Source organism: Sapajus apella, unplaced genomic scaffold (assembly GCF_009761245.1).
Source record: "Sapajus apella isolate SASKATOON/1434 unplaced genomic scaffold, GSC_monkey_1.0 scaffold181, whole genome shotgun sequence".
NCBI lineage: Eukaryota > Metazoa > Chordata > Mammalia > Primates > Cebidae > Sapajus > Sapajus apella.
Genome location: NW_022437121.1, coordinates 199,153 through 270,023, shown reverse-complemented (window position 1 = coordinate 270,023; position 70,871 = coordinate 199,153). Strand labels below are relative to the sequence as shown.

The 70,871-nt window shown below is 49.2% G+C and overlaps 2 protein-coding genes, 1 long non-coding RNA gene and 1 other non-coding gene across 7 annotated transcripts in view; 1 reads left to right on the top strand and 3 right to left on the bottom strand.

Moving 5' to 3' along the window:
• PHLDA2 (pleckstrin homology like domain family A member 2) overlaps window positions 1-987 on the bottom strand; it is a 1,013-nt gene extending 26 nt beyond the window's left edge. Inside the window, exons 1-2 of the mRNA XM_032268411.1 lie at window positions 446-987; window positions 1-225 (exon numbers count right to left, since the gene is read on the bottom strand). The exon at window positions 1-225 is cut by the window's left edge and continues 26 nt beyond it. Coding sequence (XP_032124302.1) covers window positions 456-887 — 432 coding nt within the window. The 5' untranslated portion in view covers window positions 888-987 and the 3' untranslated portion in view covers window positions 1-225; window positions 446-455. The remainder of the gene's footprint in view (window positions 226-445) is intronic.
• Window positions 988-11,058: 10,071 nt separating this feature from the next.
• On the top strand, window positions 11,059-24,787 carry LOC116543095. The gene is made up of 3 exons (XR_004265469.1): window positions 11,059-11,069; window positions 12,924-12,931; window positions 24,702-24,787. It is a non-coding gene; the product is annotated as an uncharacterized LOC116543095 (long non-coding RNA).
• On the bottom strand, window positions 13,940-61,664 carry NAP1L4 (nucleosome assembly protein 1 like 4). 4 transcript variants are annotated; one of them, XM_032268409.1, is made up of 16 exons: window positions 61,531-61,664; window positions 49,734-49,763; window positions 48,807-48,865; window positions 45,128-45,227; window positions 41,183-41,324; window positions 40,548-40,634; window positions 38,888-39,019; window positions 34,263-34,334; window positions 29,544-29,683; window positions 28,170-28,315; window positions 25,551-25,573; window positions 24,058-24,177; window positions 21,398-21,427; window positions 20,886-20,942; window positions 18,919-18,956; window positions 13,940-15,048 (listed from the first exon to the last, which is right to left on the bottom strand). In XM_032268409.1, exons 2-15 carry the CDS (start codon window positions 49,745-49,747, stop codon window positions 18,951-18,953), a joined length of 1,128 nt encoding a protein of 375 aa, XP_032124300.1. In that variant the 5' UTR covers window positions 49,748-49,763; window positions 61,531-61,664; the 3' UTR covers window positions 13,940-15,048; window positions 18,919-18,950. The 4 variants fall into 4 exon arrangements, with proteins under 4 accessions (XP_032124300.1, XP_032124298.1, XP_032124299.1 ...); XM_032268407.1 differs by lacking the exon at window positions 18,919-18,956; XM_032268408.1 differs by lacking the exon at window positions 18,919-18,956 and having other exon boundaries at window positions 61,506-61,589.
• LOC116543125 lies at window positions 33,478-33,600 on the bottom strand. The gene has a single exon (XR_004265478.1). It is a non-coding gene; the product is annotated as a small nucleolar RNA SNORA54 (small nucleolar RNA).
• Window positions 61,665-70,871: the final 9,207 nt, after the last annotated feature.

The window sequence follows — 70,871 nt, the reverse complement described above, 5'->3', positions numbered from 1 at the left end:
TATTTGCGGTGGGCGTATCAATGCAAAAACAAGATATCAAGACTATAAAATATGTGGTTACAAAGAATCAGCGAAATAAATACATAGATATTAGATAGTCCAATAACTTAAGGCGCCCGTGCTGCGGGGCGAGGATCCGCGCGACCGGCGAGGCGTTCTGCTGCTGCGGGGTTGGTGGGCGCGGGCTGCGTCGGGACCCCGGTCCGGCTCGTCCACTGTGCGGCCCTGTGGGAAAAGGACTGGGTCAGGGAGCTGCGCCAGGGCCGGTCGGGGTCCAGCCTGAGAGGCCCCGAGACCCCGGCGCGAGGGGAGCAGCGCGATCGCCGGGCGCCGGGTCCCGAAAGAGCTACAGCGCCCCGCCCCGCCCCCCGCCCCGCCGTCGGGCGTGGAAGTGGCTTTTCCCGAAGGCCCCGGACCCGGCTATCGGGCGCGGGCCGGCACTCACCGCGGCGGGCTCATGGCGTGCGGGGCTGGGGCTGCGGGGAGGGGTCCGAGGGCTCCGCGGCCTCGGCGGGTGCGGCGGGTGCGGCGGGCGCGGGGCGCTCCTGGCGGCTGCGAAAGCCCTGCAGGGCGCGGCGGTTCTGGAAATCGATGAGCGCCAGCGCGATGGCCGCGTTCCAGCAGCTCTCGCCCGCGCAGCGGAAGTCGATCTCCTTGCGGTCCGTGGTGACGATCGTGAAGTACACGTACTTGCCCGTGCGCTCCACGCAGTCCACCTTCAGCAGCGAGTGGAAGCGCAGCTCCTTGGGGCGCGCGCGGGGGCTGGCGGGGAACAGGCTCAGGCGGTCGGAGGTGAGCACGCCGCGCTTCTTCTTCCAGAGCTGGAAGAGGCTGTCGCTGCGCTTCTCCAGCTCGCCCTCGCGCAGCACCTCGTCCGGGGACTTCATGGCTGGCCGGGTTCGAGACTGGGGGCGGCAACACGGCGGCGACGAGGGCGGTGGCGGCGCCGGCTCAGCGCCTCGTGGCCCCGGCGCGGCCTTTATAGCGCCCCTCCCCGCCCCGCCCCGTCGGGCCCGCCCCGGCCCGCCCCGGCCCTCGAGCCACCGCGCCCGCCTGCGCCCGCGCGCCCCGGGGCCATCTCCTCCCCAGCCAGTCCGTGCCCGCACGTCGCGTCCGCGCCATGGTCAGTTCCTGGCCGCCCCCTCCGGTCTCAGAAGCCCGCGCTCCTCTTGCCCCCGATGCCCCAGCGTTCCGACCCCGTGGCGTGACGTGAGGTCCCGCCCCGCCCGGGCGCTCGCCCGCACCGTCTCGCAGGCCGGCCCCGCGGAGGAATGCGCTGCAGCCAGCCCTGCCCGCGGTGACTCACGCTGGGGAGCCCCAGGAAGCACCCGCGGACCCGGGGTCGGCCCACGGTGGGGAGACAGCAGGGACCAGAACCCCACCCTCCATGCACCCGAGGGCCAGCCCTGCCGTTCTAGGGCTCCTGGGGCAGAAGGAGGGTCGAGACCCCCTTCCTTCCTCTCAAGCCCTGTCCGTTCCGTCCCCTTGGGGCGGGGGCGGGGGGGAGCGGAGGGGTCTTCCCATAGACCCTCTGCGGAACCAAGCGCCCAGCTTGCCACCCGCGGGCTGCGCCCTGAACGACCTCCTCTCTCGGCCTCGGTTTTCCCTTCTGTGAAATGGGAACAGTAGCCTCTGCTGGGTTAGGTAACACGTAGAAAGGGCTGGAACAGCAACCCATGAAGCTCGGTCGATGGGAGGGGAAGAGGAAGGTCGTTCTCCTCCCTGCGCCCTCGTGGTGTCCCGAACTGGGGGACCGACTGCTCTGACCGCGCCCACGACCTGGACCGGAGAGTAGTCCCGGGAGCCGAGGGGTCCGGACCAGGTCGCGACGCCGGCTCTCTGGGATCAGCCTGGGGGCGAGGGTCGGCGGGGGCGGCTGAGTCATCGCTTTGCAGCTGGGTAGACGGGCGTTTTATTTACCCTCTTCCTTTAAAGGGTTTAATAGACAGGAAGCGAAAGCCGGCTCTTCCCGGGTTCCCAGGGGTGGGGGTGGAGCCGGCCGAGAGGACCCCGGGACCCCGGCTGCTCCAGGGCCGCCACCTCCCCGCGCCCCCTGCCCCAGCTCTGCCCTGGGAAGGTTACAGCAGGAAGTCCCGCCTCTGGGGTCGGAATTGGTCTCAATGGCGGAGCCCACGCAAAACGAAAACGAGTAAAATTTACTTAAAATGTCAAGACAGTGGCCCAGACCTGGGACCAGCCCTGCCTCTGCTGGTCCTTCAGGGTCGCTGTGAGGGATAAAGAGGCAGCTGGCTCAGAGGAGCCCCCGGACCAGGTGCTGGGAATGGCATGCAGGTGGCAGCTGCCCGGTGGTCCCACCTGTGTGGCCAGGGGACCTGGCTGTGGGCAGGGGCGTTGTGTGGAAGGGCAGCGCCGGCAGAGGGCAGGGTTGGGCTGTGCCAGGCACTTCCCTTCCTCCCAGCCCCACCTTGGAGAGACACCTGCCTGAGACCTGCAGGTCAACACTGCCCCCTACCTGACACCTGTCCTTCAGCGGGGCTGGGATCCTGTGGAGTGAGGGAGCAGCAGGAAGGGCGGGCAGGTGAGGGGAGACTGGTTTTCGGCGGGGAGAGGGGGTTCCAGCATTGGTCGGGAGAGGCTGCAGGAGGGATTCGGACTCTGGTGTTTCTTCTTTCGCTGCTGCAGGGCACTGGGCTGCTGGGCAGTGTGGCCTGGGCAAGAGCCCTTTGGGCTGTGGAAGAGCAGAAGCAGCCAGCAGCAGAGTGATCTGTCACTGCCCGAAGGAGCCACCATGACTTGCGGGTACCCATAGGTGCCTGGAATACCCCCAGGCCCAAAAGCCTGCCCATCCCACCCAGGCACCAGCCTGTGGAACCTCGGCTCCAGGAAAACCCCCAACACTCAGCCTTGCTTAAGCACCTATTGTGTGCCTGCAGGCCTGGCTGGTGCTTGGTCCCCAAAGGAGGGAAAGGAGTCCCTCTAACCCTCAGAGGCACAGCATGTACATGAGGATGGGAATGGGGGGTCAGGGTTACTGGGGGCCGGGAGGACAGCTGGGAGGACTCTGTGGGGAGGGTGTGCCCTGGAAGGTCTCCAAGGAGACCTTGAAGGGCCAGTCGTGCCTGCATGCCACCACTGTGCCCAGCCTCCACCTAACCCAGAGAACCCCTCAAAGTGGGCATTCCAGCCCCTGCTCCACAGAGGAAGAAACTGGTTCAAGATGGAGAGGGCCTTGGGGGAGGGACAGAGGACAGGCAGGAGCAGACCAGAGGCTAGGAGAAATGAGGGGGAGGACACGGGTTTGGAAACCAGGGGAGGGCGGGTGAGGTGAGCTCCCCAGCCCCGCCCAGCTCCTCTCTTGCCTGTACCCCAGTGGCCCTCTCAGGGGAGGTTGGGAAACTCACTCCCCCGAGGGCAGGACTTGCAACCCGGGGTGGTGCTCCAGCAGGTGGGGCAGGAGCTGGGAGGCCAGGAGGTAGGGGTGGGCAGCTTCAATTCAGAGGCCCCACCCTCCTGGCCTCCCTAGGGGGCTTCCTGCCCATTCAGCCCCTCTCTGCTAGTCCCTTCACGGATGATTTCAATACCTGGGGGCTGTGGGGGTGGATGGCCCTTTGGAGGCTGCTGGAAATCAGGTCCAAGCCCTGGAGGGGAGCAGATGGCCAAGGCCAGGCCTCCCCAGGCAGCTTCTCTGCCCATGGTCCCTGCCCCAGGGGCTCAATCGTAGTGGCCCTGGCCTCCCCAGCAGCCGCTAGACACCCTGGGACTCTGCTTGGCCGAACTAGCTGGACCTGGTTGCGAATGTGGGCGTTGGAGAGAGCCAGCTCCGAGCCCAACCAGCCCTGGACCAGCAGATGACTTCAGGAGCCCCCAGGGTGTCTGTATGTTCATGGGCAAAAATAACCTACAGCCTCAGGAGGTGAGAGGGGCTTGGAGGAGACCATGGCCACTTGGCAGGTATTTGCAGGCAGGGGCCAGAGCCAGCTCCCGGCTGCCCCCGTTCTCTCTGCGCCCACCGTCCACCCGAGGGCTTGATCACCACCACTCACACTGCCCTCTGTCCCTCCGAGCCACCCACCCTCTGCCAGCGCCCCCCAGCCTTCCTCGCCTGAGGCCTGAGCCTCACCTGGTCCCACCTTCGGCTGAGTGGTGCCCCCAGGAGGAGCACTGGCCCCAGCTGCAGATGAGGAAAGTTGGCTCAGGGGTACAGCGACTTGTCGGGGTCACATTGCCAAGGAGTGGCCCTATCCCTGGCCCCAGAGCAGGCCTGCCTGATGGTGGCCTCTGGAGGATGAGGACTGTGGTGCCCACTTCCTGGGATGGGGTGGGGGGAGGCAGCAGAGTGCCAGCATGGGCACACCACACGAGGGTCTTCTGAGGAATGTCCCTCCTAGGGCCATTTGGTAGCCAAGAGCCCTTTGATAGCTGGAGCCTTCTCCAGCACGGCAGAGATCGGAACGCGATGTGGGTCCAGCTGCACCCGCATGGGAACTGCATCGTGAGTGGGCTCTGGGCCCCTCACATGCTGCAGACGGAGGAACCATGGGCCAGACAGACACCAGGGCCAGGCGCCCGCAGGGCGGTCAGCGTGGCACTGCCCCATGCAAGCTCTGTGCGGTCGTCTCTGCCTGTTGGGGCTGCTTTCTTGGGTTTGTAGGGAACACGGGGTGGGGGTTTCAGAGAGGTGGTGACTCACTCAGGTCACAAAATGGCCAGTGGGGCCACATCCACCAATGCCCCGATGCTGCAGTGCCCTCTGGCCAGGGGCAGGAAACAGCCCTGATGTTCTGTGACTGCCTCTCAGGATGGGGAGGGGGCTCTGCCTGGAGTTGGTGGCGTCAGGCAGCCCCAGTCCAAGCCAGGTTTACTAATATTTATCCGACGGGCCACATCCGAGATTCACGAGGAGCCTGAGCCAAGGGACCCACCCCCAGGCAGGCATTGGTGTGCAGTACGGGTGCCCAAACATCTGGCCTGGGACACTGGCTGCCCTGTCCAGCTGCCTGGCCCCTTGGCGCCAGAGCCCAGCTGTGTGAGGCTGTCAGCAGCTGGGGCAAGATGCGGGCACCTCTCCGAAACTCCCTGAGTGAGGTCACTTCCTTGTGGTGACGAGGCCGGGCCCTCCAGGCACTTGCCCAACGAGCCTGGCCATCCTGCCAGCCTGTGAGGAAACTGTGTGTCACAGGGCCCAACCCAGGTGCCTGGGGCTCGGCACCGCCCTCTTGTGGGCAGGGTTGCTCAAGGACAGCCTGTGGAAGTGCCCACTGCTCTCCAGTTAGGAAGGCCCACCCCTTGCTCCTCTCACCTCCTCCAGGAAGCCCTCCCAGGGCAAACTCTGAGGCCTGCCTGCTGCCAACCACATACTGCCAGGCCGTGGGTCTCCAAGCCTCCACCCACATGAGCTTGGGGAGGCTGGGGAAGACCCAGGCTGCCTGGAGCCGCGGCGCCTGAGCAGGGCACTGGTGCCACCTCACCTGAGCCCAATGTGGCCCATGCACCAGGGCCTGTGACTCAGGCCTGCCCTCGATGTGTCTCCTCCCCTCTGCAGCCTGAAGAGTGACAGTGCCCATGGCAGGACCCACCTGGTTTTCAGGCACCCGCCATCAGCCTACCCTTGACCTGGCGGTGTTTCCTGTTGCTGCGTCTTTCCTGAGCTCTTCTGATGGAGTCTGACAGGCAGGTCCTGCTTTGCAAGGTGTTGGGGACTGAATGAGAAACCCAGAACACCCTTCTCCTTGGCCCCTGATGAGCTCCTATTTATCCCTCAGTACCCTGCTTAGAAGCTGTTATCAGCTACTGTTAGCTTCTGAAATGCAGTGACAATGTTTTATTCTTTGGGACCCCCAGGGACCAGCCCAGGCACTCAGGAAATGATCTAAAAACTGGGAGCTAAAAAAGCATCCTAATGCTGGGCCCAGTGGCTCATGCCTATGATTCCAGCACATTGGGAGGCCGAGGTAAGCAGGTTGCTTGAGCCCAGAAGTTTGAGACCAGCCTGGGCAACAGAGCAAGACCTCCCATCTCCACACACACACACACACACACACACACACACACACACACACACACACACACACACACACACACACACACACAAGAGCCAGGCGTGGTGGCATGCACATTATAGCCCCAACTATTTGGGACGCTGAGATGGGAGGATCACTTCAGCCCAGGAGGTCGAGGCTGCAGTGACCCGTGATCACTCCACTGCACTACAGCCTGGGTGACAGAGCAAGACCCTGGTTCAAAAAATAAAGGTATCCACGTCATTGCCCAAAACACCCCCTCTGCGCGGACCACGGAACGTGGTGCAGGCTTGAGCATAAGACCTGACAGCCCCCGGCCACCTCGGGTGACTGCAAGTAAGGACCGCCAAGCTGAGGGGCCTGTGAGGCAGAGTGGGGCCTCCGTCAGGCTGGTGTCATCTCCACAGGGCTGCTTGTGGGTGGTCCTGGAGCCTCCAGAGGTTGGGAGATGGGGCCAGGACGCAGGAAGCTCAGGGGAGGGCCCTCTCAGCAGTCACTCCCAGATGGAAAAGAGCAGCCGCCATGACTGCGCTGCGCCTGGCTTGTGAGGATGCCTCCAGAAGCTTGAAGGAGTGAACCAGTGAACAAAGGAACAGACACAGTACAGGAAGGGAGAGAGCGAGGACTGAGGTGGCTCATGCTTTGCACAGGACTCAGATTGCAGAGTCGAGGGGGCAGCCTTCTCACAGCACAGAGACTGCGTCTGCTGCCCACCCTCCCGGCCGGAGCTTCTCATTCAGTGGGTCTGGGGGAGCCCTGGGAGGTGTTATGTCATTAATTCTTTCCAACGTTCAAAAATTGTTAAATACAGGCCAGGCGCTGTGACTTGTGCCAGTAATCCAGTGCTTTGGGAGGCCCAGGCGAGAGGCTGCAGTGACCTGTGTGATCACTTGAAGACAGGAGTTCAAGACCAGCCTGGGGAAGACAGCAAGAACCCATCTCTAAAACAAAAACCTACCAAAAATAGTAACCAATTGTTGATATAAAAAGTAAAAAAGGCACACATCATTTCAAAGTTGACGCTGGGTGTGGTGGCTCATGCCTGTAATCCCAGCACTTTGGGAGGCCACGGCAGGCAGATCATTTGCAGTGAGGAGTTCGAGACCAGCCTGGCCAACGTGGTGAAACCTCATCTCTACTAAAAATACAAAAACTAATAATAATAATTAGCCAGGCATGGTGGCATGTGCCTGCAATCCCAGTTACTTGGGAGGCTGAGGCAGGAGAATTGCTTGAACCCGGGAGGCAGAGATTGCAGTGACCCAAGATTGCACCACTGCACTCCAGCCTGGGCCACACAGCAAGACTCGATCTCAAAAAAAAAAGAAAGAAAACAAAATTGAGTGCATCTCTCTCATGTCCCCACCTAGGGCCGTTCTCATCCTTTTTTGTCTGTCAGTCTGAGATGGGGTCTTGCTTATTGCCCAGGATGGAGAGCAGTGACACAATCTTGGCTCGCTGAACCTCCACCTCCCAGGCTCAAGCGATCCGGTCACTTCAGCCTGACGAGTGGCTGGGAAGACAGGCGCGCACCAGCATGCCCAGCTCATTTTTTAATATTTTTGTAGAAACAGGGTTTCGCCATGTTGCCCAGGCTGGTCCTGAACTCCTGAGCTCAAGCAATCCACCCATCTCAGCTTCCCAAAGTGCTGGGATTATAGGCATGAGCCACTGAGCCTCACCTCTTTGTTATTATTAATTTTTGAGACAGGGTCTTCCTCTGTCGTCCAGGCTGGAGTGCAGTGGCGCAATAATGGCTCACTGCAGCCTCGACCTCTTAGGCGTGTGAGCCTCCCACCTCAGCCTCCTGAGTAGCTGGGACTGCAAGGCACACGCCACCACGCCTGGCTAACTGGTATATTTTTTGTAGAGATGGGGTCTCACTATGTTGCCCAAGCTGGTCTTGAATTTCTGGGCTCAAGCAATCCCCCTGCCACATCCTCCCAAAGTATTGGGGTTACAGGTGTGAGCCACTGTGCCTGGCCTCATCCTTTTTAAAAAAGCATTTACATTTCCTTTAATACATTTTTTTTTTTAAGACGGAGTTCCATTCTGTCATCCAGGCTATAGTGCAGGGGCATAATCTCGGCTCACTGCAACCTCTGCCTCCCGGGTTCAAGCAATTCTCCTGCCTCAGCCTCCCAAGTAGCTGAGATTACAGGCGCTCACCACCACACCCAGCTAATTTTTGTATTTTTAGTAAAGATGAGGTTTCCCCATGTTGGCCAGGCTGGTCTCAAACTCCTGTTTCAAGCGATCCGCCCACCTAGGCCCCCCAAAGTTCTGGGATTATGGGTGTGAGCCACCGTGCCCAGCCTCTAACAATTCAATATGGGATTGCCCTGTGATCTGGCAATTCTGCTTCACATTCACATGCTCACAAGAACTGAAGTAGAGTCTCTCTGAGAGATCCACACACACCCACATGCTCAGCAGCACAAGTCACAGCAGCCAAAAGGTAGAAGCCACCAAGCGTCAGGTGTCCACGGACAGATGGGCACCCACGATGGGATCCACCCACACAGTGGAATAGTCACAGCCTTAAAGTGGATGGGAATCCTCACACAGGCTACAACTCAGACTCTGAGGGCACTGTGCTGAGTGAAGTAAGCCCGACACGAAGGCACAAGGACTGAATGATTCCACCTGCACGAGGTACCAAGACTCGCCAGATTCAGACAGGTAGGAAGGCAGAGGCCAGGGCTGGAGAGGAGAACGGGAAGTGAGTGTTTAATGGGGACGGAGATTCAATTTGGGGAGAAGAGAAATTGTGGAGGCAGATGCTGGTGACAGATGCACAGTGTGAACATGCTTAGTGGCACTGAACTGTGCACTTTAAATGGTGAAGATGGCAGCTTTTGTGATGTACCTGCACCAGTTTTAAAATGCGCTTACATGTGAGAGTCCATGCATGCAGGGGCATGTTGCATCTCTTCCTGTGTCTGGGCCATTTCTCAGGAAGCCCCCCACCCCGCCCTCATTCTGTGGAATCCTCCATGTCTCAGCCACCCCTCGCGATGAATGGGCTTGGGCCGGGTCCCCTGATGCCATCATCATACACAGCACTGCCTTCCTGCACACCAGACGTGGCGCTGCTAGGCTAGTGGGGCCCCCGGATGTGTGGTGACTGCCAAGAGGACCCCCAGTGGGGCTGTGCCTATTCACCCTCTCCCCGAGGGCTGCAGTGCCAACCTCCCCACGGCCAGGCCAATGGTGGGCACTCTGTACTTTAAACAAAAGTCAAACTGGGCTGGGCACCACGACTCACACCTGTAATCCAGCACTTTCGGAGGCCAAGGTGAGTGGATCACTTGGGTTCAGGAGTTTGAGACCAGCCTGGCCAACATGGTAAAGCTCTCTCTACTAAAAATAGAAGAAATTAGTCAAGTGCAGTGGCATGTACCTGTAATCCCAGCTACTCGGGAGGCTGACGCAGGAGAACTGCTTTGCCCTGGGAGGTGGAGGTTGCAGTGAACTGAGATCATGCCACTGCACTCCAGCCTGGGCTGGAGTGAGATCCTGTCAAACAAAACCAAAAGCAATCTGGCGTCAAAACCTGGTGTCTTGTCTCCATGTACATGTCTCTGTCCTGGGATGGGGCGGCCGTCTCTCTAGGTGTCTGTGGCCTTTGGCATGGCTCTTTCCCCTCTTCATGTGCTTGGGTCTGTTTGAAAGGCCCCATTCATAGGCTGAATGGTGGCCCCCCAAAAAGACGTATTCACGTCCTACTCCCCAAAACCCATGGATGTGACCTTTGATGGCAAAAGAGTGAACATGACCTCAGTGGCTAGGGAGTGAGGGAGACGAGGCCCCCGAGAGCTGGAGCTCATCCTGGACTCCCCAGGTGGGCCACCGCGTGTGCCTCACAAGGGAGAACCACAGAGAAGCAGACACAGGGTGAGGGGCCTTGTGAGACAGAGGCAGAGATTGGAGGGAAGTGGCCGCAAGCCAAGCAATGCCTGGAACCCCCAGATGATGAGAAAGGGTCCCCGTGTAAGGTCTGGTGTTCTGGTTCTTGGGGGGGGGGGGCACAGCGTGATGTAAGGGGGCAGGTTGAGACCCAGGGACGGCCTCAGGCCCTCGATGGTGGCCCCCATGCTGGGGCAGCAGACGCTAGCAACTCTGGCCAGCACCTGCGCCCGAGGCCCCATCTCCAGACGTCCCCTCTTGTCCTCCCGGCCCTGCACCCTCCTTGCTCAGTGAGGCACTGTCCTCCTTCCTCGACTGGCTCCAGCCAGGTGGGCCCTGGTGAGGGCCAGTGTGGGCAGCCATGCCCAGGTTCTGCGTGCCGAGGATGTGAGGCTTCTCCCCACGTCTCAGATGCAGAAACAGACCTAGGGAGATCTGGAAAGTTGGTGGACACCACAGACTTCTTGAGGAGCCTGACAAGGGTGCCCTGAGTGGGTCTGCCCTGAGTGGGGTCCTGGACAGTCGTAGCTGCCCTGTTTGTCCTGGCTGGGCTGGGCCAGGCTGTTGGGTTGTCATGGAAAGTAATATCTGGCTGCCTCCCTGAGAACTGAGTCAGCATCGCCAGGACGGGCCAGTGGTTGGCACCTTGGGGACAGCCTGGCAGGTGGGGCCTCCCTCAGGCACAAGGTGACCTGCCCTCGGCCGGAGGCATCCAGGCCTCACCCTGCAAGACCTGGGCCCTGGCTTCCGTCCTGAGCCTCGGGTCTGTGTCCCTTACATGGGGAAGGTCCCAGGTGCATGAGGTGCCTGGAAATCCACACCAAATCCAGCAAGTCAGCTCAGCCAGGGCCAGCCTCAGGAGGTGCCCTTCCCGGAGGCCCTGCCATTGGGGGGCACTGCTCGCCAGTGTCTCCCAGTGGGCAAGACCTACACAGTTGGGGCTGGGGTCCCTCAGACCCTCCACTCCACATGGGGATACTCCCGGGGGCGGGCTGGGGAGGAGGTGCCTGTCTCCAGCAGAAGGAAGCTGGGAAGTCGCCTGTTCTGAAGGCTTCGAGGCAGAGCCCAAAGTCCACGCCAGGCTGAAAGGGAGCCAAAGGCCTCTGCCCACAGCAGCCCCTTCCGCCGGCCCAGGGCTCCCTCAGGGCTCCGCAGCTGTGGGTGGCTGAGTCTGAAGCGGTCTTCTCCCACCGCTGCCCCAGACTGTTCCCCTGTTGCTCACTGGTTGCCCAGCCCTGAGCCCAGACTCAGAGCTAGGCAAACCAAGAGCCCACCAGGGTCAGAAATACCAAGGCCTCCACCTACCCACCCTGGCTGCCCCCTGCCCAGCCTACCCCTGCCTCCCACCTCAGGGGCAAGCTTGGATCCTGGCAGCCCAGGCCGACTCAGCCCACCCAGTGATGGGGTTGGGGGCGGCCGGGGCATTTTGCGGGAGGGACAAGATGGGTGGGTGGCAGGAAGCCCTGGACCTGGGCCATAGGGAAGGAGGCCCTGGTCCCAGGAGTGGCCTTTGGGCCTAAAGAGCTTTGCTAGGCAGCAGGATGGGGGCAGGACGGGAGGTCTGCTTGGTCCCAGCTCCACATGAATGGGAGCCACGAGCCTAGACAGTAGACTGGCCAAGTAGGGGGACCTGGGGGACACACCACCTGCAGACCTGCATGCAGGCAGCTATGGACGAGGGACTCAGGTGGCCGGCCGTCAGCAGCAGCCGTCAGGTCTGGGGAGACACAGCTCCCAACTCAAGGGAAAAGCCAGAAGTTTAAGTGGAATCACCCTGTTCTGGGGAGTTTTGAAAAATGAGCTTCAGGCTGGGTGTGGTGGCTCATGCCTGTAATCTCAGCACTTTAGGAGGCCAAGGCAGGCAGATCATGAGGTCAGGAGTTCAAGACCACCCTGGCCAACATGGCAAAACCCCATCTCTACTAAAAATACAAGCATTAGCCCGGCGTGGTGGCGTACATCTGTAATGCCACCTACTTGGGAGGCTGAGGCAGGAGAATTGCTTGAACCCAGGAGGTAGAGGTTGCAGTGAGCCAAAATTGTGTCACTGCACTCCAGCCTGGGCAACAGAGCGAGACTATCTCAAAAAAGAAAAAAAGAGCTTCATTGACAGCTAATTTACATACATCCAAATATGCCCACTTTTGAGGTAACTCAGTGAGTTCTGACAAAAGCGTACACCTTTGTAACCACTTGCATCACTCTAAAGGGTTCTTTGGTCAGTCCCCTCCACCCCCACCCCCCCCCCCGGCAGTCACCAGCACCATAGCTTTTTGGGCTCTAGAACCACACAGAAACGGCCACTCCAGCTGCCATCCTCAGTGCCTGGCTATTTGCCATGCAGATTCATTCCCTCCTTGCCCAGAAGCACCCATGTGATGGCAGCCAACAGAAGTGTCTGAGCCACCAAGGCAGGGGAGTGCCCCAGGCCCTGCCTCTTGCTATCTCCTGGGCTGCTCCCCAAACTCCTGCCCTGATCTCAGCGCCACTGGTTTGGAGTCTCAGTTCCCCCACGAGGTGAAAAGCCACAGGGAGCCCCGTGGCCCCCAGGACCAGGAAGGGAGCAGCCACCCTTTACCTAGACTAGGCCGGGGTGCTGCCAGAAGCCCCTTCCCAGCTGCCTTCCAGATGGTGGCTCTGGGTGAACCTCTCAACTGCTCAGCGACTTTCTGTGATGACTGGTCTCTCACTGAGGTCACTGAGGTGACAATGGTCTGGGCCTGGGATGGTTCCTGGTCTCCGTGGTCACTGGAGAACCACTTTCCCTTCCTGAGACCCCCGGGAGCAGGCAGGACACAGTGGCCATGCAGGGGTGACACAAACCAGGCTCCTGGAGGCACCACCTGCGCCCTGGGACCTCCACACTCCCCAGGCTGCACCTGGAGGTCCCGTACCCAGATGCCCTTGGAACTGGGCAGCATCCACAAACTGTGCACCCCCAAGGTCAGATTCAGTGGGGGACACAGGAGCCCAGTTCTGTGAAGGATGCATGCAGGGTCCTCACACACTTCTCACTCAAAAGGGAAAACCCAGAGGCCCCAGTATTATTCCTTCCCCGACCTGTGCACATCTTACCTAAAACCGCCCAGCTGGTTGTGAGGGGCATTCCCCGCACCTGTGGAGCCCTTCCTGAAAGACACTCCAGACGCCCAGCACAGGGCAGGGTGCAGGGCTCGGTCTCTGAAGCTGAAGGCAGATCACTGTAAAATGGCACCTGCCCCTTGGATTATGGGGTCCGACCCGGAGCAGACCAACTAAGGACACGGTGCTGCTCCCCCAGGTACTTCATAGGATGGGGATGGAGGAATGGGTGCAGGAAGCATGGACATCAGGCCTGGCAGCCCTTAGGTGTGTGCTGGAAGTGTGTCCAAGCCTGCACCTCCTTTCCTGCTGCTCCCAGGGAGAAGGCAGCCTATGGGTGAGCTGGAGGCAGCAGGGCCGGGCGAGCCACATGGGGAGCAGGGAGCCCGCTCCACAGCTGCCTTGTTATGACGCCCTGCTGTCCGCCAGGGGGCGCTGCCAGGGCTGGGATTCCCACAGCCAGGTCAGGAAGAGCCAGCGCGGCAGGTGTCTGGGTGGAGGGCCTCCTCTCACTGGGGATGGACGAGACAGCGGGAAAAACCAGCGAGCAGGCAGACCCAACATGGGCTTATCAGTAAGTTCTCCTCTTGGAGCCTTCTGGAGCTACAAGGCATCGTCCCACTAACTCTGAGAAATGAACCCCTCCTGGGGGCAGGAACAAAGACTTTCCCTGGACCCCCAGTGAAGCCATGTGCGTGCAGCAGCAACTCAGGTTGTAGAGGGGTGGCTACAGCGGCCTCTGCCTGAAACGGCGCTTTCAAAGCCTCAGAAACGAACAGTACAGTCGGTCTTGGAGCCACCAAGTCCAGCAGGGTGTGCCGCACACCTGAGCCACTGGAGAGCAGCAGAGGGCGTCCCTCCAACCCCCAGCCCGCTTCCCCCACCACACTCCCCTACAAAGAATCACAGCACAGCGCTGACTCCGGCTTTCACAACTTTAATAGAATACTCTTAACTATTCTGTACAAATTGAAAACACTGCATCGAGTTACAAATGTGTTCTAAGGTTAGGCTGTGCGGACACGGCCATCCCCGGCTGCCGGAGTGCCATCACCCACTGGAAACCCCACCCGCCAGCCACCAACAGGTCACACCGAAGCCAGGACCCTCAAACAGGATGAATGGTGGGGCCCAGCAATGGGGCTCTTGAGAAAGCAGGACTTGACGCTCATATGCTCAACTGAAACACAGGGCTTCCCAGCCCAGCCCCCAGCTGGAGACGACCACCCGATGCTGGCTCCGGCAGCAGGGCGGTGCCTGCGTCACAAGGACACGCTCGAGTCTTCAGTCCTGGTGGCAGGGAGCAACGTTTCTTCCGCACAGGCCTCACTCCTGCTAGGAAGTGGCACGGTACATCTTCCTGCCCAGGTCACCAAGGTGGTTCAGAAATGGTAAGGACGAGTGACAGCAAAAGGCCACAGTCCTCACAGGTAAGAAGGGTTCAATAAATATGAGGTGACTCGCGGCAGCTCTTGCCCGAGCTGGTGTGCCACAACCCTGACCCACCCCTAAAAAAAGAAAGTCAAGAAGCAATGACCTAAGCAGAACACGCCCTACTCTACACAGCCCTTCGGAGATGATTAGCATACACGCGGCAGACTAAGCGGCTGCAAACAGCCAGTGGGTTTCTTCAAATAAAAGGGAAGAATTCAGTCCAACTGCAGGAGTGGTAGGAGAGGTTCTAGATCCCTGGAATCGCATCACCAGACTCGGCCCTTTTTGCCAAGTGACCCCCACCCCACCCCATGTGGTCTATGGAGCCCCCCAGAGGGAAAGGCCCAGGCAAGTCCAGGGCTACAGGCACCAAGGCTGCTGAGGGTGCCGGATGAAACCTCCTATTTCTGAAATGCATTTCAGTTGCCACTGTACAAGTTAAGCAAAATAATAAGGAAAAAGGAAAAGTGAAAGTGAAAATCATGCACTTGAAAACGAGTTAGATGGAGCAAGCGCTGCCGACGGGCTGGTGCAGCGGCGAGGACCGAGGCCCCGCCCACAGGCCTGGCGTCCCCACAGTCTGCCAGGCGCCCGCCTCCGCTTCCTACTGCTGCTTGCACTCCGCCGGCTGGCTGGGTTCCTTCTGTCAACGAAAGAGAAGACAAGGCTTGTAGAGAGCAAAGCCGGCGCCGTTCACCAATTAGCTCCCATCAACAACGAAAACCAAGACTGAATGAGTTCTTTCTCATTGAAACAAATGGTTACTGCAAATATACTTTCAAATAAAAGTGACAGGAACAAAGCTAACTCTATTCCTGCCAAGTCAAAGCAGGGCTGCCTTTCTTGTTTTTAAAGATATGCCCGTGAGGCACTCAAATTCGTGGTGTGTTCAGCGGGAGGGTTTTGAGGCCCCTTAGGGTGGTGGAGCTTCAGGGGGCTGCCCATAAAAGGGCTGGGAAGCAGCCGCCCGCCCCCAAAGCACAGTGTGCTCAGCATGGCAGCTCACCCAGAAAGGCCGCCGCGAGGCCACCCCTCCTGGTGTCAACAGTCCTCATCTCTCAGGTGCACGTGTCAGGGAGGGCTGGACCCTTGGCGCTCAAGGGAAGCAAACCTCTCCTCTAGCGGTTTCCTGCTCTGGACTAGCCGGGAGGGCCCTGGCAGATCCATCCTCCGGTGCACCAACAAATAACGAGCTGCCCCTCCCAAGAGCTGCACCTGTCACTCACCCTCCCAACAGTCTCACCGAGGGGGAATGCTATCCTTCCAGTGACGGCATCCGGGAAGGATGGATCCTTCCAGAGGAATGGATTAAAACTCCAATATTATCTAACACAGATCTCGCACCCCTTAAACCACATCCAGCAACTCCATGAATTTGTGTGGAGGCCAAAAATAGCCTATGAAATACATCACGATCTTGACAATGCTTCTGAGCTAGTAACTTTAGGAATCTGTAACCCATGATTTCTGGCTGAGATTACGAATTGCTCCAGATTTAATCCAGTATGCCTATGGAACCTAAGAACATTCACTGTATGGGGCAAAAAAGGCCCCTGGGTTCACTAACTGTCCTCTTCCACGCTGTAAGCTGAGGCTACAGTTCATTTTTTGGGAAATCCCACTTAAGGGATGACAAAAGAAATGTATAAGGGATGCATAAAACCAGTCAATAACCCTGAACCCTGGTCCAAGCTCCCAATCTCGGCCACCCCACAGGCTGCCCAAGAGCCCAGCCAAGAGGAGGAGGCTGACCAAAAACCCTAGCCAAAAGGATGCCAACTGAGACCTGCCAATCTGAGATTCGAGGGTAAACTGAAACTGGCCCAATGTAGTGGCCAAGGGCACGGAGCCACTGGCTTTAAGAGCGTGGGGGATGCAGGGTGCCCTGGGCAGGTGCACTGAGGGGAGGAGTGGGACACAAGCAGCGTGCCACCACCAAGGGACTGGCCTAGAAAATGGGAGGTCAATAAAGAAGCTGTGTGGGGCCAGGGAGGACTGAGGCTGGTCACAGGATGACAGAGACTCCACCTTTATGGACATTTAAGTTATACAAATACAACGTCATATCATACACAGGATTTTATAATTTATCCTACCACGGATTGAGCATCCCAAATCCCAAATCCGAGATACTCCAAAATTTGGAACTCTGAGTGCCAACAAGACAAAGAAAATGCCCACAGGAGGATTCTGGATTTGGAATGCTCAACCAGAAATAAATATAAATTATCCTAAGTTGTAAATATTGTAATAAGTATTTTCAACCATGAGAATGTAGTTTCTATTTGTCCTAAATAAAACCAATAGCCGGGAATGGTGGCTCATGCCTGTAATCCCAGCACTTTGGGAAGCCGAGGTGGGTGGATCACGAGGTTAGGAGTTCGAGACCAGCCTGACCAACATGGCGAAACCCCATCTCTACTAAAACTATAAAAATTAGCTGGATGTGATGGTGCACGCCTGTACTCCCAGCTACTTGGGGAAGCTGAGGCAGGATAATTGCTTGAACCTGGGAGGCGGAGGCTGCAGTGAGCTGAGATGGCACCACTGCACTCCAGCCTGGGCAACAGAGCAAGACAATGTCTCAAAAAAAATACGAAAAAACAAAACCAAATATCCTGGGTGATGAAGACTGCTAGAGAGAACAGAGTCTGCATAGAACCCAGAGACCCTCAAGACTGGTGTTCTGACCCAGTGCCTTGCCGGAGGGGAGTAGGCTGGGCACCTGGCTGTGGGAAAAGCTGCTTCCCCTGTGCCTGAGGAAGGACAGCACATGGCCCTCCCCTGCCACGCTTTGGTGCTCACACATGCTGGAGCTTCTGCAAGTGAGTGACAGGAGTTTTAGAACTGACTTTTATAAATGAGACACCAGTTGCTTTTTAGCTTGTGACTACACGTCAAAGGATGACTGCAAATCAACTGAAGCATGCTCTATTTCATGTCACAAGAATTTAATGACAGTTTGGTCATTAATCAATGCTGACCTGATTATCAAGGGAGGGAGAGTTGGCATTTTAAAAGGCACCAACTAATGGGAAAAATCTCGTCTCTCATGGAACCATTTAAAAGGTGGGGTTTTCACAGACCTGAGAAAGGCAGCAAAGACATGCCTCTGAACACACTGGCCCACAACAGCTGCACCGGGGAAGCAGCAGCCCCCAGTGCCCAGAGCTCTACGGCTGAAGAGGCCTCAGTGCCGCAGTCCTGGGGGCTGCTGCTGTCACACCCTGCCCTTCTCTTCCAGGGATGCACGCTGAAACAGAGAGGTGGCAGGCAGCGAGGATTCTCTTCACAATAGCTGGTGGCGTGGGAGGAGTGGGTGGGGGTACAGGTGAAGTAAGAGTGGCTAAGCTCTTCAGACATTCGGGGACAACAGGACTCATGGTAGCTAGACACAATTTTAAACATGCAGGCAAATTCTCAAACCTGGCCCTGGAAAACAAAATCGCTCCACGAGCTGCACGTGCCCTACGTCCTCTCGTAAGCTTCCCATGGAAGCAGCCTACACGAGGAAGGCAGAAGGCGGTGGTGCTCAGACCTCAAGGACACCTGGTCTATGGGACTGCCAGGGTTGTGCTGCCGCTCTGTGACAAGACCTTTAAAAACGGAGTGCCTACTTACCCCAGCATGCAGAGGCCCTGCCACGGCTGTGAGGTTTCTCAGGCACCTCTTGTTCCCACCTCTCTGCTTTCTCCCACTACCTCCCAAGAGTGCCACGAGAGAACGGGTCTTGTCACAGGCAAGAGCCTCTGTCCACTTATGGGCCTGCTGTCAGCCATTCCAGGACAGGGCAGAGCTACAGGGACTGAAGAAAGTGGGGATGGGAGCAGTTCCCAGGCTCACTGACGCTCACTTTCATCTACAACTGGTTCTGGCCTCATTCAGTTAGAGCACTCTGCACCAACCTCACAACAGTACCTTCTGCTGCTGACATCCAAACAGATGCCAGTTCACGTTTTAGATAAAAAATGCTGGCACAGTAACAGCTCAGTCACCCCTTTGTGTACCTATTGGTCTGCACAAGACATGAATTCAAAAAGTATAAATATTCAACAGACACGTGTTGGTAATGACAGTGGGCCTATTTCAACTGCCACAAGGTGTGTTCTGAGCACAGCTCGGACGCCAACCGTGTTACGCTCTCTGCAAAGACTGTTTGCTTATGGTGGTCTATGCATGTCACCCTGCAGGCTGCTGACCATCCAGGCCCCTCTTGCTGGAAAGCAGTACCATCAGCAATGAAAATACCACCCAAGTTACATCTTTGTTACTTAGCAAGAAATACTGGGCTCAGAAAGCGGGGACCAAATCTAGGTCTGGGTTGTTGATTTTAGAAGTACATGTAACACACACTTGTAGAAAACACTGTGCTTTCTAACGCCCTATGTCACACCTATGCCGCAGGGAGTGTGCCTGGACAGCAGCTTCCTCTTTATTCAAAGTCAAAACAATGCATTGCATAAAGTATAGGTCAGAAGTTTGGAAGTTAGGTATGAATGGAATTCCACCTTACCTAGAAACGTATGAATGATTAACAGACAAAAATTACACCTAAATGGGGAAAAAAATTGAAAGGAACGGTCAGCATGAAAGAAAATGAAATGCACAAAATTATACAGGAGGAAATGGCCACAATTTCTCATGATACAAAAGGGCTGTGAGCTGCTGCACTCGGGGTGAGCAGCATCCACACCAGGTCACACCTTCAGAAACACGCAGAAGCATGACTTTCGCTTCTATCAGATGCTCGATACAGAAACCTTCCTTCCTGCCTTGCTTTCGTTTGCCTGTGTAGCCTCTAACACCGCCAATCTCTCTGGAGAGGTGCATGCGACAGGGACAGCAGGCGGGGCCTTACCAGGCCACACATGCCTGGCAGTCTCTGAACTTCACACCATTAGCCTCAACATGTTTTTAGTCCTTTCTAAAAAAAATCTGTCAAAGGCCTCCTGGGTGTTAGTATGTGTAATCCACCGCTGTGTGGTCTCTATAATGGCTGGTGAGAATGCTCCTGTAGAAACCTGGGACGTGAAAGGAGACTGAAGGTTGTCCAAGGTGACAGAACAAACAGGGGGCAGGAAAAGAGAAGTCAAGGCACAGAATACAAGGAGAGGGAGAGACAAGGGCAACAAGCAAGGACAGCGGCAGCTGTGCGCGGAGTCTGAGGCGGTGGCCCTGCCAACTGTCCCCATTCCTTGCTTTACAACTGCAACCTTGAAACATGGCCCAGTAAGCACACGCGGCACTTGGGGCCAGCAGACACCTGCGAAGCAGTGATGGGCAGCATTTATTCACCCAGAGCTGCTCACTGGCCGGCTGATAGCCCTCATCTTCTCTGTCCCCACACTGCAATCCACGCAAGGCAGACCCAGGCCTTGGTCTCTGCCGCCCTCGCCGCCCACCAGCATGGTGCTGAGCACAAGCATACTTTCAGCACAGAGTCCTCTCACATCAACAGGCCAACCTTTAGAAGATGAACATTTCCATGAGCATATTCCCAGAACAGCATTTATAAGGCACATTTTTAAAAAGTTTTAAAGACTCTTCTCCCATCCCTTTCCCTCAAGGAACCACTACTGTGAACATGCATTCATGGAAATACCGGGTTTTAACCAACTGAAGACAGAACCAGGTTATCACACCAACAGCATTTAGTGCACACTCCAAAAAACAAAGGTAAAAACAAGCAGAAAACATCTAGTCGGACAGAGACACACTACAAAAACACCAGGTAACGTTAGTATTCCATCAGTCCATAATATACTTAAAGAGGCAGGTGAACTACACATTTCATGTTTTACAAGAGTAAACTCTTATGACAGCTTCAGGATAACATTAAAACAGTTCTGACTCTAAGATGTGTCAAATGGTCAAAGCACCCTGATTTAAGTTACTCTGAGGCCACAAATAAAGATCTAAATTTGCAGGTAAAATTAATGGGCTTGCCTACTCATTTTAAACGCAGTTTTCTTTAGTAAATCTTCCAAATTAGTCTTAAGTTGTCTGAGACAGATGAGCTACCTAAACATACCACCTGGGCACGTGCGGCCCAGGTGGGACCGTACAATGACACCCACAATCCCACTTCTGTTTCTGAACAAAAACAGCCCCAAGGTCCCTTCTCTGCACCATTTCCAAACAGGCACAAATAAAAGTTTATTTATGTTGTCAGCTAAATCATCACCTTACCTTAAAAGAATGAAACATCTGGGAAATAAAAGTTGCTCTACTGAAAGAGTCTGTGTAAATAAGACACAGCTTGAGACAGCTGGAAAAGCTTTCACTGAATACGTACACTCGACACTCAATTTTACACTCAGTATCTGAATAATCATTCCAGTATTTTTCTGACACATTTTAAACTTTCTAATTAAGGAATAATGAATACTGTTAACACTACTGCCTCAAAGTGGGGAACATTTTAAAAAATCTAACCGTGCAGCATAATGAGGAGGTCTGGGTGGCCCCAAAGTTACCAACCTTGGGGTTAATTTCCACATCATCCTCATCTTCTCCCTCCTCGTCACCTTCTAACTCCTGTATTAAAAAAGTGAGAATTAGCTGGAAAGACATTTAAATTCTTGTGGCATTCACTATCCACAAACACAGGAGGGCAATGCGCTGCCTTAGAAGGAAATCAATTACCGCTACCTAGAAGCGACTCACCACTTCCTCTGGACGCTTACAATTATTTCTAGGTATCTTTTTGTTCTCACAGATAACCCTAAAAGAAACACATTTCTGAAAACGTAGATTTTGCTTGTTAAATGATGATTTTCTAAGATACACTTTCTGCAGGGTCAAATACTCTGGAAACTGTCCCAGCATTTGCTATGCATTTCTGCTTAGTGTTTCAACAACACTGCTAGAGTCAAAGGCAGCTTCACCAAAACCGCGTGTAACACAGCCCCGTGCGTCACAATCTTCAAGCAGAGAAAGCCAAAGAAACGACATCAGGGAAGTAAGTAAAGCTGCATAAACCTGCTTCTTACCTCCTCTTCTCCTTCTTCACCTTCTTCAAACTGGAAAAACAGAGAAAAACATTTTTAGGTTTACAAAACATGATAGCAGCCTGCCGGAGACACCAGTCCCATCGAGTGACTGATCCAGCCTAAGAGCAGAAAGTCCAGCCACGCTGCCTGCTGGGCCTCGCCTGGCTGAGGAGCCATTTGCTTGTGAGCACTGCATTTTAAAAGCATGCCAGGAGACTGAAAGTCACGCAAAGCAAGGGACAGGATAGGAAGCTGGTCAGCCAGGGTGTGCACTGGGCACAGCTGGGAACCTGGCACCACAGCTCTGCCCTGGCTGTTCTCACACTGAAGGGCAGGCACAGGAAAAGATTTTTGTAAACTGTTCAATCTGCTTTCTTTAGATTTTTTACAAGGCTGATCTAACCAGGAGCATAGTGTTACTGGATACAGGTATTTGGATTATCATTTTACATCTCACACAAGATGAAAAGAAACCTTAGTAGAAATCTATTAAAACTTGGGCGTTTTTTTTAAATAAGTAAAAACCAAGGTACTCAAAGGCGAACCTCCACCATTAGTCAATTGTCTTGAATCAGTTTCTCCTACATCCAAAGACATCACTGGACTGAAAATCAAGTTTCAAACATGAGACTTACACCACAAGCAAAACCATCTTATCATTACTGGTTGCATCACCGGGGCAGTACAGGAAAATGCAGTTTCATTTCTCCACATTTCCCTTTTGTTGAGCCATACCACGTACTCCTCTGAGCCAACTTCAGTGGAACTCAGAATGATCCTACTGCGGCGGCGTGGCCCAGCCTGAAACAAGAGTTCACTCAGCCTGCACCACGTGGCAGCCGGGATGAGATCTGACCATAGCACTGCACCCTTTCACTATAAGGATCCTAACCGGCCTCAGGCAGGGAAAGATTTAACAGTCTTCCGTTTCAGGTGGTGCTCCAGTGCCTATCCTGAGGCTCTGAGTCCAGCGATTCACCCTTGAGGTGCTGTGCCCACAGGCTCCTTCAGATGCATCTCCTGCCTGGGCAGAGCAGAAGCTGCCATGTACAGGGAGACAAGACCAGGGCTCCCACACTCACTTCCTCCTTCAACAACTTTCTAGTGTTGGGGTGCGGTCTGGAGCGTACCATCATCAAACACTTTTTATGCCAATACTTACTGAATCACTGCGCCGTGCCAGGCGCTATGTGAAGGGCTTACCCAGTAACCAGAGTCTTTCCCATGAGCTCTACTTACAGCCGAGGAAACTGAAGCAAAAAGAGGCGGTGGAGCTACTAAGAGGGAGAATGGTGATGCAAGTCTAAGCCGTCTAATCTGAGCTGACACTCCAGCCTCTAAATGACTGCTCATCAGTAGTACCTATGCTGAACGTACCATGAACGAACACGTATACATTTACCACAAGCCACAGTGCTCACCAGCAGTACAGACACTGCACAGAAGTAAGCAAACAGCACACATGCACATTCAGATCTTTTAAATTGACGGTGTATGATCAAAAATGTATGAGATAAGCTTTCCAATGTGTAGCCACTAGCCCTTGGCTCACTATTTCAACCTAATTTAAATGGAATGTTCAGTTCCTCAGTCACAGCAGCCATATTTCAAGTACTCAAGTGGCATACACGGTCAGTCCAACTGCACTGGACCAAAGAGCCAGAGAACAGTTCCATCAAGAGAAGGTTCTACCGGAGAAAGTACCGGTCTAGAATCCATACAACTAAGTCGTGGCAGCTGCTTGAGTGTCCATGTTCTCTGACCTACAATCACCTCCCAGCCTAGGGATGAACAAGCAAGTTGTGTTTCACAAGTTTCACACTGGCCTCTTCTCCCCACGGGTGGAACTCAATACAATGGGAGAAGTGTGAGGAGATGCTGGTGTTTACTGCCACAGGGGGCTAAGGCCCCTGAACACGCCTAAGCTCCTGCTGCCCTGTCTGAAGCCCCGACAGACCAGACCTTCTAAGAAAAGAAACCTAGCACAGCCACAAAACCTAAGAGCTCTACAAGCAACAGAATATCATCTAGAACATACCTCCAGTAACATTCTATAAAACAAAACTTTATTTTCCACAGATCAAGACGACTCCAAGCTACCTGAGCCTTGGCAAGGAGCTTCTAAGCGGTGCTTCGGCTGTGCGCCCACAAGTTCTGACCGTGGAAATGCTGGCTTCCCTCAAGCCCAGAAAGGAAAGTGACATGCAATCTTGTTGTTTGCTTGGAGAATATGGTTTTTTTTTTTTTTTTTTTCCTTTTTACCTAATCAGATAAAGTTCAGGAATTTCTATTTCTTTGGGGTTGATGAGCCATAGGGTGGCATGAGTCCACTGTCAGTAAATGTTTGCAGTGGCAAGACCTCCATGAAAGAGATTTTTCTCATGTTTAGAAGTTCCCTGAAGCTTAGGTTTTTAGAGAACGCTGTGAGTCACTGGCAATCAACTCTGAGACTGCCTCACTTTTCCTGCTGTGTTCCTCAGACTTCTCCTCTTCCAAGTATATGTCCCCCACAACAAGGAGAGCAGCTTGGACTACATATCTGGCTGATGATGTAATAAAAAAATTAGGCACAGGGGTTTCCCAAGCCACAGTTCAGGGCCACACTGCACCAACAGAGGTAAACACCCAGGTGGTAGCTCCCCCCTTCCCCAGCCTCATACATTGTCGTCATCCTCTATGGCCTCCCCAGTGAAGTACAGCACGGCCCGTGGGACTATCCGCTCACGGAAAAAGTGTCCAATTTCAAAATCAGAGGCCAATGTGAATTCAGAATCTTCATCCTAAAGAGAGAAAGCCTACATGTTAACTCATTTAATGGGATAAAAACATTTGCTTCACCACTCTCAGCCAAACCTCAGCCCCTCACTTTTGATTTACTTGACTTAAAACACCAAATTCCTGCACTGCTAGGGGACAGTCACTAGACACTCAAAGTCCCTTTAAAACGACTTTAAGGGCAGTCACAGTGGCTCACGCCTGTAATTCCAGCACTTTGGGAGGCCGAGGTGGGTGGATCACCTGAGGCAAGGAGTTCAAGACCAGCCTGGCCAACACGGTGAAAGGCCATCTCTACTATAAATACAAAAAATGAGCCAGGCGTGGTGGCACATGCCTGTAATCCCAGCTACTTGGGAGGCTGAGGCAGAAGAATTGCTTGAACCCAGTAGGCGGAGGTTGTAGTGAACCAAGATCATGCCACTGCACTCCTGCCTCAGTGACAGAGCAAGACTCCATCTCCCCAAAAAAAAAAAAAAAAAAGCAAACAAACAAAAAAACGACTTTGAAGCAAAACTGGCAGAGAAAGTAGGAAGCTCCTCTACTTGTCCAAGGGTCTCGGCCAGAGTAGGCAGTGTCAGAGCCTCACACGCAGGGAACAGGCAGTATTCAAGGACTACACTTTTGCTACTACCAGCAACATATGAAACACATACTTTTACCCAGATGTGTAATGATTTCAAATTAATCCCAGCGTTTTAAGAAACAGGAAGGGATTTTTTTATTTTTAAGAGACAGGGCATCACTCTATCACACAGGTTGGAGAGCAGTGATGCAATCACAGCTCACTACAGCCTCAAACTCCTGGGCCCCAGCGATCCTGGAACTACACAGTGCATCACCATGCCTAGCTAACTTATTTTTTTATCTTTTGAGACAGGAGTCCTGCTGTCACCTAGTGGAGAGCAGTGGTGTGATTTCAGCTCACTGCAACCTCCTCCTCCTGGGTTCAAGAGATTCTCCTGCCTTAGTCTCCCGAGTAGCTGGGACTACAGGCACCCATCACCATGTCCTTTTTTTTTTTTTTTTTTTGTATTTTAAGTAGAGGCAGGGTTTCACCACGTTGGCCAGACTGTTCTCAAACTCCTGACCTCAGGTGATCCATCAGCCTCGGCCTCCCAAAAGTGCTGGGATTACAGGCATGAGCCACCAAATTTGGCCAGCTAATTTTTCGTAAAGATGGGGTTTTGGTATGTTGCTCAAGCTGGTCTCAAATTCCTGGACTCATCCAATCCTCCCACCTCAGCCTCCCAAAGCATTAAAATTACAGGCATACTGATTCCATACTCAGCCAGAACTGGACATTTTCAAACAAGTAGACATTCACTCAGCAAAGTCTTTAATACAAAAATAAGACTATTAACAACATAAATCTTACCAGTGATTCTCCATCCCCAGATGCTAGAAAAAGAAAAGACAAAACATATTCAAGTTACAGTGACAACTCCTTAGAATTTTAAAGCCCACACAGGAGGAAGCTTTGCTGGTAGACAAAATGTAACATTTCTTACCTTGAGGTTTAAACTAGAAATTCCCAAAGCCTTGCATCCTTAAAGACATTTTGCAAGCTCCATGCACCACTTGTGAAGCTGGTCCGAGTGCCTCTAGCCCCCCTCCCTTCTCCTCCTCCATCATGTGCCATGGGCTGGCACTCAAGCTTGAGAAGACCATTTTGAGAGGGTTAATGTATTAACATGAGGAAAGGCAAACAGCCCCAGGCTGTGGCCATTCAGGTTATTTGTGCTTTATGGGGCAATTTAACTCATGCTCTGCAGAACTATACATGATGGTGCAGAAGAGAAAGTCCTTATGCCTTATAAGCTGTGAGTGTTACTAAGGCACTGCATCTCAGAGAGGAGGAAATTACACTTCCTTTGGAGGCTGCTGAAACGTCCACCAGTGCCCCCTGGAGAGTGGCGCAGCTCCTCACCGAAAGCTGATGCTTGGATGAGCTAAGCACACCAAGACAGACAGGTTCTAACCACAATGAAGCTGTGCAACGTTCAAGTGGCATATGACCCAAACCCCTGATTTTAGAAACATTTCCTACAAGACCCGGCCCTTCATCAGGAGCTGAGTGTTTACTCTTGCTGAGCCTCAAGAATACCTGCCTGTTCAATCTTCACTGGCTCTTCTGAGTCTCTCTTCCCATTAAGCCACCACAACTGTGGCAGCACTTTCTGCTCACTGCTGAGACAGAAGCGTTGGGTGCATGAACACCACCCATGAGCAAGGCAGGGTTCCCAAGCCTCCGTGTGCCAGCGCCACCCAGGGGTTTAAGGCATGGGTTGGAGCAAGGCTAGGTGTCTAAACGCTGGAGCAGCAGGCTCCCCCAGGGCTCTCTGGCCCACGCCATGAATCGGCATGAGGATTCTCGGCACTCAGACTTCTGGACTGGCTCTGCAGCCTCAACGACTAAGGCGGCGCTGGACTCACTACTGCGTCCTTCACTTCACACCACGGGAGTCCGTTTTGTTTGTTCCTTCACTACCCTATTACCTACCCCCTAGCCATCCTCAATTTTTTTCATAGCACTTATCATATTTGATATTAAGTTATCCGTTTGATTAGTTTAAAAGTGGCTTTATTGATGAGATTTATATACCATAAAAGGCATATACTTTAAATGTACAACTTTATGACTTTCAGTGCATTAATTCATTAATTTTAGAGTTGTGCAACCATCATACCATGAAAGTTTTAGAACCTAAAAAAAAACACCACACTTAAAAATTCCCTTGAGTCCACTATCAACTCTTTTTATTCTAAAAATTATTTTTATATCAGTTTTAAGAAAAGTGCCTACACAAAGTCAGTGATTCCAGAAATTAAAGCCCCTTGGCTTCATGGTGGATTCACAGATTATCTCCAGAACGCCCAACCCAAGTGTCTAAAAGGAATCTCCCCAAAAACGGAAATGTAATATCTAAACTTATGACTGCTCTTATTCCCCAAACCATATATACTTGCATCTTCTAGGTTCAAGGTCTGATTGCAGAAAATAGGCACCACAATTAAAACAGCAGACTAAACTCTGAAAGGTAGCTTGATAAATGAGGGTGCTAAGCTCACAGACAAAACCAAAAAAATCAAACATTCAGATTGGAAGAGAGCCGCTCTGTGGCCCCACATACAAAAAAATGCTCACTGATTATCTGCAGCAGGGGCTGGCATCTCTTCACTTCATGTTTTTGTTCATGGGAACTAAAGAGAATAAGAGTATTTTAACACTGACAAGGAGCTTGACCTTCACATTCTCTCACGATTAGGAAATCATATGAAAAATCCCAAGAAATTTACTCTTAAAATCAATTGGTCAACTTTTACTAGCTTAACGGTTTCATCTTTACCACTTAGGAAAATTAAAAAAAAAAAAAAAAAAAAAAAAAAGAGCTTCCAAGCTGTGATTCTGCCAATGTTTTTCAAAAACGAAAATCCCAACTACTTGTTTATCACAACACATGAATTCCAAAAACTTCTATCAAATGATGCATGAACAAAAGTACAAGAAAAGGGGAACTGAGCAGATGACCCAAAAGCAGCGTAACTAGAACCAGGGCACAGCAGTCACGGGTCCCTGGAGAGCAAACCCAGCAGCTCTCCACCAAGGCTGGGAGCAGTACCTGGTGGCACAACAGAGGGGCAGAAATGCCAGCTGGTGAAGGGTGTTCCAGGTGTCCCGGTGAGGAAACACTCCTTTCAGTGTTCTTAAGACAAACCTGCAAGTTTTTGCCCGGGCCGTAGCCAAGCAGAGTAAAGCTCTTCCCTTTTCTGCAGAAGATGACAACCCTACCCTTACTGTCCCTAACTACCTCCGAACCCGGCATAAACTTGCCAGTGCGCCAACAGAACAGCCTGGGACACAGCAAATGTGCCCCTACTGACCACAACTGCCTGAAAGAACAGAACTGAAGTCTCCAAGTGTTAGGAATCTACCAGGTGACGAAAATTATGTTATACGAGTACAAAATGAATATTAACAACCCATCAGACTTGCCTTTCAGTGGACTGAAGAAGTTGAAAAATGACTCGTTGGGTACTTGTTTCGTAATTGTTCTAACAGTGCCTCGGCCCTTATGCTTCTGCTTTTTCTTGATGGTTTTGACAGTAACATTCTTTCCTTTCTTCCAGTCAATAGTACACCTACCAGGACAAGACAGCTGTCATGAGCACACACTCCATGAGAAAAATCCATTACAAATGCAGGCAGGAAGCAAACCACGGCTCTATGCCAAACCAACAACACCACATAAAACCAATCTGCAAACCAAATGCAGTGGCCCATGAAGTTCACTTGGAGGCTGGCAAAAGAGAAATGGCCTGGTCCTCTTGCAACCTGGGTGTGACCACTGCCTCAAACTTCAGACTTCTGGAACAATGGTATCATTTTCCCAAGACATTTCATCAAGACTCTGAAATGTGTATTCTGTGGCAAAGCCCCGTCAAGTCTGCAAGATACACAAGCGCTTGTCCGCGGCTTCCCAAGCAAGCAGGAGTTGCTGCTGTTCAAGGCAGCCAAGTGAGCGGGACAAGCTGAAAAACGGAAACAGGTGGCCCGGCCCGCTCTTCTCCAGCAAGGCCAGTGAGGACCACAGTAGCCCTGGGTATGTCAGCTGAGGGCTGAGCATCGCATGCACTCTAATGCTCAATGACCGTGGACCCAGGAAACGCCTGGCAGCACCTGAGTACTGCCTGCTTAAGAACACGCTTGGAAAGACCAAGCCTGTTTCTCACATGATGGCCTGGCCCTGAAAAACAGTCTTTCTCAATTACTACAGAAGGACTTTTAATAAAGTCCTGAATTAACAATTAGTACTTGGTTCTGGTAAAGAAGGCTAATTGTTTCAAGTCAAGACCAAAACCATTTCTCAATCAAACCAACCTCCAGAAATTAATTCTAAACCAATTTCTCTCTGCAGTCATCTACAAAGACTGAAATCAGTATGAGTCAAACGAGAGCAATGCTGCCCCCACCTATTTCCAAAGCAATTAACTGATCAATACAGCCCTAGAATGAGGCTCATTCATTCAACAAGTATCTATTTGCTGAGGGTAATCCATCAGTTCAATTTTAAGAACTTCAATTCATGGTATCTAGACAACCTAACACTTTCATTAAAAAGAAGAAAGCAGGCACTGTCCCAAAGGCCTGCATCTGCAACCATGTGACACACTTCCAGGCTCAGCCATCAACTCCAAGCTCTGCACTACAAGCAATCCCAAACTGAAAGACAATTGAAGTATCTGTCTACAAGGCTTTCAAGCAGATTCAAGACTGCACTTAAATCCTTATTTCTATCTTAACCATAAAATTATATAATTATCTCTTGATTTTGTTTCAGAAAAACAAGGTAGAATGACATTTTCTTACCCATCACAGTCCACGATCTCCGGACCTTCAAAGGAAAAGGGGTCAGCCTTATCTGGTTCTGATTTCATCTTGTAGGTTTTCGTCAGGACTGAGTTGGTGAAGTAGTCGTTGGGTTCAAAGTGGAACTCTAACACAAAAGACTAAAAACAGAAACTCAGAGTAAGCACTAGTTAAAATCGAAAAATAACGAGGACAGAATGCTTAGAGCACACAATACTTACTAGAAGCTATCCTGGAAAAGCTCAACAGATAAGACCATGGAACAAGTAAAACTACTCCATTGCAAAAAAGATCAGGACGAAGTTAAAGTAACAAATGATGGACTGAAGGGAATTATTCGTTCAGTTCACGAGTAAAGGCAGGTCTCCCTCCAACACCTCCCCACCAACGGGGGTCAAGCTCTCCTAAGGAACCCTAGCTTCTCTCAGCTGCTCCCAGTCCTTGCTTCCTGGAAGGAGGGAAGGTGACTAGGGGAAGGTGGGGGCACCAGCAGCCCATCCCCTCCTCTCCTTTTCCATTCAGCCCCAGCCCCAGCCCCCACTCTACCGGGGGAAGCGCCAGGGTCTATACTCCGTGCTGTGCAGTAAAAGTGGTGACCCCACAGCGTTTCTCCCAGGAGGTGGGTGGGAGGAAAGGACACATCTCTACAAGGACGGAAAGCTCATCCTTCACTTACAAAGCATACTACAGACCTGGAGGAGAGGTGAGCACACCGGGAAAAGGATGCAAACATGAACACAGACACAGACAAAATCCAACAGCCAACAGCAGCAGCAAGACATTCATGCTCACAGGTAACACACACGAACACCAAAATGAGATGCCTTTCTTTGAGGCAAAATGTACAAAAATATGTAGCCCCAGCCAGGATTTTAGGGTACTGGGTACACTCATATGCTGTCAACAGATTTATGAAGGATAATTTGATAATATCAAAAAAATAAAATAAAAGGCATATTCCCTGACTCAGGAATTCTATTTTGAGGAATTTGTTCTACTTAATGAAAACACCTGGATGGATGCATGGATATGTGCCATGACATTTACCTCATCCCTATTTATAAAAGAAAAACATGGAAGATGAGCTTGGTTGAGTAATTTATAGACAGTTTACAAGACCAATTCTGCACTCAGACAGCCTGGGTTTAAATCCCATCTCCGCCTATAGTGCTGGGCAATTTGTGGCAGCTACTCAGAGTCTCCGTGCTCTAGTTTCCTTATCTGTACACTAGAGATGACACTCTCTCTGAGTTCATGGTTAATCTGTATCACTTAGAACAGAGCCAGGTTTATAGGCAAGGCTGGCTAAATGGTAGCTGTTTCTACTTTTCATTGTAATGGTAAGACCATCAATGGAGGAAAAATTAAGATGACTAATAAAAAAAAAATATATATATATATACATATATATAGCAAAATTTCCACACACACACACACACACAGAGGTATATACATTCAAACAAAACACTTCCACAAAGGAGAAGTGAAAAAATAACTCCCAAAGAAAGGCAGAGGAGGAGAGGGAGCATGAGGCTTAGGAAGTCAGAATCAGGGAGAACTCTAGTCGGTTTCTGGAGGGATGGCAGCAGGATCTGGCTAGGAGCTCTCCACTGGCCTGGGCAAGAGCAAAGTGGGTCAGGCACTGCAGATGAACCACACAAAACAAAGCAAAGGCCAGTCACTTGCCTGGCAAAAATCACAAGGAAAGGAAGGCAGCTACAAGGAATCAGCATCAAAGAAGATACCTATTTCTCCCAACCCTCCAGGGCTTAAAAACAAAAAAAAACTAACGAAGAGGGAAGGCAAGCAGCCAACCAAGGGAGAGACTGCTACGATTCCAGAACTGCTCAAGGCTGTGACCACAGTGTGGACAACCAACCCAGGGCACAGGGTGACCCCATAAAACAAACGATACTACCATACTTGCGGTCCTCCGCCATGCCCAACTGTTTTTTCCCCCTCCCTTTTCTTCTCTCTTTTAAAGACCAGGTCTCCCTACGTTTCCCAGGCTGGTCTCAAACTCCCAGGCTTAAGCAAACCTCCCACCTCAGCCTCCTGAAGCGCTGAATTATAGGTATGAGCTACCACTCCCAACCTACTTTCCTATAGATTCATATTTCTTCCCTATTTCCCTTTTTTCCTCTCCCCTCTGCCTTTGTTTACTCAATAATAACCCAAACACAACTGAAGATGATTCAACTGTTTAACTGCCCAACTGAAAAGTGGCTTGAAGGTAAGAATGCTCCACTCACACACACTACATACAGCCAGGCAAGCCATAAATATGGCAATCATGCTCACTCTTACTGGCAGGGCCTGCGTGGCTCATGCCTTTAATCCCAAGTGAACAACCTTTCAGCCTTCTAAAGCTTCATCTTCTTTGACTCAGTAATTACAATGAAAGGAATCTAAACTAAGGAAATTATCAAACATTTCAACACGGCTGGGTGCGGTGGCTCACACCTATAATCCTAGCGCTTTGGGAGGCCAAGGCAGGTGATCATCTGAGGCAAGGAGTTCAAGACCAGCCTGGCCAACATGGCGAAACCCCATCTCTACTTAAAATACAAAATTAGTTGGGCGTGGTGATGGACACCTGCAATCCCAGCTACTTGGGAGGCTGAGACAGGAGAATTGCTTGAACTCGGGAGGCAGAGGTTGCAGCCAAGATCGTGCCACTGCACTCCAGTCTGGGCAACAAGAGTGAAACTTGTCTCAAAACAAAACAAAACAAAACAAAACATTTCCACACAAATTTGGGTCAAGTATGCTGATCGTAATGCAACAATTTACAATGGGGGAGGGGGCACACACAAGGGAATGTTAAACCATTTTCTATCCAACGGCTGCAGTAACAGCCATTCCCCCAGCCAAGCCCGCGCCACGGGGCAGCAGGTGACACTGTGCACACACCATGTGGCGTGGCAGAAGCCATGTGGCACACGCATGCACTGTGTGTCCAGGTGGGCAAGCACTCAAGGGAAGGGCATGAGGCACGGTCAGGAGCTGCAAAAACATCAGCCAAAATTCACTTTGAAGTCTCATTTCTCTTCATAACTTAAAATGCCTTAGATGCTTCATCATAATTTTACAGAGGAAAAAGCGTATGGGGAAATTCAGGAAGCTGCTCAGATTTACTTTCAGAAAACAGATTTGTACAGCATTCTTTACACTTGCCTGTCTTTTCTAAATTTTCTAGAATAGGCACATATGACTTTTCTAATAGGGTAGTCCCCAGTCTACCACAACTAGAGCTCTAGTCCAGAGTCACCAAGAGATGGAGAAAATAAGATGACAGGCCGAGAAGGAAAACTGACCTCGGAAATCATCAAACAGGTGTCCAATAAAAGAAAGGGAAAAAAAGGAACTGACCCAAAGGGGAAAAAAAGTTAATTGAGTCTAGATGAATCACAGGTAAGAAGAACAAGGAAAAAACACAGAACCTTAGAGCACCATACATACACCACACCCAATGAGGGCCAACTAGGCAGAAGTGCCCAGGCAGCTCCGAGGGGCACTGTGATCAAGTCTTAACAGAAGTGATGCAAGCCCAGGAAGAAGGACCTGCTATAACCCACATGGATAAGGGAAGATGGGGTGTCCCCTCTGGAGGGAGCCCCCAGCTGGTGAGCAGGGATCACTCCTGGCTCCCAGTGCCCCCCAGAGATGGACACCTGAATGTCACCTTCCACAGTGGAAAACAGACAGGAAAAAGTAGAAGGGACAGATACAGATACATCCACCACCCACCCCTGCCACTGCCCCAGGCACTACCTGCAGCACTTGCAATAAAGAAAGCCCACTCATGCTGGTCCTCATCCACTAGCCTGGGCCCCAGTGCTGAGACGGGAAGGAGGGAAGAGACTGCTGACTGGTCCCAGGTCCCCAATGCCACCCACCCCCAAGATCCCTAACCCATGGCCCCTCATGCAGCATTTGTCTCCAAGACCTGAAACTGAAAGCCACCAGTCAGTCAGTCATGTGCCGCTGGAAATGCTATTGCACTGGAATGGAACCCGTGAGCTACAGCCAGGCTGACAGGTTACGAACAGTGCTGCCTGGAAGAACCAGGCTAGGGTGAGACAGCCCAGCGAGGCTATCTGAAGCTAAGCATATGTTTCCTCAGATAAAATAAGGGCTGATATAGTGAAGCTTGTCTTAACAACTGGCAGGCCGATTCATGCCACTAACATTACTAGTGCAATGACAAACCATAGCGAGCATTTTGTAAAGATGTGTTTCAGGACAAATCAAAGACCAGAAAGAAAAACATTTTTCAGTCCTATCTGCACTTTTTTAAAAGGGTAAAACCCAGTAGGTTCGGATTTCTGAGTAAGTGCTGATCATATGTGTACATACCTCCCATCCCTTTAAACTTTAAAAATATGCATTAGACGCATGCAAACTTGAAAGACACTTGGGAAGAGAATGGTATCATCTCCACCCAACAGGGTAAACAAACTACAAGACCAGGGCCTGGCACGGTGGACACCCCCACAGACTAGGAGCTGCAAGCTGACTCCTGTGTTAGTGCCCATCTGGCTCTGGGGCATCACATGGTCTCAATCACCGCCAAATCATCCGGCACAGACTCACGACTACAGTGCCAAGCGGGACACAGAAAGGCAACGGGATCCCCATCTAACTCTCAGGGAGCAGACAGGCAATGCGGTACTGAGTAACTCCTGATGCCAATCAGAAGGTCAAGTCAGTACTCACCATAGGCTGTCCAGGGTCAGAAAACTTCACTTTAATATCCTGAAGGTGTTTCAAGATTGGTTCATCATATTCCTAATCAAAAAGAGAAAAACATTTCCAATAGGACTTTAAAACACAACACATCTCTCCCCAAGAGTCATGGTTGTACAGGCTCCCAGATGTTGCATCATCGGCCCTATTCGAATTCTGCCCTTGTCAAGTGATAAGTACCAGGAAGGAACCCAAACTTATTCACCAACTCCCTGTCACAGAGAAGCAGCACCAAGGTGCCCACTTTCCCTGGCGTGGGGCAATGGTGGCTATCACTGCTAGCGAAGGGCAGTGCCACTGAGACTGCCTGACTGCAATACCGGGGCAAGGGCTTCACTGCTTTCCTGCCAGCAGCTGCCACAGCACACAGAGATCAGCAAAGCTACCAAGCAAGACTGCTGGTCTGCAGCCTCTCTGAGGAGGCAGAGCAGAAGCCTGGAAGTCAGAAGAGAAGGTTAGATCAGCTACAGCCTTGGCAGCCAGCTTCCCCACCTGTGGCAATAAAGTTGTGGATGGCTTAACAATGGGGGCATCTCCTGAGAAACACTGCTAGGCAATTTGTGTGCCATCATCATTTACACACAGATAGACGGTGCAGCCTACTATACACTATTGCTCCTAGGCAACAAACATGCACAGCATGTGACTGGACTCAATACTGGAAGCAGCTGGTAACACGGAGAAGGCACAATAAGAATAAGGTATCATAATCTTACAGGATCACTGGCCTACACATAGTCTGTTGTTGGCCAAAATGTGTTACGTGGCTCATGATTGCATCCAAAACTCACGACACACAGGTCACTTCAAGAACACTTACACAAAGTGTGTCTGATCTCTAACTTGCAGGCACCAGAAGAGTGTGCAAATTCTTATCTGTGGCTGTATCATCTGACAAGCGGTATTTCTTTAAACTCAGAGTTTGCCAATACCTGTCAGCTTGGAAAGTCCAAGTGAGGAAAGTCAGAAGAGGAGTGGTAAGACCTGAATCCTCCCAACCACGCCCTAGCGGCAGGCACTTCGTTTCTAACACCGTAGTCACTTCTTTACCCCCGAAGTCTGGGAATTAACCATTATGATGCACGTCTACTATGTGTAATGAATCAGGACCACGATCTCAAACATTTATTTCTGAACATTCAAAACCCATCCCCTAGCTTTCTGAAAATATACACTAAATTACCGTCAGCCACAGTCACCCTGCAGCGCTACAGAACACCAGCACGTACTCCTCCCATCTAGCAGTGCTCTGTGTCTGGTGACAGCCCTCTCCCCATTTATCCTCCCCCTCTCTCCTTCTTAGCCTTTAACAATTCTCCGCTTTGGTGAGCTGTTTTTGTAGCTCCCACATGAGTGTGACCATGAGGTCATTTACCTTTCTGTGCCTGACTTTCCATTAAGTGAGCCCTAATTTTCAATTCTTCTGCCATTATAGAACAAAACAGAAACAGCAACAAAAAGATACCTGCATGTCTCTAGACAAAAAGTAACCCAAAGGCAGTTGTGAAATGTGCCACACCTGCATGCGACGTTCAGTCTCCAACGCCATGCGTGCTGCGCACCGAAATACACGCTGGCTCTGGACCACCAAGATGAGCATTTTCACCAGCATGCTTTCCACAGGTGGCACTGGGAACTTCACACTCATCCCACTCAAAGGAGCAGTGCCCGCTGATGTTCTCCCAAACTTCACGAAATAACCACTCTGTTCTAATTTCCTCAAGCAGCCATGTACCTGTGAGCCAAAACTTTCAAGTCCAGGGCAGATATAATGCAATGCCCCACGTTAGCAGACACTCAAGACTTAGGAACCAAAGGCACAACACAGGAGGCATCTCACTTAGATCATAAAGCCACTGTCTCAGATTTTCAAAACTCTACTTGGAGAAATGTATTTCAACAATTCCCAAATTTAGAACAAAGGGACTTAAAGTCAATCCGTCTTTGGGATTTAATATTGGACCAGAATGACCGGGGCACAGTGGCGCACACCTGTAGTCCAAGCTGCTCGCGAGGATCACTGGAGACCAGGAGAATAAAGAGGAGTACACTACGGCTGTGCCTATGAAAAGCCACGTCAGTGGCTCTAGCGACCTCGAGGCTGGGCACCATAGCAAGACCACGTCCCTTAAAAAGGAAAGGGCCTCTCTCAAAAATGGCAGACTTCAAAACCAGACATTAAAAAACAACTGTTAAAAAAGTCTAAATAGAACATGCTACAATTACCTGCTATGAGGTTACAAATAACATTTCTTCATTCTCTGCTATTAAATGAGTACTCTTATCAACTCCTGCATATCTTTTTAAGCTTTTAAAAAGCAGTAAGATACTTCAGGGCTGAAATACAGAAGCACTGACACTAACAAAGGTGCTGGGAGAATGAGAAGGGACACCCCATCAAAATGTGGCCAAATGCACCCCTGTGCTGTCAAAACCCAAGGCAGTGACCCCAACACCATAACCAACCAGGCTGCCGCACGCACACAAGAGGACACCAAAACCCATTCAAGTCACCTAACTCCAGCTCCCAAATCATGTATCGCTGCACCCTCAATCCCAGGTGAGGATGCTCCAAGCCTGCAGGGCAAGCGTCACCCCAGGACACGTGAGACAGGCAGCCCCACAGAACCAGAATCTGCACTTCCACATCACTCCCCGTGTCCCCGAAGTCTGAGAAGAAATAATCTACAAGCCAGTTTTTCCACCTGCTCCCTGCCATGGGGATTTTCAACTCTCAACTCTTAAGTGGTCACATGAGGACTTCCTAAAACCACCTCAAAACTCTCAATGCCTTGGTGATCGATGAGGCATTTAGTTTTTGCTAGTTTTCAAAGCTGCTCAAGTGATTGTGCTATACAGTCAGGGGAGACCATGGCTCTGGTACACATTACTTAATTTTTCCAATAAAATTCTGGCTCATGGCATTCTTTTAAAAGTATGGTATAGTAGTCTTAAATTCTATCTTTTCATATGAAAAGGAAGCTCGTATCAGGAAAACCAAGGCTGTTCTATTGTAGATGCTTTTTGGTCTTGAAGGAGAGTCAGAAATGCATCATTCTTTTCGTATTTTCTTAAGGTTTGGCTTAGGACAAAGGATAAGCATTAAAGAAGGGAGGCAGCAGAGGCAGCAAGGGGATACATTTCTGAAGACTATTAAAAACGTAGTTGTAAAATCCTGTGCAAATGACAACAGGGCAGTTTGCAAGGGACAGTGGCTATGCTCCGGACGGGAGAAGCACTGCCCACACAAGCAGAGCCTGAAGCTGTCCTGAGCAAGTCTGAATGCAGACAAGCTGTTTCTGGGGACTGTGGAGCAATAAAAACCAAAGGCAAGTCAGTCAGTGAGACTTAAGGCAAGACTCGTTTCTGTATTCTAGAAACTTCTGTAACAACTCATTTCAGGGAAAACCAAATTTGTTATCTTTTAATTTGTTCACCATTTCACCATAAAAAGTAAAACATCAAGGCAAGACAAAAACAGAAAGACTGGCTATATACATATTTTTTGAGACAGGGTCTCACTCTGCAACCCACCAGGTTGGAGTGCAGTGGCGTGATTATGGCTCGCCACAGCCTCGACCTCCTGGGCTCAGGTGATCCTCCTGCCTCAGCCTCCCAAGGAGCTGGGACCACAGGCGCACACTACGACAACACCCAGCTAACTTCTGTAATTTTTTGCAGAGATGGAATTTCATCATGCTGCCCAGGCTGGTCTCAAACGATCTGCCCACCTCGGCCTCCCAAAGTGCTGGGGCTATAGACATGAGCCACCATGCCTGGCCTTTTCAAAAAAAAAAAAGTACTTTTTCAAAAGAAATGTTCAGAAAACATTAGCAACTTGTTCAAAACTTAGAGATGTGTGTACGCACACCCTTCATCCCTTCAAAATTAATTATCCTACTCTGACGCTTTCCTGTGCACTCACACCACAGTAAGATGGAGGTGGGCTCTGAATCTATTCACAGGCTTCTCCACAGGCAAGGCAAGAGACCTTTATAGGGGGTAAAAGGTAAGGAACTGATTGGAAAGTTTTGGATGAGACTCAGAGGTACCTGGCTTTCTACCAAAAGCTGCAAAAGACAGCATGGAAGTGGTTTATTTACCAGTGTGAATAAACCATTCACTGTGAGATTAGGACTGGTCACCTGAGGTCCTGGTCAAAGAAAATGCTCCTCTGCCCACCATGAACTACCTTTCAAAGGCCGAGTTTAGTGCTTCAAAAATACCATAGACAAGTAATGTTAGAAGACTACCATGTAGGCTGGATGTGGTGGCTCACACCTGTAATCCCAGCACTTTGGGAGGCCGAGACAGGCAGATCACAAGGTCAGGAGATCGAGACCATCCTGGCCAACACGGTGAAACCCCATCTCTACTAAACATACAAAAATTAGTTGGGTAGTGGCACATGCCTGTAAGCCAGCTACTAGGGAGGCTGAGGCAGGAGAATCGCTTGAACCAGATAGTCAGAGGTTGCTGTGAGCCAAGATGGCACCACTGCACTCCAGCCTAGCAACAGACTGAGACTCTGTCTCTAAAAAAAAAAAAAAAGAAGACTACCAAGTAATTTCTCTACAACTTAGAAATGTGCTTACCTGGACTAATTCACTTAGCATATCTACATTTCTAAAGATGGTAAACCAGAACTCTGGAATTCCTTTGGGATTTGGCTCTTCAGCTGTTGCTGCTTCTTTTTCTGTTATGACTACTTTATTTTTCACGTCTCCCTAAAAAAAAAAAAAGATGCAAACAGATCACAAAAATACAAATTTACAAATAACTCAGTGGCTTAATGCTCAGTATCACTTCCAAACCCTGTCTTATCTCCGATCAAAATCCTTTCTTTCAGAGTCTGCATCTCCAAGCCACTCACTGGGCCATGTGACACTTTTCACGTTTCTGAGGGAAAAAAGCATTCAAGACATTACGTCCACATGGAATTCCATGATATGATCTCACATCAAAGGTGAAAAAACTAAAGAGATGACAAAGTGCCACCGGCTCTGGGAATGGCCACCCTGTGCTAGCTCTATGAGGTGCCATCTTGAGACAATCGTCACCACAAATGCAGACGCAAAGACTGTACCTCAAACTTAGGGAGATGCAACACAAATATGCAGAACATCTATCACCCAGTGAAAAAAGTCCAGTGCAAGGATAAATAAGTCCACTTGGACTAATAATCTGACCTTTGGTTAAAATTTGCGGGGCAGGGGGCAGTAAGTTGAAGTAAAAAAAAAAATAATAATTTGCTGCAGCAGTATCTTCAGCAAGAAAGTACTCAGCAATTTACCCAGCTCTAAGGAAATGGCTATAAATGCCGTTTCATGGACACTATGCAACCATCAGAAAGTGACCAGAAAGGCTACCTGGCAAAGTGCAGGGGAGTTCTATAACATCAGGCCCCAGGGAAAAGGTAGACCAAGGGAAGTAAAACACAACACTAAACGGAACCATGGTAAATTCTCAATGTCTTGCCAAATGGGATTGTTACGATGAAATGATCTTGCAGGCTTTTTAAATCAGTGAAGGCAGATTTCCCTTCAGCTGTAGGAAAATGATTCACAACTATATTAATCTATAGCCATGGCTATAGGTTCTACGTATGTTTAAAGGATCAAAAACACATATGGCCACCAAAATTATCATACACCTCAAAACAAACAAATAAAAACTGCAAAAAAATTATCATAGCATAAAAGTTACTTGTCTCCCAAACAGAAAATCAGGCTGACAAAGTTAACCTGTGTACTGGGAGTTTTCAAAGCACTGGAATGGGACCAGTCACTAGAAGGCGGCTGTGCGCGGGTGACTGACGGTCACACCGCAACAACCATACTCAACCAATCCACTGGCTGAGCACCTCTCAGGGAGCACGCTAGTCCATGCCACTGAGCAGAAAGGTACTCGCCTCACAACTCCCCCCATCTTCCAGTGACTGAGCACACAGGAGCAACTCCTCTTGATCTTTGCTTTCTCTGATGTTTCGACCTTTGTTCGTCTGATCCCTTATTTCAATATGTTCCTGTCCACAGATAACTGAGGCGGCACTACATCTTCCACCTCATATTAACTGACAGGGCTGTGTCAGATGCTAGATCCGCATCAGAAAGGAATCTAAACACCCAACCTAATGATGCAGCAGCACCTACTGTGAGAAGCACCGAAGTTTACTAGTAATTAAAAAGCATGTAAAAATGCTTATTTTCAACAGTATTTAAACAGAACATGAGTCACATTTTTCTAAAGACTTACAGCCAATTTCTCCTCCTCTTCATTTTCACTGTGCCATTCCGATTCCGCATCTGTCGGTTCAACATCACCGGTGATAAATTCTCTTCTCTACATAAAAATGAAGCCTTATGAGAATTATGTTATTAGCTTATTTGGAAACTCAAGAGTTAAATGTATAAATAATGTCTACAAAAAGACTTTGAAAACTGGCTATTTTTATAACTATTTTAAGATTCTAATTCTTAAGGTTCAAAGAAAAATATTGAATGTTTCCCTGGGTAACTCTGGATGTTTCACCTAAAGATCTAAAATAAAGATGTTCCCCGACTTCCAATGGTTCGACTGAAGACTTTCAACTTCACGATGGTGCAGAAGGTACCACACTTTGGGCACCCACAGAGCCACACTGTGTTCTACTCTCAGTGGAGTGTTCAGTACAGGACACAAGACACTCAGCACTTTATTATAAAACAGGCTTTGTGGAAGATCAAAGTGTTCTGAGCTCGTTTAAGGTAGTCCAGACTAAGCTATATATCCGGGAGGTGAGATGCCTTTTTGCCCTAGATGTTGTCAGCTTATACTAGGTTTATCAGAACATAACACCGTCGAAGGCTGGAGACTATCTGTATATTAAACTCATTAACAGAGCCCCCTACCTTGTCAAAGAGAGGCTGGTATAATGCTGCATACTTTCTTTCCAAGTCATGAACTTCTTCATAGAACTTGGCTTCTATATGAGCACATCTCACCTGAAGTTGTTTCAATGCATTAATTCTTCTTTTTACTGCTTTAGGTAAACTAAAAAAGAGAATACGAGAAACATCCTCATGCCTGCAAAATAAGGAAGCATGCCTTTCTATTCTATTAAAATAAATTCAGGTTAGCAGAACTAACATCCTTACCATGAACAAGGCCTCTTAAAAATCATTAAGGATGAACATCCCAATAGGAAAAAAGGGTACAGGAGGAAGCAGAAAAGACAATTCACAAAAGAATAAACACATATTGTCCAACATGAAGAAAGATTCAATCTCATAAAATATCCAAAATTGGCCGGGCGCGGTGGCTCAAGCCTGTAATCCCAGCACTTTGGGAGGCCAAGGCGGGTGGATCACGAGGTCAAGAGATCGAGACCATCCTGGTCAACATGGTGAAACCCCGTCTCTACTAAAAATACAAAAAAATTAGCTGGGCATGGTGGCGCACGCCTGTAGTCCCAGCTACTCAGGAGGAACCCAGGAGGCGGAGGTTGCGGTGAGCCGAGATCGCGCCATTGCACTCCAGCCTGGGTAACATGAGTGAAACTCCGCCTCAAAAATAAATAAATAAATAAATAAAATATCCAAAATAATGTAAACATTTAAAAACGCTCATCTATTCCTTACCAATTTGGCAATTAAAACCAAAACAAAACGCCTACGTTTTACGAGGCTAAGGGCTAAGAAGCCCTCTAACTGACTCATCTTTCTTAAGGGCAGAAATACTGAAAATGTTCTTTGGGCGCACTAATTCTACCTTTAAGAATTTATCCTTCAGGCTGGGCGCAGTGGCTTATGCCTGTGATCCCACCACTTTCAGAGGCTGAGGTGGGAGGATTGCTTGAGGGCAGGACTCCAAGAGCAGCCTGAGCAATACAGCAAGACCCCTCTCTACAAAAAACTTTTTAAAATAGCCAGGCATGATGGTGTGCACCTGACCTGTAGTCCCAGCTACTCGGGAGGCTGAGGCAGCAGGATCACTTGAGTCTGGGAGGTAAAGGCAGCAGGGAGCTATGACTGCACTACTGCACTCCAGCCTGGGCAACAGAGCAAGACCCTATCTTACCAAAAGGAAAAAAAAAAAATTTATCCTAATCAAGTATTCATGCAGGAGTGTCCATCGATAGATCTGTAAAACTGAAAACTACACAATGGAAGTTCAACAGTATTCAAACACGGCCTATTCATCATCACACCATCCTGGAATACTCAGTACCACGCGGGAGTCCACTTGTTAACACACTGGAGGAAAAATCCCAGAAACACAGACCATAAATAACACAAGTTTGTCTTTTAGAGTCAGGCCAACGATGAGTTTGTCTTTCAATCCTGTTTTATGTTTTAAAAAATATTTTAGTTTGTATGTATAACTTCTATAAATCAGAAGAGAAATCCCTGTTTTTAACCCATCAGAACTATGTGTTTAAAATAAAGCCCCTGGTCACAATCATGTGGACTGAAGAACAGATTCCTGGCCTCATCACAGACCCAAATAATCTACCTGGGGCAAGGCCCTGGGTCCTGCATCTTGAATACTCATTCACATGATCAGAGTCCTGAAGTCTAAGCGCATGACTTACCCTCCAACAACACACTGCACAGCACAATAGGCAATTCTCACACAGGTATCACTGGGCTGGGAGGTACTGGAACAACTGCCTTGCATCCCAAAGGACCTCTCCTGGGTTAAACATAACCACAGCTACCTCAAGCTAAAGGTCCTTAATTTAAGCAAAGACTCTCAAATAATGTTTAACATTCTAGAACTACTGCTAGTAGATGAAAACAAGGGAAAAGCATAAAGAGCTTAACAACATGGAAGACTCTCACTGGCATCTGTACCTCTTTTTTGCAGTGATCATTCATTTACTGTGACAGGTCTTACTCTGTTGCCCAGACTGCAGTGCAGTGGTACAGTCTCAGCTCACTGCAGCCGCAACTTTCTGGGCTCAAATGATCCTCCCACCTCAGCATCCCAAGTAGATGGACTACAGGTGCACACAACCAGGCCAGTTAATTTTTTTGCATTTTGTAGAGATGGGGTTTGGCTACATTGCCCAGGATGGTCTCAAACTCCTGGGCTCAAGCAATCTGCCCGCTTTGGCCTCCCGAAGTGCTAGGACTACAGGTGTTAGCTACCATGTCTGGCTTATTATACAATTTTAAATTGGTTTAATTTTTGAAACTTTCCAACTGAAGTAAAATGACAAAGCATGTTAAACAAATCAGACCCTAGTGTGCCCCCAGCAGTCCTCCCAATCATTCATATCAACTACACCCAGGCCCCTGAGGGCACTTTTCCTGGAATATGGCCAATAAGGAACCACTTCTAGTCCCACACAAACTTGCTGCCACCCAGGCAGTTCTTCTCACAGAATGCCACCCCACTAACCCAGTTTTAAAGCGAGAAAACCAGAAACCATTACTCATTCTTAATTCTTGCCACTCCTGCTCAGTATCACTCTATCCCATCAATCTAATCTGCAAAAAAATAACATGAAAAACTCTTACCCACTAAGTAATCCCCTGAAAAGCTTCTAAATGGGCAAAGCAAACTCTGACTGACCTGGCCAACATGGCAAAATGCCATCTCTACTAAAAATACAAAAAGCATCCAGCAAATCACCATGGCACATGTACACCTATGTAACAAACCCAAGTTCAGCACATCTACCCCAGAACTTAAAGTAAAATTAAAAAAATAAAAATACAAAAAAGCTAGGTGGGCATGGTGGCTCACACCTGTAATTCCAGCTGTGGGAGGAGAATCACCTGAACCTAGGAGGTAGAAGTTGCAGTGAGCTGAGACAGTGCGCCACTGCACTCCAGCCTGGGTGACAGAGTGAAACTGTCTCAAAAAAATACAAAGTCCCCTTCTTGTCATAATAGCCCTGGTAGTCCTAATTGGGGAAACCAGTATGTAAGATGGGACCTCTGAGACACCAAGCCCTGACCCAATTATAGATGGAAGCCCAGTAACAGCTCATGCCTCTCAAAAAATAAAAATAAAAATTACCAGACATGGTGGTACACGCCTATAGTTCCAGCTACTCTGGAGGCTGAGGCAGAAGGATTACCTGAGCTCAGGAGTTCAAGGTTACAATTAGCTATTACATGCCACTGCAATCCAGCCTGGGCAACAGGGTGAGACTCCAACTCAAAAACCAAAATTCCTTCCAGAACTAAGACAGGGAGGTCCTGACGAGCCATCTGAGGATCACCATCCTTCTCATTTTCATATTGCAATACATCTAGGACATAGGCCTCTTGTAAGAAAGCAAAGGTGTCAGCCAGGTGTGGTGGCTCACCTGTTATCCCAGAATTTTGGGAGGCGGAGGCAGGAGAACCAATTGAGCCCAAGAGTTCAAAACCAAAACCAGCCTAGGCAATATAGCAAGACCCCACTTTTTTTTTTTTTTTTTTTTTTAAGACAGTCTCGCTGTCACCCAGGCTGAGGGGTAGTGAAAACTCAGAGGCGTGCAGCACTATGCCCAGCTAATTTTTTTTTTAAGGTGTCAGTGTCACAGGCTTACGTGGGTAAGCCAGGAAGGAGTAGTTCTTTAACTTAGAAGCCACCAGTTGTCCTCCAGCCCTCCACAAGATGGCACTGTGCACTTCCTATCAGACAACTGATAAGACACTCTACTTGTCCACCAAGCAAACTCTGAGCCTAAGCACAGGGTATAGGGTCACTCCTCTCTTATCAGTGCCTCTCTCTCAGAGACAATGTCTATGGAATGAAAAACACATGTATTCCTGTTCTGAGTAACTGAACAATGGTTTTTCCTTTGTCTTCCTTTCGTTTCTTCAAATTGCACGAGACCCTGTTCGCAGCATACTTACGTTTCAATGTAGCTGGAAGGGGTGTGAGGGACATTGTCAAATCGCTCCTGTAAAGCTGCCAAAACTCGAGGATTCTGCATCACCTGATCTGTGAGCTTCTCTATGAAGAGTTAAAACCAAACATATTTAAAATATGCCCACCACACACAATAGCCAAGAGTCAAAAATTAGTAACATTACCTATACATCTAATTTCTAAATACGTATACCAGTGACTTCTTAAACATGTTTTGAAAATAATTAAAATTTATTTTAAAAGCATTTAACACTCTAGGTTAATCACCTGATGGGTCATTACAAATCTACTGAACAAATACCTGGAGTCCTGGTTCTCTCTGCGGCTGTTTAGCTGCAGACTTAAACGACTGAGGACATCATTAATAATTAAGTTCAGGTGGTCTACCCATGCGTCCCATTGTGGTGTCCAGATGCCAAGAACAGAGACGAGATCAGTTCCTCAAAGCAAAAGTGCACCCGCTAGCACCCTCGTTCACTGTGGTGCCATGGACTTCAGTCTAGGAGAGCCCAACGCTCACCAGCCCCTGACGGCACTGTTCTTTGCATGTGCTGCTCCTGCCTTGAATGTTCTTCTGCCCAAACCCACCTCCGTCTAGGAAGCACTTTCGACCATTCCACCCACTTACGGCTAACCCAGGTGTGTAGTGAGCTCACAGTCCTGAGGTGTTTGTATTCAGAAGCCCATTTCCCAATAAACCAATGAATGAGACCCTGTGAGGGCAGTGACTGTCCTTTTACTCAGTTGTGACTAAGGAGTGGCAGACATCTGGCTTGTGATACAGACTCTAATTTCCCTCCTAATGACACAATACAGAAACCCAAACTCATCACTCTTGCCTCACTCAGAGCTAGTACATACCCAACTATTCTCCCATGATGTGGTAAGTCTAACACACCAAGTAGGCACTCAAAAAAAAAATTTTTTTTTTTTTCGAGACAGAGTCTCACTCTGTCACCAGGCTCCAGGCTGGAGTGCAGTGGCACAATCTCGGCTCACTGCAACCTCTGCCTCCTGGGTTCAAGCAATTCTCCTGCCTCAGCATCCTGAGTAGCTGGGACTACAGGTATGCACCACTACACCCAGCTAATTTTTGTATTTTTAGTAGAGACGGGGTTTCACCATGTTGGTCAGAATGGTCTCGATCTCTTGACCTCATGATCTGCCTGCCTCAGCCTCCCAAAGTGCTGGAATTACAGGCTTGAGCCACTGCACCTGGCCTAGGCACTCAATTTTAAACGTTTATAATAGAACTGCAAACACAACCACTCACATGAGGCACTTGAAGTGTATTTAACATACATAATTTGTATATATAAAACTATGTACACGTATACAGTATATAAATACTCATGCATATACAAACACACATCTCCTCTAGCTCTGTCCACTGAAAGGGCCTACAAACAATGACATCTAGTATCTGTATTTTGGTTTCAATAGGTTGGTGCAAAAGTAATTGAAGTTTTTGCCATTAAAAGTAATGGCAAAAGCCACAATTACTTTTGCACCAACCAAGTAAGTATCTTCCTCCTTTAGAAGGATCAAAGTCTCTTGAATTAACAGTGGATTCCAGGTCTAGGGCAAGGAAAATACAAGATAAAATGGAATATCACACTAAAAAGCTAGAAGTACTCAAAAACCGAAGAGTTGAAAGAACCTAGAGGCAGTGGCCCACACCTGTAATCCCAGCCCTCTGGGAGGTCAAGGTGCACAGATCATCTGAGGTCAGGAGTTTGAAACCAGTCTGGCCTACAAGGTGAAAACCTGTATCTACTAACAATACAAAAATCAGTCGGGCGTGGTGGCATGTGCCTGTAATCCCAGCTACTGGGGAGGCTAAGGGAGAATGGCTTGAACCTGGGAGGCAGAGGCTACAATGAGCTAAGATTGCATCACTGTACTCGAGCCTGCACTAGGCTCCGTCTTAAAAAAAAAAAAAAAAAAGGGGGGGGGGTGGGGTCTCAGAATCCAGCCTGAAGGGATCCCCACTGGCCAAATGGGACGATTTGCACACCAAGAAGAAAAATGATGGCAACTGACAACACACTGAATAAAAACAGTAATTCAACCAGGTGCAGGGGCTCACGCCTGTAATCCAGCACTTTGGGAGGCCAAGGCAGGTGGATCATCTGAGGTCAGGAGTTCGAGAACAGCCTAGCCAACATGGTAAAACCCCATCTCTAATAAAAATACAAAAATTAGCTGGGCGTGGTGGTGGGCACCTGTAATCCCAGCTACTCGGCAGGCTGAGGCAGGAAAATCACTTGAATCTAGGAGGTGGAGGTTGCAGTGAGCCAAGGTTGTGCCATTGCACTCCAGCCTGGGCAACAAGAATGAAACTCCAACTCAAAAAAGAAAAAAAAAAAAAACCCAGTAATTCATGAGTCTACAGCGACACTAAAATAAGGAAAGGGAAAGTTCTTCTTTAATGGAATGTGTGGAAGAATTGGCAGAATTAGAAAAACACCCCTTTGCAACCACCAATGTTATCAGGCAAGATCATCAATGGGTGCTAAAATCACTGTGTGAAAGTTTGCTGAAGCAGAAGATATCTATACGTCCTGACAGACGGCTTGCAAGGTCAAAGGACTTTGATAGCAGAGAAATTTGGCAAGCACTGTCTTAATCATTAAGTCATCAATCTCAGTGTCCCCAGACAGGTGTTGAGCCAACATCATGTGCCTCCCGAAGCAATGACCACTGCATCATGTCACCTGTGTGCCCTTCTTGCCAAATGTTTACCTGAATCTCATCAGGAAGAAATGACTAGGCAAATCCAGACTGTGGGCATTCTATAAGACAACAGTGGCTCACGCCACTCTGATGTGTCAATGTATGAAAAGATGCAAAAGGTAGGGGGATGACTCTAGAACAAAGGAGCTAGAACAAAACAAAATACATAATCCTTGAGTAGGTGCTAGATTTGGGTGTGGGGTAAAAATTGCTGAGAAAACCCGGGAAATAGGAAAATGACTGCATGTTAGATAACAGTATTGTTCCAATGTTAAGTTTCTCGGTAACGGCATTGTAGAAAAGTTTTAGGAAAAAAGAAACCCACCACTTGTTTTCAAACAGTTTGGAGGGACTGGGGAATACAGATATATAGGGTTTTTTTTAATGGGGGAAAGATATCACATCTGTGAATTTATGAACAAAATGACATTCCTAGGATTTGCTTCCAAACAACCAAAGGAAGGAAAGCTAAGGGTATAGGCAGAAAAGCAAATGGCCAGGTGCAGTGGTCTGTGCCTGCAGTCCCAGCTACTTGGAAGGCTGAGGCAGGAAAATCGCTTGAACCCAGGAGTTCAAGACCAGCCTGGACAACATAGCAAGGCTCCACCTCAAAAAATAAAAGACTGGTCATTTGTTGATCAATACTAAAGCTGAGTAATGGCAGGCACAAGAAGGTACACTGTACTTTCGCTTTCCTATTGTAGAGTCTGAATTCCTATAATAAATAAACAATAAATACATCTTTTATTAATGAGAAACTGAGTTTTCATTTTAATTAATCTAACTTTCCTAAAAAAAAAAAAAAAAAAAAAAATCACTGAAGTACGGGAATCCCTTACTTGCATTAATCAATGGTTCCAGAGAGAAGATTCCCCATCCTGCAATCTCCTCTCCAACTGCTATGTTTTTCATGTGCAGTGAACTGACCTGTATTACTTGCGTTTTTAGCAGCTTCCACGGAATCTGAAGGAACGCCATCTGAAAAACTAAAACAACAGTATGTTTAAAAAGTATTACTATAAAGAAAGTTCCAAAGACATAGCACAAATGGACAGGTTTCTTATTCAATATATTAAGAGGTATCTCTACAGTGACATCAGATTTGGGCAGAAGACCATTACTACTGTGTCTATGTTACCTAAGAGACTGTCCTCTGTTACAAAAACATTCTATTACGTAACACCCCCTCTTCTCCCAAACATACAGCCCTACAAAGTTATTTCCAATCTTGGCCAAAGCTTCTTAAGACAACTTTCATTTCTACATCTTCTTTCTTCAAAACACTGCTCCCAGCCCTCAAACCAAACCCATCAACCAACAAGCATGTTACTGTTTGGTCAGCTGCTCATGTGATCAGAGCAAGGCAATCTTATCAAGTTAAGACAGTGCCCAAAGTGGCTTTATAAAATTAGCCATGGAAAGTATAAAATTAGCCAGCAAACAGTTTTTAAAGATGCCTGGACACACTTCCCTCATAAAAAAATAAACATCATATAACATACACAACTAAAAGTGACCCTCAATCCACAAAAGAGAATCTTCCACTAGATCACTGACAACTACAGACACTTAGGATAGTGTCAAGTTAGTTACCTGACTTCAGCCCAGGGGTGTTACAAAGCAGGGAGAGCACAATGATTGCTTTCCATAAAGGATCTGTAAGTGTCAACCTCTGAGGTACTGATCATGTCTGAAGTAATTTCTTCATGTGCTCCAGTACACACACAGGAATGAGCCATCAGCTAGACCCTGAAATGCACTTAACTTTGATTCTAATGCTTATTGAAACATGGCTTGGCTGTTGCTCACCAACTGAATTTTAAACTTCAATAAACAAAGCCCACTTTGGCTTACCTGTTATCTGCCATCTGAATGTTTTTATCCCTATAAATGAAAAACAGTTGTAATCATTATATTCATAAACAAAAATATTTGTTCAATATACTTTTAAAACAATGGTTGCCTATGGGATGGAGTCCACTAGAAGGGGCAGGAGGGAACTTTCTAGAGTATTGAAAATGTTCTAGATCTTGACTGAGGTTACCTGGATAAATGCATTTGTTAAAACTCATTAAACTACATACTTCAGATCTGTGCATTTCATCACACACAAACTTGACTCATAAAAATTTCTCACCCGGGCGCAGTGGCTCATGCCTGTAATCCCAGCACTTTGGGAGGCTGAGGTAGGTGGATCACTTAAGGTCAGGAGTTCAAGACTGGCCTGACCAACATGGTGAAACTCCATCTCTACTAAAAATGCAAAATTAGCCAAGCAGGGTGGTAGGATTACACCTGTAATCCCAGCTACTTGGGAGGCTGAACCCAGGAGGTAGAGATTACAGTGAGCTGAGATCGCACCACTGCACTTCAGCCTGGGCGACAAGAGAAAAAGTCCATCTAAAAAAAAAAAACTCTTATTGGCACTAAAATAACCATACTTCAAAATAACATCAATTCTAATTTACCTTATCTTTTATGACACAATTTGGCAACACAAACATATATTACTGCTAGTTCAATTATTTTAGAGTAATTCAAAGCATTTACTAGTGTTTACACTTTCAAATTAACTTAGGGGGTTATTTTCTAATTGCATTTGTTTATTCCGTATCTTCCATTACTTCTACGCCGAGGATGTACTGCTTGCGTAAAAACCTGGCATAATGTACTCAGTATTATCCCACTTTTAAAGACGATTATTTCTATACTGATAGAACTAGATGACATTATAACTGAACATAAAGGGTGGGTTCTAGGGAGCTTCTTAAACAGGAGTCGATATTAATAAAATTTACATTTTTTTTTTTTTTTAAAGACAGGGTCTCACTGTTGCCAAGGCTGGACTGTGGTGATGCAATCCTGGCTCACCGCAGCCTCTGGGCTAAAGCAATCCTCCCACCTCAGCCTCCTGAGTAGCTGAGGCAACAGGCACGTGCCACCAGGCCCAGCTAATTTTTTTTGTAGAGACAAGGTCTGGCTAAGTTGCCCAGGCTGGTCTCAAACTCCTGGCCTCAAGAGATCCTCCCCATCTCAGCCTCCCGAAGTGTTGGGATTACAGGTGTGAGTCAACATGCCTGGCCTATACAATTTCAAAATCTAATCTAAATGCATTTAAAGTATTTTAAGCTAAAGGCATCGCTTAAAAACATCCTTAAATGTAAAGTAAACAGGTGTGGTTATGAAGTTCCTTAAACTCAGATGTGGTAAATACACCTGAGAGCCTCACTAAAGGGCTGTTCCAGCCGAAAACTGGTCAACGTTCATTCCAGTATCTCAGCAAACCCCAAACCTCTGAATCACACAGCTTTAGGGTAAAACAAATCAACAACAACAAAACCCTCTACATTTAAGAAAAATAGCTCCAATTATGATCTACAACTGTTCTGTATTTAACTCAACTACTTTTTTAAATTAAGGTTTTTACTGTTTCAAAATAAAATGTGCTATTTTTAAGATTCAAAATACAAGTATTAACATTGCTTTTTTCAAAAAACTAAATTATTTGTTTTAATGAAGCAGATGAAAACCAAAAAGGACAAAAAATGCAGCAGGCACAGTGGTTCACACCTATAATCCCAGCACTTTGGGAAGCAGATTACCAAAACTCAGGAGTTTGAGACCAGCCTGGGCAACATGAGGAAACCCCATTTCTACAAAAAATACACAAACTTAGCCAGGCGTGGTGGTGCGAAACTGTAGTCCCAGCTACTCAGGAGGCTGAGGCAGGAGAATCGCCTGAGCACAGTGAGCCAGAATAACACCACTGCACTCCTGCCTAGAAGACAGAGCGAAACTGTCTCAGCACAAAACGAGGGAAAAAAAATGCGACAGGACGTGGTGGTTGATGCCTCTAGTCCCAGCTACTTGAGAGGCTGAGGCAGGAGCATCACTTGAGCCCAGGAATTGGATGACTGGAGGCTACAGTGAGCTATGATTGTCCCACTATACTCCAGCCTGGACAACAGAGCAAGACCCCGTCTTAAAAAAAAAAGGCGGCAGGGTGGGGGGTGGGGGGGGGGTGGGGGGTGAGCAACAAATCCTACAACGGCTGGCTATGCTCACCATCACGACCACAGCAACAACCCAAACCCAGCCCTAGTCAGTGAAGATCGAAAAACCCTTCAATAAAGGCCAGGCTCGGAGGCTCACGCCTGTAATCCCAGCATTTTGGGAGGCTGAGGCAGGCAGATAACCTGCGGTCGGGAGTTCGAGATCAGCCTGACCAACATGGAGAAACCCCCATCTCTACTAATACAAAATTAGACAGGTGTGGTGTGCATGCCTGTAATCCCAGCTACTCGGGAGGCTGAGGCAGGAGAATCACTTGAACCCGGGAGGTAGAGGTTACAGTGAGCCCAGATCACGCCACTGCACCACTCCAGCCTGGGCAACAAGAGCAAAACTGTCTCAAAAAAAAAAAAAAAAAAAAAAAAGGTCCTGTCACCTTCTGCAAAATACACATTCCTACCAATTCAGGCCCCGTCTACCTCCCCACACTGATTCCCACTCAGGCTCCTCTGCCATGTTTGCTGCACAGTATTCCTGAGGTTAGATTCACCTTCTCTCATATTACAAATGCAAGGTGTGAGGCAGTCAGACGTCTAAGTAATTGCTTAAGGACAACATTCTAAGAGCTAAAACACCATCTACCAGTTGAAAATAGTGAGGTGAATTTTTTTCTGTTATATGCTTTGATAATGTCTCCATGAACATCTCAGCTTACATGGCTTCCAACTCCCAGTTAGCCTTAATTCATACGGCAACTGCATGACCGCTACAGTAGCATTTCTGGGTCAAAAAGCATGAATGGATTCTGATACATAAAACTAGTTAGTTACACATCAACTATAATTTGGCTACTTAATTGAAGCCCGCCACTGCCTAACAAATATATCAAACAGCACCTTCGTTATACCACACACACACACTAATTGCTGAAAGGAGTCCACTGACCTGGAAGCATCTATCACTGTCAGTTTAACGGACAGACTCTTGTTTTCACCACCCAATAAATAATACCTCATAAAGCCACGCAATTCATCTCCAACACCGCCTGTACTAGCAAGGCACCTACATGTCAGGCACTTCATACATTTTATATAAACCAACTTCAACTCCACTAGGGAGGGACTATCCTCAGTTTTTGTGAAAAGAAGCTGAGGCTTGGAAAGGTGAGGTGCCTAATCCAAGATTACATGACGAGTAAAACATGCGTTTGTGTTTCAAATAGGACTCCTGACCTTTACCTAGTACCCCCACCACTTCACTCTGGCTGTTTCTACCTGCTCACTAAAGACTGTTGCTGCTAGGCCAGGCGCGGTGGCTCACACTTATAATCCCAGCACTTTAGGAGGCTGAGGCAGGCAGATCACCAGAGATCAGAAGTTTGAGTCCAGCCTTGCCAACATGGTGAAACCCCAACTCTACTAAAAATACAAAAATCAGCCGGGCGTGGTGGCACACGCCTGTAATCCCAGCTGGAGAGGCTGAGGCAGGAGAATTTCCTGAACCCAGGAGGAGGAGTTTGCAGTGAGCCAAGACTGCAATCCAGCCTGTGCGACACAGCAAGATTCCATCTTAAAAAAAAGATTCTGTTGCTGCTATTGGAACAGGTGACAAGCCAACAGCTTAGTCAGGGTCAAAGTCCTGCTGTTTAGCAATATCTCCAAGAAATCCATTTTGTCTGGAAATGGAGTACAAAAATATTCCCTTTTGATTCTGTTCACTATGCAGTCCCCGAGTCCTTAGTTCCTGGCACAGTATCGGTTGAATGCTTAAGCAACCTATTTTATGACATGGGCTGAAGTGATTCACCTTCCCGTGGAATGGTACCTGTTCCAACTTAACAGAGTCCATTGATACAATGATTCACTCAATTCCAGCGAAGGCATGTGCTTTTTTTTGGGAGACACAGTCCAACTCTGCTCCCCAGGCTGGAGTGCAGTGGTATAATCGTAGCTCACTGCAGTCTCAAACTCCTGGCTTCAAGTGACTCTCTCACCTGAGCCTCCCAAGAAGCTGGGACAACAGGCATGTGTCACCACACCTGGCTAATTTTTATTTTTTATAGAGAGAGACAGGGTCTTGCTGTGCTGCCCAGGCTGGTCTTCAACTCCTATTGTCAAGTGATCCTCCCACCTTGGCCTCTCAAAACGCTGGGATTACAGGAAAAAGGCACCATGTCCAGCCCAGCATGTGCTGTTTAATATTACTTTTGGTGACAAGATGACAAGGCAGTTAAATTAAACTCAACACAATATTCTTTTTATTTTAAAAAAGTGCTAAATCAAGGATAGAAAAACAAAATAATGAATTTACACAATAAAGAAAATAATTTTGACTAAAGAACCAACCAACCCCGAACTCAATGCCTAGAACAGGTAGACACACACACTGAAGAGCCTGATTTCAAATCCTACCCCTATCATTTCCCAGCTGCATAACCTTCTTCTGGACCTCAGTTTCATCATCCACAAACCAGAAGACAGTGGCTACCTGAGAAGCTGTTAATGAAGACAAATTGCCTAGTACGTAACAGCAGGCCAGGTCTCTTCGCACTTTTCTAACTGTCATGCATATAGACTATGTCTATTCCCTGACATGAAACCAACAAATGGAGTTACTTTAAACACTGCACCCTTTAGATAGGTTGAGTATCTCTTATCTGAAATGCTTGGGACCACAGGTGTTTCAGATCTTGGAATATCTGTATAAACATGACCAGGCATCTTGAGGATGGGAACCATGTCCAATCATGAAATTCATTCATGTTTCCTATGCATCTTATTCACACAGACTAAAGGTAATTTTATACAATATTTTAAATAATTTTGTGTATGCAACAAAGTTTTAACTGTGACGCATCTCATGAAGTCAGGTGTGAAATTATCCACTTGTAATATTAGCGTCAACACTAACAAAGTTTCCGAATTTGGAGGATTTCCATTTTTGATTTTGGGATAAGGAGCACTCCATCTGTCTGAGGAAAGCCACGGTGTAATATAAACAAGCTAGAGTTCAGTCAGTCAAGCTTCAGCATCACGAATTATTTTTGTTTAGCAATCCCTATCACTCTTAAAACAGAAAGTTATAAGGAACTACTGTATCAAATTGACAGGTTTGAGGAAAATAAATACCATTTGTTTTAAATGCTGATATGTTCAGTTTAATGTTAGCTTATAAAACCCCAGTCCAAAGACTCATCCAGAAGGTTCTCTCACTTTTAAAAGGCAAATCAAGAGATCTGTACAACTGGGTCAACAACAATGTATCACACAATTGAAAAATTCCTGAGATTTTTTTGAGTGTTCTTGTCAGAATCAGTATACCACCTAATGTGAACTTGACTTAGCCATTCCGAAATGTGTAGTACTTCAGAACACCACATTACACATCATACATATGATTGTGTTAATTAAAAAATAAATAATAATTAAAAATAAATAAAAAGGCAATCAAGTTAAATTATGACAGGGATACCAGACAAAAGAACGTTTTCTAAAGTTTAGGTTCCCTCTCAAGGTCAAAAACTTTATGTCTACAATTCTAAATTCGAATGGGCAAGCAAATTTTCACCCAGTTAATAGGGTTGGAAAAAAACCAAAGTCCCATGATTACATGAATAAATGTTCTGCTTTTACTCATATAAGACACTGTAGCAATTCTATTTATGGGTTAACTTCCTTTTACCCCAAACAACTAATTTCATATGAAAATTTTTTAAATTTTTGTAACAAAATATAGCCTTAAATTCCTAATTCTGAACTGAAAACATCTACTCTATAGCTACAGTAACTATAAAATTGGCCCATGGCCAGACACGGTGGCTCATGCCTGTAATCACAGCACTTAGGAAGGCCAAGGTGGGCAGATCACATGAGGTCAGGAGTTCAAGACAGTCTAGACAACATGGTGAAACCCCATCTCCACTAAAAACACAAAAAGTAGCTGAGTATAGTGGCACACGCCTGTAGTCCCAGCTACTAAGGAGACTGAGGCAGGAGAATCACTTGAACCTGAGGGGTGGAGGTTGTAGTGAGCCAAGATTGCTCAACTGCACTCCAGCCTGGGCAACAGAGTGAGACCCTGTCTCAAACCCACCCCCACCCCCAAACCCAACCCAACCCAATCAAACGAAAAGAAACAAAGTGGCCCATGTTTGACAGACAAAGCTAGAGAGTATGGTCATACTTCCCAAAACTTTTATATATTTACTGCCTTAATAAAGTCAAAGGTCCTCAATGTCTTTATAGGAGATAACTGAAGGATTAAAATTAATTCAAATGTAATTAATATTTTGACAAGACTTGTTATAATTTCCTTACATCCTATAACTCCTACAAAATTAGGGAAGGTAGTAAGGTAAAGAATTTCTGAAGCACAATTGCTTGACCCACATTAAGTCTGAGGAATGGCAATCGACATTCTCAATCCGAGAGGGAGTCGGACCAGTCATTGGGCACAGGTTCAAATCCTCCACGAGTACTGGATGTTTTAGATTAGGACATCAGAAGGAGCAAAAAGAATGATCTATCCTCACAAAGAATCAAGGTACCCCTGCAGGACACCCCAGCATCCCCACCCACAAAACCTCGCAAATATACGAAGCCCTGAGACCTTCCAGATTTCATTTCTATTGCCCTGGCTGGTAGACTCCTGACGGAATCTATCACTACCACTGTCCAGGATCAGAAGTTAATCATGTTGTTAAACTTTCCAAGACAATGTTTTCGTTTTTTTTCTTTTGCTTTTTGAGGCGGAGTCTCGCTCTGTTGCCCAGGCTGGAGTGCAGCGTGACATGATCTCAGCTCACTGCAACCTCTGCCTCTCAAGTTCAAGCCATTCTCCTTCCTGCCTCAGCCTCCCAAGAAGCTGGGACCACAGGCATGCACCACCACGCCCAGCTAATTTTTGCATTTTTAATGGAGATGAGGTTTCACCATGTTGGCCAAGAGGGTCTCAAACTCCTGACCTCAGGTGATCCACCTGCCTCGGCCTTTCCAAGTGCTGGGACTACAGGCATGAGTCACCACACCTGACCTATTCATTGCTTTAAAACATTATCCTAAGCCGGGCATGGTGGCTAATGCCTGTAATACTAGCAGTTTGGGAAGCCGAGGTAGGCAGATCACCTCTTCAAGACCAGCTGACCAATATGGTAAAACACTATCTCTACAAAAAAAAAATACAAAAATTAAGGCCGGGCGCGGTGGCTCACGCCTGTAATCCCAGCACTTTGGGAGGCCGAGGCGGGTGGATCACGAGGTCAAGAGATCGAGACCATCCTGGTCAACACGGTGAAACCCTGTCTCTACTAAAAATACAAAAAATTAGCTGGGCATGGTGGCGCGTGCCTGTAATCCCAGCTACTCAGGAGGCTGAGGCAGGAGAATTGCCTGAACCCAGGAGGCGGAGGTTGCGGTGAGCCGATATCGCGCCATTGCACTCCAGCCTGGATAACAAGAGCGAAACTCCGTCTCAAAAAAAAAAAAAATACAAAAATTAGCAGGGCATGGTGGTGGGCGCTCATAGTCCCAGCTACTCAGGAGGCTGAGACAAGAGAATTGCTTGAACCCAGGAGGCAGAGGTTGCAGCGAGACTGTGCCACTGCACTCCAGCCTGGGCAACACAGTGAGACTCAGTCTCAAAAAAAAAAAAAAGGCAATGAATAATACATGTTTGCCCTCTAAAGAACAAGTTCCACGAGGGCAAGGACTCTTGTTTACCTGCTCAACACGCCACCCTTCTTTCCTGGGCAATTCATCAGTACACGACTCCATGAGAAAACACTTTTCTTAATCCAGTACATACTAAAAGATCTTGTCCCCTTGTCAGTAAGGCATTTCCCTCTCCACCTATTTCAAATTGCGACCACCAAAATCCCTACTCCTCACCAGTTTCTCAAAAGCACCTACCACCCTCTAACTTGTCCGTCTGTCTCCCACAGCAGAAACCAGGGCAAAGCCTTCTGTTTTATTCAGTGGGAGGCCCCGGTACCTAGAACTGTGCCCAGCACATAGAAGATGCTCATGAATAAGTAAACAGATGCAAATCACTGAAAGCTACTTTTCAGTAACTGAGTAAACATGTACTTTGCACATAAAAGAGTAGTGTCATTCTTTCTACCGCAAATTAATTAAACAGAAATCATCTCGTTTTTGAACAGGCTTTTCTGGATAGTGATAAATGCATGGCGCATTTTTAAAAGTCCCAAGGACATGGAATGAACGTACATTTAGTTTTAACAGCTAACACAGAGAATACTTGTAGGAAGAAATTTAAGGCTACGAAGTGGTCAAAATCCAAAAGTAAAGTTCACAAAGTGATCTTTCATAGTTTCCATAATTAAAAAAAACACAATGCCTCTGTTACTAAATGCAAAATGTAAAGCTCTGGCAAACAAAGTAAAGCAGCCCTGTTCTCTCTTAAGAGGCAGAATGAGAAACGAACGGCTGCCAGAGGAAAACAAATTTACATCCATCATCACAAACTACTTCTTACAAATTTCACAGCAGTCAAATACAAAATTATTTACTATCTACCCATCGATAAGGGCTTTCCATTACTACATGCTCAAAGACAAACCTTACAACTGTAGTTTCGGGAGGCATAAATTCGAACCTCAGAGGTCCCACAAAAATTAAGCTGAGGCCGGATGAGAGCAGTTTCCTGCAGAGATCAGCTACTTCCCATCGCCGTAGTGGTGGAAGAATCAAACCAAGTAACCCAGCTTTTGACTCTGGATGCGTAAAACAGTTTCCTTCAAGCAAACAAAAAGTAAGTACTCCTCCGCTAGCAGGCTCAGGCCAAACGCCCAACAAGCTCGTCCCTGCTGTCATTCAAATATAAACCATCACTGGTTCCCAGCTGTAACAGCATTTGCCTATTTCACACAGCTGATGGCCCATAGGCCATCAGGAATTTAAATCACCTTCTTGCCCACAAAGTATTTTTCTTCCAAAACAAACTGAAAAATTAAGGCCCTTTCGCAAAATTTTTGAAAGTACAACATAAATTTATCACAATAGTTTTTAAACTGCAGACAAACGGAAGAAAGAAAAGCACTACTATATGTACATATATATGAGGTCACTTCCTCCAGATGCTAGAGACTACCAATTGCTCAAAAGAAGAAAAACAGAATAAAGCTTTCAATCTCCACACTTAGCTGCAAATAGCTAACACAGGGAATTAATATGCCATCAATAACAACAGGCTACTAAAAACTGATAGGTTAATGGAAGTGATTTCAGCTTCAAGTTCAAATTCATACTGTAAAGGGGTGAACACATCCCATGCCCAGGTACTTAACTGCCATACAAATAAGAACTACCTCTTGTGGGTAAAAATCTCAAAATCCTACAGAAGAATCCGATGTCCAAATGACTAATTTGCAAACAATATCCTGTACATTTTGAGGAAACCCTAAAACACGTGTAAACTTTTCAGAATTCAGTTTACCAAGGTTATGAAACTTAAAAATGATTAAAATTTCTCTGCTACTGCAAAGAATTCAACCAATTTCCCCAATAACTATATTCATTTCGAAAACTAATACAGGATTTAAGGCTTACACAACAGAATTCACAAACTGTTAAGATGTTATGATATACAGGCACAAGCAATGGCAGACATTCTGTAACAGTAACTGCTCAACCAGGAAAAAAAAAAGACTGCAATTGTATACATAATAACAGCTATTTAAGACAGCAGTAAGGTGTTATAAAAATCACACCATGAGGCCCTAAAATTCTCATAAAAATGTCTCTAAGTAAACTGGTGAACTACTATTAAATAATTCATTTTTCTCTCTGCAGTCCCTCACTTAATCTTTGGAATATATCCGGATGCTATCACCACGCTCCTTTCTCTGAACTTCATTTTACATTTGCGTATTATTTATTCCATCAGCAATCGTTCACCCCAGTCTGAATCTCAAAATTCTACTATGGGAGGCATTTGGCATTCTGTGGAATAATATAATTTCGAGGTGGTAAAGATCAAGCAGCTCAACTCCACACAAGCCAGAGTTCAGTTAGGCTTAGTACAATAATGAAAACAATTTTTCTTTAAAACTTCTTTCATTCCCTCTACAGAAACGATAAACCTGGGTAAAGTTAAAACCGCCCCGGGTCTTTATCTAAACTTGGGCAAGTCATTATGCATAAACTCCCAGGGCCTCGGCCTCCAGAGTGGTTAAATGGAAAAACAATAGTATTGATCTCACAGGTTACTAGATTATGAAATGAGTTAACACACGTAATTAGGCTGGAGGCCTAGTGCGCAGTGAACAGGTATTAGTCATTTAGAGGTATATTTACTACTGCAGGAGGGCAGTAACTTAAAAAGACTTACCTTTGAGGTCCAACAACCTCATCTATATACTTGTGTATTTTTAAGGTAAGAGAATTTTCAAAAGTCTATTTTTACACGTATAAACGCAGGAAGTTGAGGCAAGGGGCTACTACAGGAAAGAGTAATGCAGACTTGGGTATGTGCCCCGACGGTTCCTCCGACAACAGGATGAAACGGCGGACCTTCCTGCCAGAGGGGCGCAGAGTCCCCCAGGCAGGTGATGTGACACACGTGAGGGTCTAAAGGTCCCACGGCTGGAGTCCCCTTTACTGGACCCTAAACTTGTTTGCGTCCTGCACCGCAATCAGAGAACTGCGGACGGTTAAAAGTCTTATCATGACCAGGCCATCCTCCGCTGGGGTGAACGGAGAACACTCAGAAGGGGAAAATTAAAAAAAAAAAGACAAGACTCTGGTCGTGTCAAAATACACAAACGTGACCTCTCTCGCCATCTCTGAGCGGAAAGAAAAGCATGGCACTTTCCCATCCGTAACACGCACAATGACATTTGGAGATTTCGCTTTTCCCTTGCGAGAGCGGACTTTAAAACAGTGAAGACTCACTGCCCACCTGGGCTAGCGCAGCGCGTCCCGTGAGTGACCGGTCTGAGCCCCCCAGGCGGCCAGTCCTGGGGGAGCGCACGCCGCCCAGCGCACCCACAGCGAAGGAGCGAGGCCGAGGACCCCCCCCGTCAGACATGCCCTCGGCCACGCGAAACTTACAACCACAGCCCCGGGGAGCCCAGCCCGACCCCACCGAGGCTCACGACGACCATCGCCCCACGGAAACGCTCAAACTCCTCAACATCTAACCGAGAGGACCCGGACGTCGCCACCTTAAAAACGGGAAGCCGGAACGCTCCGGCGCGCCCTGCCGTGGAACCGCCGCGGCCCCCGCACGCGGGGCGGGCCGGGCTAGCGGGAGATTTGAGCGGCCGCCGCCTCTCGCCGTCTTCGCCTCCTCCGCGTGGCCGCCGCCCAGGAGGCCGCCCGCGGCGCAGAACAAAGCGCCCTGACCTTCAGGGCGGCGGGCGGCCGGGCGGGGCGCCCCAGGGTCTGGGAGGGGCCGCTCGCCAGCGCCCCAGGCCCGGGCTCCAGGCCCCAAACCCCAGGCCCGTCGCGGCCGCCGCCGTCCGCCCAGGCGAGGACGCGGCCCCGCCCCTGCCCGCCGCCCCGCGGCTTCCCTCGGTGGCCGCCGGCCCTGCCCACCCCGGCCCCGCGGCCCCTCCCGCCAGCCCCGGCCCGGCCGCCCTCTCCAGCGCGCAGTTACCCGCCCAGCGCCCGCGTCTCCGCACCTCGCGCCTCCTGCGGCAGTGGCGGCGACCGTGGCTTCGCTCACTTTGGGGCTGCGCCGCCGTGGCCGCCAACAACGCCGCCTCCCATTGGCCGAGCCTCCTGGCTCCTCTCTCCGCGAGCAAGACGGGCTGCGATTGGGCGAACGCGGCGCAAGTCCACTGCGCTTCGCGCCGCAGACGGCAGCCAATCAGAAGCCTCCGAAGAAGCGCCGCGCCGTATGCAAATTTCCTCCGCGCGGCAGGCGCCCTGCGTTCCTCCGCCTCTTTAAATGGGACGGGGCGCGGTGGAGACGCGGTGTGGTTCCTTCCGGGCGGGCCCGGGTCCACGCTCCTGGGACCCTCCCGGGTGGCACCGCATCCTCGCGGGAGACCGGGCGCCTCGGCCCTCCGTGGGCCCCGGCCGTCCTCGTCTCTTGCGCCCTCCCAGTGCCCCAGTTCCATCCCGTCCGCCGCCGGGCGGTGCCTCCAGCCCTCCGCGCTCCGCCGATGTGAGAACCGCGCCTCCCACGGCGGCGCCTCGCGCAACTCCTTGCGTACCTCGCGGGGGCCCCTCCGCCTGGAGCCGTTTTCCCAGCCCCGTTCGTGGTTGGGGCCTCAGCCTAACCCCTGCGCACCCCCGAGGTCCCAGGTCGGAGAACACGCCTGCGAAGAGGTGCGGCTGGGTCCCTCCGCGGACGCGGCGGGACTACCCACTTCCTGCGTCTCTCCCCGCGCGCCCCGAGCCCCGCAGTGCCCCAGCAGCCCAGCTCTGGCCTGGGGGAGACCCTGCCGCACCGGGAGGAAAGGCAGGGCGCGCTGGGCCCTCAGCTCAGGCCCCTGAAGCAGAGCAGGGCAGACGGCGGGGCCTTGCCTCTCAGGGTGCCCTCTAGGCTGGGGTGAAGGTACCAGCTCCAGCCTCTCCACATTTTGTAGAAAGACATCCACTTTGATTGGAAAATAACCCCTACGCTGGGGCTTTTGAGGCTGATTCAGCTCCATGTTCAACCGTGCCATCGCGGGTCTTCATGACTTCTGTGCATTTTTTTCCGAAACGTTCTCTTTTTTAGGGTGAGGTTACTTTTGAAACAATTATTATTAGCAAGTTATTCCTGTAATGGGGAAAATCTGGAACCATCTCAAGGCTCCTGGGTGGGGGCTTAAGAACATAGGGTCGCTTATAAACCTCAAAGGGAAGCTGGGAGGCTGAGGCAGGAGGATCCCTTGAGCCCAGGAATTCAAGTCCAGCCTGGGCTACATAGTGAAACCTCATCTCCGAAAAAAAATTAGTGCGGAGCGCCGTGACTCAGGCCTCTAAGCCCAGCACTCTGGGAGGTAGAGGCAACAAGTCCAGCCTGGGCAGCATAGCAAGAGCACCCCTCCCTGCCTACAAAAAAATTAATAATAATTAGGCAGGGCGCGGTGGCTCACACCTGTTATCCCAGCACTTTGGGAGTTCGAGGCGGCTGGATCATGAGGTCAAGTGATTGAGACCGTCCTGGCCAACATGGGGAAACCCCGTCTCTACTAAAAATACAAAACTAGCTGGGCATGGTGGCGCACACCTGTAGTCCCAGCTACTTGGGAGGCCGAGGCAGGAGAATCTCTTGAACCCGGGAGGCAGAGGTTGCAGTGAGCCAAGATAGTGTCACTGCACTCCAGCCTGGCGACACAGCGAGACTCCATCTCAACAACAACAAAAAATACCCGGGTGTGGTGGCTCAGGCCTGTAAAGCTACTTGAGAGGCTGAGGTGGGAGGTGGGAGAATTCCCTGAGCCCTTGAGGTCAAGGCTGCAGTGAGCAGAGGTGTGGCCACTGCACTCCAGCCCGGGTAACCAGAGGGAGACCCTGTTTCAAAAAAAACAAAATAATTAAAACAAAAAACATTTTTAAAAACCCTCAGAGGTGACCAGTGCCTGGCGGAAGCCTGACCCACACAGCGTGCTGAGTCCTTTCTGGCCATCTGTGTTTTAGGAACGAGGGTGTGTGCTCTCAGTTCCTATTTTCCTTATTTAGACTTTCCGACTTTTCTACAATGGTCGTGCTTTATGCTTTGCGGAGGCATAAACGAAAGAGACGACACAAGAAAAGAACCTGGGCTTTTGCAGTTTTGAGGGTCCTTCCTCCCGTCGAATAAAGTCTCAAGTCCGTTTGCAATAATGAGATCCAGCTGCTTTTGGATGTTGGATTGGTAAGGGTGGCGTCAGGGTGGGTGGAGCCCCTGAGGGAGCTGGGCCTTGGTGCTGGGGGCAGCTGGACCTGCTGCTTAGGGGATCTGCTGGAACTGGAATGACTGGTGGTGGTGGTTTCTCTCCTTGGAAGAGACTCATTTGGAAATAGTCTTCACAGATGCAATTAGGTAATGAGGTCAAGGTGGGCAGATTGCCTGACCCCAAGAGTTTTGAGACCTGCCTGGGCAACATGATGAGATCCCATTTCTACAAAATATTTAAAAATTAGCCGGGCATGGTGGTGCATCTACAGTCCCAGCTGCTTAGGAGGCTGAAGTGGGAGGATTACTTGGGCTCAGGGGTTGGAGGCTGCAGTGAGCTGTGATCGTGCCATTGCGCTCCAGCCTGGGTGACAGAGCAGGACTAAGACCCTGTGTCAAAACAGAGAAGTCCCCAGATGATGCTGATGTGCAGCCAGGGCTGAAGGCCACTGGGATCAGGACTCCCAGGGTAGCCCCAGGCTTCTCAGCACTCGGTGGGGTTCCTCCCTGTTTTCCCAGTGCTGCCTCTGCCAGGCCTCAGGCCTGAGCCCACCTGTCTACAGCCCCTCTGCCACCTCAGCCTCCCCCAACCTGGAGATCAGGAGTCCCCTCCAGAGGCTGCCCTGCCTGTGGTTCTGCTTGTGGCTGCCTTGTCCTCACTGGGGCTCCGGGAGACAGCCCTAGACAGTCACCACACCGCATCTTTCTCCTTTGCGTTGCCAATACCTGGAAAAGCGCCTGGCACTTGGTGAGCTGTGCCCTTACCTGGGCGCTACTGACAATGGCTACGTGTTAGCCTGCAAGTGAAGGCAGGAATCACTGCCCCATTCAACAGAGGATAAAACAGAAATCCCTGTAGTGTTCCCGGCTAAGTTGCTCTGACCCTGGAGGGGGCCATGCCCTTCACCTGCTGGGCGACCTCACAGCCAGCAAGAGCTGGAGCCTAGGCCTCAGAAATGCCCACATCCCCCTCAGTAGGGTGGTGGCTCAGCCTATGCGGCATTAGCAAACCGGGGCTCCAGAGACATCCTGGAGAGGAGGCAGGTTCCTTCTGGTATATGGAGTACAGAAAACACCCACAGTATACTCCACATGAAAGAGGGGTACACAGGGAGTGGCTCTGCAATGTCACACCCTCAGAAAGAAGGCTTCTGGAAGACCGTACCCCAAAGGTTGCAGGGATTTGAGAAGCAGGGCATAGGGCCTTTCAGTTTCTACTTTATATTGGAAATTTTCGGTATTATTATTATTTTGAGACAGTCTTGCTCTGTTGCCAGGTGCCAGGCTGGAGTACAGTGGTGCAATCTCAGCCTACTGCAAACTCCACCTCCCGGGTTCAAGCAATTCTCCTGCCTCAGCCTCCGGAGTAGCTGGGACTACAGGTGTGTGCCACCACACCCAGCTAATTTTTGTATTTTTAGTAGAGACGGGGTTTCACCATGTTGGCCAGGATGGTCTCGATCTCTTGACCTCGTGATCCGCCCACCTCGGCCTCCCAAAGTGCTGGTATTACAGGTATGAGCCACTGTGCCTGGCCTGTATTATTTACTTTTAAATAATGAATATATATATATATATATATATTTTTTTAAGATGGGGTTTCACCATGATGGCCCGGCTGGTCTTGAACTCCTGACCTCAGGTGATCCACCCACCTCGGCCTCCCAAAGTGCTAGGATTACAGGCGTGAGCCACAGCACCCGGCCCATGATGTTCTTATAGTGAAGACACCAAAGACTGCTTTTTGTGGAAAAAGAGGAAGATGTAAATCTGGCTCTTCCAGCTGAACAGAGCTTTCGTGTACACACACAAAGGCACTTTTCACAGGCAAACTAATATTACACAAGAAAAATGTCCACACCATGTTGTTCCAGAAGAATCTGCTGCACCCTGACAGTAACACTTCAGGGTAGGGAGGTGCTGGGGTCCTCCTGGGGGCCAAGCCAGCAGCCTGGGTCCAGTCAGCCTGTTGTCACGGCAGGCCCTCAACCCAGCCGGGGGAGACTCGAGGAAGTTGGGGGAGGGCAGGGAGAAGGAGCACCGGTCAGTGGGCACTCAGAGCGGGCAAACTTCAGGCAGGAAAGCGGCCCGGAATCACTGAATGCAGGGGCGTGAAACGGGCCACAGCCTGGCCCTACTCCAGTCCAGGTGGAGGTAGGCCTTCACCAGCTGTGGGGACCAGGCATGCCCCTGGCAAACTGGACACGTTTTCGTGCAGCCGCCCTTGGGAACTGGGCACAGGCCACTCCTTCCTGCCGCCTTGGATGGCACCGTGGCCTCGGGCCAACGTCCGCTCACGCCAGGGCGGCAGCTAAAGACAAGAGTGTTTCCTCCTGGCCCGGTTGTAAGGAGACGTGATACCTGGTTTCCAGTACAGGAGAGGATACACTGTGGAAGGGATTCCAGCTGCTGGGGTGCGCTGCGCTTCATCAGTTTCTGTGGCTGAAGGATACCGAGTTAGAGGCCTCAGGTTACTTTGTATCTCGTTAAGGACGCCTCTCTTTGCAGCCTCCATTATCACACTAACAAAATTAGCAAAAATCTTTACTGTCATCCAATACCTGGTCATTCAAATTTCTTGAAATCTCTTTACAGCAGGTTGGTTCGAATCCTTCAAAGATCACCCCTCAAAACCGGTGGTTTTGTTTCTTGAGTCTCTCCCAGTCCCTCTTTTCTGCCGTCTTCTGCTCCCTTTGACACAGGCATATTGAAGACACCACCTTGGCATCTGACACAATGCCCCACCTTCTGCACGAGTCTGGTGGCTGCTTCATGGCCTCACCTGCACGGTCTCTCTGTGCCCGGTATTTCCTGGAGGCAAGAGGTGAGCTGGACAGCCTTGCTCTTGAGGGGGCTCTAGCCCAGCAGCCCAGGCCTCAGCTGGGAGACTGCAGGAATGTGGAACCTGGGGCTCCTCCTAGACCTGAACTGGAATCTGTGTTAACAAGCAACTCCGGGCGGTTTATATGCACGCTCAAGGTTGAGAAGCCCTCACCTAAAGGCTTCATTCAATACTGACTTACATTTCTAGGGGAAATCCTTCTTTTTGTGGGGATGGTGGTTGGGCGGAGTGAACGGACCGGCAGAGCCCAGCATTGGAAAGTAACACGTATCTCCTCCTGGAGACCTACATGCCACCTGCAGGGTGACACTTTGGCATCATGAAATTATCCAGCACCTACCAGCTTTCACCCAGGGGTCTTAGCATCCGAGGTCAGCCCTTGCCTGAATCAGTGACTTCATGCGGGGTTGCAGAACGGAGATATCTAATCCTGGTGCTTCTTCTATTAGCTGGCATCTTTGGGGAAAGAACTACTTTCCCCCTTCAGCTAGGGCCATTTGGTGGCCCCAAAATACACTTCCTATGCAAGGAGGAATGCTTGGTTCTGTCACTGAGTAACTCTACAGAAGGAGCTCACACAGGAGCCACCTCCAGTAATGACAGTATGTTTTAGCTTTCTCTATTTTTGAGAATAAATACAGATGCCTGGGTTTCGACTAATTTTTTTTTTTTTTTTTTTTTTAAAGACAGAGTCTCGCTGTGTTGCCTGGACTGGAGTGCGGTGGCGCGATCACAGCTCATTGCAGCCTCGACCTCCCATGCTCAGGCCATCCTCCAACCTCAGCCTCCTGAGTAGCTGGGATCACAAATGTGCCACCACCCCAGCTAACTGTTTTGATTTTTAGTAGAGATGAGGTCTCGCTATGTTGCCCTGACTGGAAGCATTCTTTTCAGTGCTCAAATTGTCCCAAACGTACCCAGTAGGAGCTCCCGAAGCCTTATTTTTTTTTTTTTTTGATACGGAGTTTCACTCATGTTACCCAGGCTGGAGTGCATTGGCACGATCTCGGCTCACCGCAACCTCCGCCTCCTGGGTTCAGGCAATTCTCCTGCCTCAGCCTCCTGAGTAGCTGGGATTACAGGCATGCACCACCATGCCCAGCTAATTTTTTGTATTTTTAGTAGAGACGCGGTTTCACCATGTTGACCAGGATGGTCTCGATCTCTTGACCTCATGATCCACCCGCCTCAGCCTCCCAAAGTGCTGGGATTACAGGCTTGAGCCACCGCGCCCGGCCCCGAAGCCTTATTTTAAAAGTAATTACAGGTTTCCAGAAAACTGCAAAATTAGTAGAGGCTTGTGTGCTGTCTACGTGGTCTCCTGATGGTCACACTGTGCCTGGCCAGAGTACAAGATCAACATAGGAGACTGACACTGGTACAGTGTGTGTGGTTCTAGCTTTTGTTATCACACATGCAGATTTGTGATCACCATGGCAAAAAGAACAAGGAAGTGCCCTCCCTGCCAACCTCCCTGCTGTCCCTGTGCAGTCACTCCCTCCGAACCTGCCCCCACCTTTAACCCTGGCTACCACCATCTGTTCTCTAGTCCTACAGCTTGGATTTTGAGAATATTATCTATGTGGAGTCACACAGCATGCGACCTTTCAGGGGTGGCTTTTCCACCTAGCAGAATGCCCTTGACACACACCACCCAGCTGCTGTGTGTCACTAGCTTGTCCTGTGACCTTCTGACTTGACTCCTTGGTGTTCGAAAGCTTCCCTTTTGGGGCACAACAGGGCCGGGGCTCAGCTACTCCTGCTGCTGCAGACCTGGAAGTAGCCGTTTCTCCAAGGGGTGGCGGTGGGGTTCAGAGCCGTAGATTGGGGCCGGGACTGCCCACTGACACCAGGGATGCCTTGCTTCTCCCCCTCCCATCTACATAGCCAGGAAACAATCTATGTTTTTAAATCGCAAGTCAGTTCATGTTGTTTTTCTAATTCATATTTAATAATAAAGTGATTTTCCTTGACTTCTTTGATTTTATCCTTGTATTTTTTTCTCTTGCACTGAAAACTTGGTTGCTAGGCTGGGCACGGTGGCTCACACCTGTAACCCTGGCACTTTGGGAGGTGGATGGGGGCAGATCACTTGGGGTCAGGAGTTCAAGACCAGCCTGGCCAATATGGTAAAACCCCATCTCCACTAAAAATACAAAAATTAGCTGGGCATGGTGGCACGTGTCTGTGGTCCCAGCTACTTAGGAGGCTGAGGCAGGAGAATTGCTTGAACCCGGGAAGTGGAGGTTGCAGTGAGCTGAGATCACTTCACTGCACTGGAGCCCGGGTGACAGAGGGAGGCTCCATCTAAAAAACATTGTTTTGGTTGCTGACATCAGTGATCTTATTTGTCTTGGCATATAGGGTTTGAAAATAACAATTTCAATATGACTACTAACAACAAAACTATTTCTTAAAATTGGCTTTTCTACACTTTTTTTGACTTTAGAAAATACCCTATTAAAGATGTGTAACAAATATGGCCAATTCTTAGAAAGCTGAAGTTCTTTTCTTGAGGCGTCCAATTTGATTTGTGTTTTTGTGGCAGATGGTACTTTCTGAAATAGCAGCAGTATCTCCCATCCCTTCTGGAACCCAGTAATGCCCATCACAGAGTGGCATCTATGCCTCCCCCTCCCATGGATGTGGGTGGGCCTTGTGATGCCCTCCACTAGGGAGGACAGTGGAAGTCAAGACATGACCTCCAAGGTTAGATCCTAAAAGGCCATATAGCTCCTGCCTCTCTGTCCCAGGACTTGCACCCCTGGCACTATAGGATGCTGCAACAGAAATCAGCCACCCTGAAGCTGCCAAGCTGGAGAGACCACACAGAGAAAAAAGGTGCCCAAGCCATCCCAGTATGGGACCCAGGCACAAACCTAGAGATGACCCCATCTCCCTGTAACCAAAAACCGATCAGCTAAGCCCAGTCAATCCAGAGCCATGAGTCATAACATGATAGTTGTTTTCAGTCATGAAGTTTTGGGGTGATTTGTTAAAGAGGCAACAGATAACTGGAACATGTTTGTTTTACTTTGTTTGGGGGACTTTTCTTTCTTACTGTTTTTTTTGTTTGTTTGTTTTTGAGATGGAGTCTTGCTCTATCACCAGGCTGGAGTGCAGTGGCGTGATCCCGGCTCACTGAAACTTCCATTTTCCGGTTTGAAGCAATTCTCCTGCCTCAGCCTCCCAAGTAGCTGGGACTACAGGCATGCGCCACCATGCCTGGCTAATCATTTTTGTATTTTTAGTAGAGACAGGGTTTCATCATGTTGGCCAGGATGGTCTCAATCTCTTGACCTCATGATCTGCCCACCTCGGCCTCCCAAAGTGCTGGGATTACAGGTGTGAGCCACTACGCCTGGCCTAAATTTCTTTTACATATAAAACACAAGGTTCAAAGTCAGACCTATTAACATATAGAGGCAGTCCTCATTGATTTATAACCTTAGTGCTCCCTGTGTCATTGGGTGGGTGCTCTCAAGCTGTGCCAAGCACCCTGCTGATGCACAGACAGGCCGGTTCTAGCCTTTTGCTGTGTCACACGCCACTGCAGTAAACACATGGAGTGCAAGGAAAAGAACTGGTGCACCCACAACCCAACACTGCCACACTCCCCACGCTGGGGCTGCTGCCACCATCCACGAGCACTGGATTGAGTGTCCCCGGCTGTCCACAGCAATAATGACTGTCCTTTGTCCCAATGGATCTGGCCTGGCAGCAGCTTCCACAGGCACAAAGCAGGCTCTGACTTCTGCTATCCCCTCCTCAGCCAAGGATGGTAAACACCTTCACATCTGGGCGGTGATTCTTAGTCCAGGTGATCCAAGTGTGGAGGCAGGATGGCAAGGACAACACTGGACACTGGGACAGACGGCCCCTGCTGTGCTGAGCACCACCACCACCCCCACAAATCACCCATCAGCCATGCAGATCCTGGACTTGCTGTCTCCAACGGCAGCTCTGGGCAGTGCGCCAGGGGCCCGCCTGCTGAGCCGCTCGCTTTGCTTCTGCCCAGTATGGAGCGGCTCTAGGAAAACCTGCAGCGTGTTTATTCATCAGAACCCGAGGGCTGACTGAGCGGCCTTTGTCTAGGGCTCAGCAGGCTCTGCCAGTCTGAGCCTGTCTTTTTCCTACTCAAATACCTCCAAATGTGCCCACACACCAGAGATTAGCCGATAGCCATCAGCATGGGGGAGAAATTCCTTGGCCAGCTGAAGCAGCTCAACTGACCCAAACACCTAAGTTGTGACCTGCTGACCAAGCAGCCCCAGCTGGCCACCAGGCCCCCTGCCAAGTGCTGAGCATGC

Excerpts from the sequence above, each read along its gene's own strand:
- NAP1L4 (XM_032268407.1), bottom strand. Across the intron at positions 28,316-29,543 it reads GAGATCGTGGACTGTGATGG|GTGTACTATTGACTGGAAGA; the intron begins GTAAGAAAATGT and ends TTGTCCTGGTAG. Across the intron at positions 21,428-24,057 it reads CCATAGAGGATGACGACAAT|TTTGAAGAAGGTGAAGAAGG; the intron begins GTATGAGGCTGG and ends CTGTTTTTCCAG.